Raw genomic sequence first — 72,089 nt, 5'->3', positions numbered from 1 at the left:
AGGGAGAGGAGCTAGAATAGAAAAGAGGAAAGGAAAGGTAGAGGAGCTAGAATAGAAAAGAGGAAAGGAAAGGTAGAGGAGCTAGAATAGAAAAGAGGAAATGAAAGGTAGAGGAGCTAGAATAGAAAAGAGGAAATGAAAGGTAGAGGAGCTAGAATAGAACAGGAGGAAAGGAAAGGTAAAGGAGCTAGAATAGAATAGGAGGAAAGGAAAGGTAGAGGAGCTAGAATAGAACAGGAGGAAAGGAAAGGTAAAGGAGCTAGAATAGAACAGGAGGAAAGGAAAGGTAGAGGAGCTAGAATAGAACAGGAGGAAAGGAAAGGTAAAGGAGCTACAATAGAACAGGAGGAAAGGAAAGGTAAAGGAGCTAGAATAGAACAGGAGGAAAGGAAAGGTAAAGGAGCTACAATAGAAAATAGGAAATGAAAGGTAGAGGAGCTAGAATAGAACAGGAGGAAAGGAAAGGTAAAGGAGCTAGAATAGAAAAGAGGAAAGGAAAGGTAGAGGAGCTAGAATAGAACAGGAGGAAAGGAAAGGTAAAGGAGATAGAATAGAACAGAAGGAAAGGAAAGGTAGAGGAGCTAGAATAGAACAGGAGGAAAGGAAAGGTAAAGGAGATAGAATAGAACAGAAGGAAATGAAAGGTAGAGGAGCTAGAATAGAACAGGAGGAAAGGAAAGGTAGAGGAGCTACAATAGAATAGAGGAAAGGAAAGGTAGAGGAGCTAGAATAGAACAGGAGGAAAGGAAAGGTACAGGAGCTAGAATAGAATAGAGGAAAGGAAAGGGAGAGGAGCTAGAATAGAAAAGAGGGAAGGTAGAGGAGCTAGAATAGAACAGGAGGAAAGGAAAGGTACAGGAGCTAGAATAGAATAGAGGAAAGGAAAGGGAGAGGAGCTAGAATAGAACAGGAGGAAAGGAAAGGTACAGGAGCTAGAATAGAATAGAATAGAGGAAAGGAAAGGGAGAGGAGCTAGAATAGAAAAGAGGGAAGGTAGAGGAGCTATAATAGAAAAGAGGAAAGGAAAGGGAGATGGCAAAGGAAATAAAGACAAGGAACTAGGATATGAGGAAAGGAAATGATGAAAGGGAGAAAAAACAGCACAGAAAACAAGGGAACGTTTAGAATAATTCCTGTTTGCCAGTAGTTGTTGATGTTTATTATGTAATGTAAAATAGTCTTACAGTATATGATATAGGCTACTGCACATTATGCACGGCATGACAGAAAAACATAACAGCCCATCAATGTAGGTAGCTATAGATATTTAAATATTTTTGTGTGAACTGTATCACTGTATTGTATTATACTGTAGCATATGGTCTGGAATTATGCACGTCATTCAAAACATGATAAAGCAGAAGAGAACATGTGATTCTGGTGCAGCACATGACGCCTACAAAGTTACAAGTATAGGCTAGCGAATTAGATTTAATTTAGAAATATAATATGGCCTATTTGTATAATTAGTAGGCTGACGCATATATACCTTTCATAACATTTCCCCTAATGTTATTAGCCTTCCTCCTCTTTCTCTCTCTATTGTTGCCTCATTCCTTCCTCGCTTTCAACGGTTAAATGAAATAAGTTTGTTTTCCTTATCTTCATCATTTTAATGACATCTTTGAATAATATAGGACTAGAATTAGATGCAGAAGGCTTTCACTTCTCTTCATGAAGATTGAATGGTTGGGTCTTAATAAATAACAACTATAGCTTACCACCATCGCGCGTTCGCGCTTCTTTCGAACTACGGGTGAGTTCTACTGGCTGCTGTATTTAACATCCAGCAAAAAACAACTTGCTAGTACGGAAGAGTACTAGGGCCAAGTGAAAATAAAAAAATAAACAGCGACGGGGGTGTTCGTTGCATATTTTTTTTTTGCACGACACTACCACAGATAGAACAATTGATATTTTGAGAATAAAGTGGCAATATTTTGAGAATAAAGTACACATTTTGAGAATAAAGTCGCAGTTATATTTTAACCGCATGTCTCCCTGGCTCCCTGCTGCTGTACCCGCCAACGTTGAAATGTCTGCTGTTAGATTACCTGGTAAAACTATACTTTAGAATTGGCTTTAGTAACAAGGACATCTTTTCCAGGCCTATTAGGACCTGGAAGAGGTTGTGCCACAGATTACTTTCAGAAGGATGGGGGGGGGGGGGGGGGGGGGGGGGGTCACACAAACACAAGTTATCCCCAAGGCAATAACATTCTAACAGCCATGGTGAGTTGTCAGACTGCAAAGGGACATGGAGTTGCGTGCATCAGGCCCTGTCATGGTAACCTTTGAATTCACTACAATGTTATACTCAGGCCCCTGCGTATACCAACACCTTGCATAGTAGATTTTAGAGAGTAACAGCTCGGCCAGCAGCCTGTAGGTCGATAGAACGGTTAACTTTCAAATGTGTGCTTAATGGCACGGTGTTTTATGTAGGCTACACTTCTAATGAAGTAATGTCATAGGCCTGTGTTTATAATCTTGTGAATATAGGTCACGGATTGTTTAGAGAAGGATTGCGCGTTCCTGTCGGGCTCAAGGGCTACTGCCCCCAAACCCCTGTCATGGACCTTACATAGCCACGGGGCAGGGGTTCGGTAAAGCCACGTCTGAGACAGTTATTTTACGTTTCATTATAACAACCAACAGGTCGAGCCTACGGAGAATATCAACACATTAACATCAACACATTAACATCAACACATTAACATCAACACGCCAGAGGATATACTCATTGGACTTGGGGCTCTGCTGGGAGCTTACCTCATATTTAGATTTATTCATTCTGCTTTGCCACTAAAATCATAATAAACACTGACAACAAAGATATTGGGTTATTGTGCTTATTATTAATAATATATTTGACTATTTCTTTACAGCCTATGTAGCCTATCATCATTGATCTAATAGGCCTATATTTAGATAAATTAATATATTAAGAAAGGGAGAATCCATTAATTAATATCTGTGATTCCAAAAAATAGTAATTATACAGGTGATTAACAAAATATGCACACGACAGTATTCATACTTTGGTTTTTGTGAACGAATAAAAAGTGTTTTGATAATGGTTTTCATACACATACCTTGTTCATAATGTAGAGGCCTATGGGATATTCATTGAAGAGGTAAGGGAGAAGGATGGTAAATGTGATCTGCATAACATACCAATACCAATTGACATACCGTTGTAAACCTACTCGTCTGTATACCTGCAGATACAGACACAAAAGTGAGCAGTTCAGTCATCTGCACCCAATACAGCTAGCCTTCAACATATTCTTATAGCCTATATATTCTTACCTCTTTGTTGAGTGATATCCATTGAATTGTGTCCATTTTCTGTTTTAGAAAGATTTGCACAAATATGAAAAGATAGATGGTAACATCATAAAACCCCTAATTTTTTGAGTATACCTTACCATGGCCGTTAGAAGTGAGTGTATGATAGACTGAAATTGCCAGGGGGAAACTCTCTCTCTCTGTGTGTGTGTGTGTGTGTGTGTGTGTGTGTGTGTGTGTGTGTGTGTGTGTGTGTGTGTGTGTGTGTGTGTGTGTGTGTGTGTGTGTGTGTGTGTGTGTGTGTGTGTGTGTGTGTGTGTGTGTGTGTGTGTGTGTGTGATTAGATTGATACGAGTGAGCAGTAGCGGTGCGTTAGTAAAATTACTGGGGAAGCCAGAAAAAAAGACATATTGCAACCTATGTGTTTGCTCTATAAACTGTTCATTCATATTCCTTGCGGCCGTGATATATAGGTTTAAAGACAGAGACAATAGGAAGACACAGTGGCAGAATGAATTGAACCACACCTTTGTTTGGGCTTCGGGCTCCCGAGTGGCGCAGCGTTCTAAGGCACTGCATCTCAGTGCAAGAGGTGTCACTGTCGTCCCTGGTTTGAATCCAGACTGCATCACATCTGACTGTGATTGGGAGTCCCATAGGGCACAATTGGTCCAGGTTTGGCCGGGGTAAATAAGAATTTGTTCTTCACTGACTTGCCTACTTAAATAAAGGTTAAACAAAAATAATAATAATTTGTTTTATCACAAAACCGGATAGCAACCTCTGTCCTGTGAAGTCCACAAAGTATACTGTATTTAACAGACAGTTACTACATGATCTACAGCATGGTCAAGCAAGGTAATGTTTCCGACATTTTCGGACTATTAAACAGCTGTTGATTTAGAATCACAGAGAGTTACCGCAAGTCCCAAAGAAAACAGGAGCTGCCTTTACTATTCCAGCACCATTTCAACTTCAACATTTCAACATCATCAAATCACCGCTAATATAATTGACCGGTTTCTCGCAGTTATTTATCACGGTAAATCTTGGTAACCGTGTTTACGTTTATGCTGTTGAGGGGAGTTTCTTCCTCTTCAGTGCCTTCAAACACAAACCTAAACTTCTTCAGACTGGATTTATGTTCCTCTTTAACTCTCTGTATGAGACTGTCTACTAATAAACCACTATAAGGTCTAGTGTGGTGCTGTGGGGTTTTCATGAGACTGCCTACCCATAAGCCACTAACCCTAACCCCTAAGTTTAAAATAGCCTTTGTCCTCATAGGGACATGGGAAATGTCCCCACGATGGACAATTGTACTTGTTTTACTATCCTTGTGGGGATTTTAGGTCCCCACAAGGATAGAAGAACCAACACACACACACACAGCTAAAAGAAAAGAAAATTGGTCTGACAACTTTCAAATCGTCCAGTATATTTGCAGCCTGGTAATTATTCAGCGTGAAATACTAAAAAAAAACTATGACAAAAAGAGAAGAGGAAGTTCCATCAGTGTCTGTCTACATTTTCTACTTTTCTAGTGACGGTGAGAAAGAGCTCTGGCTGTACACTTGTTTCAACATGGTAAGAGTCTCTGTTACTGGACTCCTGTTTCAACATGGTAAGAGTGCTTCTAAATTATTTTTTTAAATCTTTGTTCAAGTTCAGCTGGTTCATTTGCAGGTACTAAAATAAATGCGTACATTGGAATGATTTGGTTAGAGATCTCACACAGTAGTATAAATACATACACGGTAGTATAAATACATACACGGTAGGAGGATCTGAATCACCATAAAGGGTATTTGATAGTCCCTTGTGGTGGTCTGGATGTGAAGACCCCACTATCGAGAAAAATATAGTTGTAGTATTAGAATAGAATGATTTGTTAAAACCAGGTTTAATTAGCCATTTAGTAGTATGTATGTTGTACTTATGAACAGATGTTCCTCTGATCAGGCCTTGTGTGTCGTCTCATACTTTCATATCATAGTATTTCTTCTCATATTATTTTGCATTGAGTATACTGTACATGAAGTATGTTCTGTCATGATAATGACTGGTTAGTATACTGTACATGAAGTATGTTCTGTCATGATAATGACTGGTTAGTATACTGTACATGAAGTATGTTCTGTCATGATAATGACTGGTTAGTATACTGTACATGAAGTATGTTCTGTCATGATGATGATGACTGGTTAGTATACTGTACATGAAGTATGTTCTGTCATGATAATGATGTTGACTGGTTAGTATACTGTACATGAAGTATGTTCTGTCATGATGATGATGTTGACTGGTTAGTATACTGTACATGAAGTATGTTCTGTAATGATGATGTTGACTGGTTAGTATACTGCACATGAAGTATGTTCTGTAATGATGATGTTAATTGGTTAGTATACTGTACATGAGGTATGCTCTGTAATGATGATGATGATAATTATGCTTTTGTTTCCTCTTCTTCGTCCTCTTGTTTCTCTGCAGGCTCTCAACACTCCAACCTGGTAATCATTCTACTCATGACTACAGGTAAACTGGATGAGATGAAATATTATTTTAGTTGTATTTGTTTGTTTCCCCTCCTGAAAAGGAATGATCTGGATTTATGACGTTGTTGAGCATATAGTAGTATACAGTCATTCAGGGAAAATAGGGTATGTACAGTTTCCAGTTGACAACTAAACATCACAGTACTTCTCTTTTGGTGGTTTTTCTCTAACACTTGGAACTCTCTTAGAACAGATTACAACACCCCAAATGTACTTCTTACAACTTCTTCTTTAGTTTGTCAGTTAAAAACACATTCACCACAAGAGGTTGACCTCTCATAGTAGATAGAGTGTGACCATCTTCAGTATCAATTCGTTAACGATGGAATTACGATTCAGCATCCTGATGTGTGACCTATGTTTCAGGGTGTCTGGGTCAGGACAACGGGAGTGTGACTTACACCCCCAGGAGAGTCTGCTCCTTAGAGGGCTCTTCTGTGACCATGCCCTGCTCTTACACGTTTCCCAAGGGTCACAAAGTCACAACAGCTTTCTGGTTCAAAGGTCAAGAGCCTGGTGCTGAGTCTCTGGATCTGAATTTGAACCCTGAGTACAAAGGCCGGGTGGAGTATCTAGGGGACAGTGACCAACTCTGTACACTGAGAATCACAGACCTGAGAGAGAGCGATTCAGGCACCTACAGCTTCCTGTTTGGGACTGACGTCAATCCTGGGGGATGGATGGGGAATCCAGGAGTAAGGTTAAATGTGACAGGTAAGGTCACGGCATGAATTCATCCACATTAATATGGATAAAATCATTGTCCGTCAAATGTTCAACTCAAGTCAGATATTTTTGGACGAGTTGCATACGCACAAAGTCTGAACAAAGGCCGACAAAAGCATATACGTAGAAAAAGAAGGGAAGCGCTGCTAAGGTACACAATAGTAGATGTTGGTAGACTGAAGGTGCTCTATGGTAAAAGGGGTAAATTGGTCATCAAAAAGAGAGGACCAAAGCCCTCTTCATATAAAACAAAGTTTAAAAACTCCAACGCGTTTCAGCTGCATGGACTTCGTCAGGGAGTACAAAGAAATGATAATACAATGTCCTCTTTTGAACAGCTTATTTTGGGGGGGAAAAAGCTGTTCAAAAGAGGACATTGTATTATGATTTCTTTGTCCGCCCTGACGAAGGCCATGCAGCCGAAATGCGTAAAAGTTTTTCAACTTTGTTTCTGTTGAACATGCCATACAAATAAAGGCATTTTAATTAATTATATGAAGAGTGACTTGGTCCTCTATTCTTTTTGAAAAGCATATGCGTCTTTTAGACTGACAATCATCTCCGCTGTCCATCATCCGTCAGCGGATTACTCCCATTGAAAAAAACATTGGCTTCATCTGTAATTTTAAGAAACAATAAAATAGGAGAATCTTGTAGAAGCTTTGGGAGGAGAATGTATTATGCTTTATGTTACTGTCTGTTATTTTCCTGGGTTTGACTTGATCTAATAAAGCTAGTTTGTTTGAAATCAAATCAAAACTCAAATTAAAATGACCCCCACTCTACCCAGGGCTCCATGTTGATTTGACCCCTGACCTAGCTTTGGATGGCGAGTGGGCAGACCTTACCTGTGGCTCCTGCTTCTTGAGTGAAAATCCCACCTACACCTGGTACAGGGACAAACAGCCTTTGACCTACACCAACAAGGTCAAGGTTATGGCCAACTACCTGGAACTAGACCCGGTAGGCAGGGAGGATGCAGGCAGCTACTCCTGTGCGGTGAGCGGCAGAGAGGATTCCCCTGGTCCGGCAGTGATCCTTGTAGTGGGATGTGAGTAGAGTGCTTAGAGAGGATATTAGAAATGTATGAATTTCTTCCGTTTATGTCCCTAGCAAATCATCTATTGGTTCTGAGAGTCAGCAACCCAAATATGGTTTTGTTTACTGACCTACATCTTAGCATTAGCTTGAAAAACAACAAAGGGGTATACTACAGCTAACTTTGATAAACAACCAGAAATAACCATTAATTTTCTGATTCATTAAGAAAGCTAAACTTCAATATGTGTTTTTGGTTGTTCAGTCAATTAGATCATGTCATTTTAAGCTTTTTTTCTAAGAAATAAAACATTATTTTACAATATTTAGGCAAGTTACCTGGCTAACTCATTGACCCTGCTTCGTAGTAAGCCCCTCTGGAGTAAAAGGACCCCAGTCAGCATGCGCTAAATAACATGCCATAAACAGCTCAATGTCACCACAACATCAGCTGTGGGTGTTAATCTAGAGGTTACAAACTGTTTTCATCGTTTTCTCCTCCAGACTTCCCAGAGAACACCTCAGTGTCAGTCACAGTCAGTCCCTCTGGTGAAATAGTGGAGGGCAGATCAGTGACTCTGACCTGCAGCAGTGATGCCAAGCCACCAGTGGATAAATACACCTGGTACAAGAAGAATAAAGAACGGACGGGGTTCTCAGAAACAGGATCAGGGCAGAGTTACATCATCCTTAACACCATCAATGAGGACAGTGGGCAGTACTTCTGTAAGGCTGAGAATCAATACGGACCACTTGACTCTGCACTTGTGCATCTCAGTATAGCAGGTAAGATATCCATTTAATTAAGGTAGAATAGACCGGCCATACTGTAGGTCAGGCAAATGTCAGATGGGCTGGTTTATATTTCTCCTAGTGGGCTGGTCTACATGATCATTATTAAATGTCAGATGGGCTGGTTTATATTTCTCCTACTGGGCCGGTCTACATGATCATTATTAAATGTCAGATGGGCTGGTTTATATTTCTCCTACTGGGCCGGTCTACATGATCATTATTAAATGTCAGATGGGCTGGTTTATATTTCTCCTACTGGGCCGGTCTACATGATCATTATTAAATGTCAGATGGGCTGGTTTATATTTCTCCTAATGGGCCGTTCTACATGATCATTATTAAATGTCAGATGGGCTGGTTTATATTTCTCCTAATGGGCCGTTCTACATGATCATTATTAAATGTCAGATGGGCTGGTTTATATTTCTCCTAATGGGCCGGTCTACATGATCATTATTAAATGTCAGATGGGCTGGTTTATATTTCTCCTAGTGGTCGTTCTACATGATCATTATTAAATGTCAGATGGGCTGGTTTATATTTCTCCTAGTGGGCTGGTCTACATGATCATTATTAAATGTCAGATGGGCTGGTTTATATTTCTCCTAATGGGCCGGTCTACATGATCATTATTAAATGTCAGATGGGCTGGTTTATATTTCTCCTAATGGGCCGTTCTACATGATCATTATTAAATGTCAGATGGGCTGGTTTATATTTCTCCTAGTGGGCCGGTCTACATGATCATTATTAAATGTCAGATGGGCTGGTTTATATTTCTCCTAATGGGCCGGTCTACATGATCATTATTAAATGTCAGATGGGCTGGTTTATATTTCTCCTAATGGGCCGTTCTACATGATCATTATTAAATGTCAGATGGGCTGGTTTATATTTCTCCTAGTGGGCCGGTCTACATGATCATTATTAAATGTCAGATGGGCTGGTTTATATTTCTCCTAGTGGGCCGTTCTAAATGATCATTATTAAATGTCAGATGGGCTGGTTTATATTTCTCCTAGTGGGTCGTTCTACATGATCATTATTAAATGTCAGATGGGCTGGTTTATATTTCTCCTAATGGGCTGGTCTACATGATCATTATTAAATGTCAGATGGGCTGGTTTATATTTCTCCTAGTGGGCCGTTCTACATGATCATTATTAAATGTCAGATGGGCTGGTTTATATTTCTCCTAGTGGGTCGTTCTACATGATCATTATTAAATGTCAGATGGGCTGGTTTATATTTCTCCTAATGGGCCGGTCTACATGATCATTATTAAATGTCAGATGGGCTGGTTTATATTTCTCCTAGTGGGCCGGTCTACATGATCATTATTAAATGTCAGATGGGCTGGTTTATATTTCTCCTAGTGGGCCGTTCTACATGATCATTATTAAATGTCAGATGGGCTGGTTTATATTTCTCCTAATGGGCTGGTTTCAACTTGTCATCTTCTGTAGGTGGTCACCTTCACCAGGGTTGTAGGTTAAATGTTTTGATGTGAGTAGCTGTTGTCTTTATCTGGTAGTCGTCCTCTCCCAGGTAAACCAGTGTTTCTCTGGGCTCCCGTTGTGGGGGTGGTGGCTGTGTTGGCAGCTGGAGCTCTCCTAGTCATCCTCTATGGCACACTGAAGAAGAGGTGAGTCCATTAACCTCTTATTAAGATACCAGGGTTGGGGTCAATTCCACTTAAATTCCAGTCAATTCAGAAAGTAAACCAAATTCCAATTTCAAATGTTCCTAATTGAAAAGTATTGAAATTTCAGTTTACTTCCTGAAATGACTGGAATGGAATTGATCCCAACCCTGCCATTAGGATACCTATGTTTTAAAGACACAGCATTTGATTCAACAGCTTATGGTGCTTCTAAGAGGCGAAGTATTTAGAATCCAGTTAGGAAATGACAGCGGCATGGGGCGGCAGGGTAGCCTAGTGGTTAGAGCGTTCTGCCCCCTGAACAAGGCAGCTAACCAACTGTTCCTAGGCCGTCATTGAAAATAATAATTTTTTCTTAACCGACTTGCATAGTTAAATAAAGGTACAAAAATATATATAAAAAAATAAAATAAAAATAAGTGCGTCTACTCTACAGTGTTATGGTCTGTGGTCCTGGGACTACTACATCACCTTTACTCTACAGTGTTATGGCCTGTTGCCCTGGGACTGCTGCATGATCTTTACAGTGTTATGGCCTGTTGACCTGGGACTGCTGCATGATCTTTACAGTGTTATGGCCTGTTGACCTGGGACTACTACATGTCATCTGTCACTCTCTCCAGGAAAGCCCCAAGAGGAATGGACTTTGGAGGGGAGGCACAGATGGTACCTTGTGGTAAACCGACACACACGGCGCAGTCTGATGACATGTACATGACTCTGAATAAAAGGACCATGTCTCCTGAGTATGACACGCTGGCTGTAAGTTTCTCCCTTGAAAAAAACTTTGATGACTTACAGGTTAGTCACAATAATATTTCCTTTCTCCCGAAGTGTGCACATGTTCCCCAAGTTTAAAGTGACCTCTAGTTCCCTCTCTCCTCTCAGAATGTCAGAAACACTGTTGGCTGAAGAAGACCATCTGGCTGAAGAAGACCCTATGGCTGTGACCTTTTGAAAACATATAACCTTTTGAAACCATATAACCTTTTGAAAATGATTAAAAAGGGTATAATTTTTAAGTGATCAAATTTTAATACAGAATACATGAAGTGTTGCTACTTGTCTGGGCTACACATGTCCAATATCATCCTATGAAGGTGTTACAGTAAAGAAAGTACCTCCCATGTTTTGGGTACTCATACAGTCACACTTTACATCTAATCCCATGTGAAGTGGAGAAGGCAGTCTAGAGCAGAGCGTGTGAAGTGGAGAAGGCAGTCTAGAGCAGAGCGTGTGAAGTGGAGAAGGCAGTCTAGAGCAGAGCGTGTGAAGTGGAGAAGGCAGTCTAGAGCAGAGCGTGTGAAGTGGAGAAGGCAGTCTAGAGCAGAGCGTGTGAAGTGGAGAAGGCAGTCTAGAGCAGAGCGTGTGAAGTGGAGAAGGCAGTCTAGAGCAGAGCGTGTGAAGTGGAGAAGGCAGTCTAGAGCAGAGCGTGTGAAGTGGAGAAGGCAGTCTAGAGCAGAGCGTGTGAAGTGGAGAAGGCAGTCTAGAGCAGAGCGTGTGAAGTGGAGAAGGCAGTCTAGAGCAGAGCGTGTGAAGTGGAGAAGGCAGTCTAGAGCAGAGCGTGTGAAGTGGAGAAGGCAGTCTAGAGCAGAGCGTGTGAAGTGGAGAAGGCAGTCTAGAGCAGAGCGTGTGAAGTGGAGAAGGCAGTCTAGAGCAGAGCGTGTGAAGTAGAGAAGGCAGTCTAGAGCAGAGCATGTGAGCGGAAATGAGAGTTAGATATCCTGCTCGTCGTTTATGAAGTAGTGCTTGCGCACCGCTCTGGCGCTCCATATCCTTTCCTACCCCTCCGCTAAAAACCTACCTGTGCTCACAGGAAGAAAAACAAAACTGCTTTTTAAGTATTGAAAGCAAACCATATGGATTTGAATGAAAAGCATTTGAATGAACATGAAAAGCTGAATGTAAGAAGCAAACAATTTCAAATAGGCTACATGTCATATGAAACAGCATTAAAACTCTAAATACGTCAGGAGCCAGACATGAAGCTAAGAAAGAACGAAAAATAATTAATTTGTCTATATTATTTCAAGGTTATAGCCTACAAATAAATACATTGTGAAGCATTTGCGAGTGCGATACAATAGGCTGGTAGGCACATAAAGCGCTCAGTCTTTAACATTTCGTTGTATTAAATCATTATAGTCTGTAAATTGCGCATATAGGCTGTAACTTACTTAGAATTAAATACAAATGACTTAGTGCCTTTGAATTCATTTTTAGAAACAGGAGTTTGGCCAGTCTGTGGCTTCTGGCTCATAAGATGGTGCCTGGAGAGCAGGTGCCTGGAGAGCAGGTGCCTGGAGAGCAGGTGCCTGGAGAGCAGGTGCCTGGAGAGCAGGTGCCTGGAGAGCAGGTGCCTGGAGAGCAGGTGCCTGGAGAGCAGGTGCCTGGAGAGCAGGTGCCTGGAGAGCAGGTGCCTGGAGAGCAGGCCAGCAGCTGAGAATATCCTCCACACTTGCAGAGCCACTATGGATGCTAAATACCCTTTTGGCCACCCTTGCCGGACAGGACAGATATGGAGAGTTGTATATTTGTTTTTCTATAGGTACGCCTAAAAGGTTTTTAGGCTAAATAACCCATTCAAAACGGAAAGCTCATTGAACGTGGGGATATGCCAGGGCTATTGTATAAATAGAACAAAAATGAACTAAACGTTTAAGAGATCTGAACTTTAGTTTATAAATATTTTGCTACAATGACACTTAGTTATCTACCCACCTCGTTCCTTTCTTTTAGCATGTGCACGTAGTGAGTACACAATCATACTTTTCAAAGGCACTAAGTCATTTGTTTAATTTGTATTTAATTCTAAGTCACCGCACTCTCTTGGTCCTCATCTTTGTAAGTCACCTTGCTTTAGCACCTGTGCGTTTGATCAGTTTCTTTATGAAAATATTTAGTGAACGCCATGACAGTTGCTAAAGCAAAGGGCTATAGCAGCACACGCGTAGACTACAAATGCATGCCCGGCCCAGCATGTACTGAGCGAAATTGAAGCGGGCGAGAAGGCAGACGCTCCAGGTTTTGGGAATCTCGCTCCTTGCTCCGCTCAGATACTCTGTTCTAGAGAAGCAGAGCCATTGTGCCACTAGAGGGCGGTCTCCCTCCATTTGACCCTGCTTACTGATATTTTATTTAACCAGGTAGAGCTCATTGAGATTTGATTTGCGAACAAAGAGTACCCACCACATTTCTGAACAATAAAAATGCCCAAATAAAATGGTAGTAAACCCAAAACGGCTTCTTAAATAAAAGTATACCAGTGACTGAGCCTACGAGTGACTAGAGAAGGCCAGCCAACCCTGGTATACAAAGTGCAGTGGTGCGTAAGGGTTTTGCAGTTTAAAATAAATCTCAAAGTGCCATGGTAAAGGGTGTCAATTGATGTCAAACACTGAGCGGAAGCATTCATATATAAAATATCCCCATAGTCTAGTAAAGGCATAAATGTAGCTGATACTAGCTGATTGACAGAAATGAGGGCCCATAAGTGTCTCTCTATTCAACTTGTTTCCACCAAAAACAGACACACAAGTCCGAATAGCCAAAAGCCACTTTATTCATGAAACAACCTGAAAGTGACTAGACCAGTGGTATGAAGGAGTGGTACAACTCAGTAAACTGGCGGTATGCTGTCTAGTCTCTCAAAGTGGAATGTATTCTAGCAGTGTTGCTCAACTCCTGTCACAGGTCCCCCTAGGGCAGGGGGTACTCAACTCTTACCCTACGAGGTCCAGAGCCTGCTGGGTTTCTGTTCTACCTGAATTAGTTGCACCCACCTGGTGTCCCAGGTCTAAATCAGTCCCTGATTAGAGGGCAACAATGAAAAGTTGCAGTAGAACTGGTTTTAAGGTCCAGAGTTTAGTTTGAGGCCCTAAGGGTTGCACAATCCTTTACTTTAGTCCAGCACTACAATAGCACACCTGCTGCAACGATCAACAAGCTCTTGAGCAGTTGCGTCAAGTGTGTTAGTGCTGGGCTATAACAAATATGTGCAACAGGGGGGTGAGGGCCTGCGAGACTACACTCCCGGAGAGTTGAGTAACACTATTAGAACATTGGTATTGCTGCACCGGCCTGGGCAAAGTAACACTACCATAAGACACCTATAGGTTACACTCACTAACCACTGAAACTTCAGGGGGATTCATCCTAGAGGTTGAGTTAGCTCATCCTGCTGGCAACACCAGGGTCATTGTGGGTTCACCTCTCAGCCCACATATTACATCAGTCATTTGGGATGACACTAGAAAGTGTCCAATGACCACATTTAGCATAATTCCAACCAATAAAACACCATGTTTTCACGCAGTGTTGGTCTGACACCTTTCAGTGTGTGTAAATAACTGTTTTTGTCCCCCGATTCCCTTGTCTAACACTTCAGATACCTGTGGACTGAAATAATTAAAATGTTGCAGATTGAACTACATCGTATAGAATGAACGCTGTTTCGATCTCCACATAAGAGAATCCCGTTTTCTCTGACACGTTCTATTTCAACCTCTTGGGGAAAAGTCCCTGGTTTCAGTTATTAAGAATGTAAAGCTAGAGATATTAGCAAATGACACATAACTCATTTGCAAAGGCCAATTGAGTTTTGGAATCATTCAGCTCAAATTCTTGACCACTAAACCACCATGCCACTTAGCATGAAACTTTTGGGCATGCACCAAGGAGTATGCTAGCATGGACATTGGGACACATCCAGAATCTGTATCTGAAATAATACCACACGACAGACATCAAAATGGAGTCTGGCGATCAGAATTCACAATAGACATGTTCACGTGCACAACTTTACTGTATAAATGGAACTCAAGCTAGTAGTACACTGAACAGCGAGCCTAAATAATTGGACATGATCCTATAGAAATGGCAACAGTATAAGGCCGTGTTCACACAGGCAGCCTAATTCTGATATTTTCCTCACTAACTGGTCTTTTGACCAATCAGATCAGCTCTTTGCCAATAATTGAAAAAAAACAACAAAAAAAAAAACAGAATTGAGCTGCCCGTGTAAACGCTGCCTAATGACACAATAGTGAGTTGTGGCCTTCAACTCTGTGATTGGATTTAAAAAAATACAGAAAATGAGAGATTGAGGCTAGTGAGGACCAAAATACCTTCTCTATTACAACATTGCTGAGGCGTTTAAAAGACAATAACAGAGAGACACTTCTGTGTGTAAATACTGAAGAGAAAACTACCTTGGAATGCAAGAAAAGCTAGCCTACACTGGCTTCTTGCAATGCAGAACACGTTGGCAAAGAAAAAAAAAATGAAGAAAAAAAAAAAAGCATTTTTTCCCCACATGGTGAAAAAATAAACAAGATGATCACTTACAATGTGTAGCTATGCGACTTGCGTCATTAATTAATCAATGAATTACTCCGCTCAGATGTTTACCACTAGGGGCAGTAAAGTGACGTTCATATTTAAACCCAGTCTATAAATCCCCTCTTCAACGCTACAACTTCTAGTTTCTTGTTACAATTGTCAGAAAACAACGTGGATAAACTGAAGTCACAATGCTAATGGTGCAGCCAATGACAAGCAACAGGAAGTGAAGTTTCCGTTACTACGGTGACGACACTAATGACTGAAAGTGGAACTTGATGCGTTCACCATTCCAGATCCCCTGTCAATACGAGCGGCAGCGTGTGAGGGGGTTATTGGGCTATGTGCAGCGTGTGAGGGGGTTATTGAGCTATGTGCAGCGTGTGAGGGGGTTATTGAGCTATGTGCAGCGTGTGAGGGGGTTATTGGGCTATGTGCAGCGTGTGAGGGGGTTATTGGGCTATGTGCAGCGTGTGAGGGGGTTATTGGGCTATGTGCAGCGTGTGAGGGGGTTATTGGGCTATGTGCAGCGTGTGAGGGGGTTATTGGGCTATGTGCAGCGTGTGAGGGGGTTATTGGGCTATGTGCAGCGTGTGAGGGGGTTATTGGGCTATGTGCAGCGTGTGAGGGGGTTATTGGGCTATGTGCAGCATGTGAGGGGGTTATTGGGCTATGTGCAGCGTGTGAGGGGGTAATTGGGCTATGTGCAGCGTGTGAGGGGGTTATTGGGCTATGTGCAGCGTTTGAGGGGGTTATTGGGCTATGTGCAGCGTGTGAGGGGGTTATTGGGCTATGTGCAGCGTGTGAGGGGGTTATTGGGCTATGTGCAGCGTGTGAGGGGGTTATTGGGCTATGTGCAGCGTGTGAGGGGGTTATTGGGCTATGTGCAGCGCCTGAGGGTGTTATTGGGCTATGTGCAGTGTGTGAGGGGGTTATTGGGCTATGTGCAGCGTGTGTGTGGTGTTATAGAATGGTGCAACGTCTCTGAGTGCTTTTCTTGCTCTTCTTGTTGCTGCGGTTGGTTTCCTTATACCTCCTGATCTCCCTGACTAGAGAGTAGAACGCCTCCTCCACTCCCTGAAACAAAGACGCAAAAAGGAGAAACTTTACACTCAAATGAAGCGTGATGGAATGCAGCTTGGTCGCCTTCAGTAGACTCAAAAACAGAGCAAATGAGTAGAATAGAAGAGTGCTACCTGAATGTATCCAATAACAAAGTTATCCCATTTGTACCCTCAAATACTGTCTTAACGGCTGTGTACAGATGTGTTATGTTACCCAATACCTTTAGTGAGTCAGTTGAGTTTATTCAAATTATACACACAACAGTTAAGGACATAGGAGTCTGTCAGGACAACATCTCCTCTGACCCTCCGTGTTTAGGACCAAAAGGCTCCTTAACAGCATGTATCCCCAAGCCATAAGACTGCTGAACAATTAATCAAATGGCCACAGGACTATTACATTGGACCCCCCCCCCCCCCCCCCATTTGTTTGTACACTGCTGCTACTCGCTGTTTATTATCTATGCATAGTCACTTCACCCCTACCTACATGTACAAATTACCTCTAACCTGTACACTGACTCGGTATCGGTACCCCCTTTATATAGCCTCGTTATGTTATAGTGTTACTTTAAATAATTATTTTACTTTAGTGTATTTGGTAAATATTTTCTTAACTCTTCTTGAACTGCACTGTTGGTTAAGGGCTTGTAAGTAAGAATTTCACGGTAAGGTCTACACTTGCATTCGGCACATGTGACAAGTAAAGTTTGTTTTGTCCAGTTTGAGGCCTAACAGGCCTGCTACAATGGACGTATCATCTCTGCAGAGTGAGAAGTAGGAGACAGAAGCAAGTGCTGCTCAGCGTCTGGTTCTTTTTCAAGATTCCCACCTGTGAACACGTGATAAAGTGGATCACGTGCTGCTCAAAAGTTATGCTTCCAGTGTAGCTGGTCCATTCCTACTACTCCCCCGTGTAGTTCCCCTGGCTGGAAAACCCACCTGTCTGGTTTTGGCAGAGGTCTCCACGAAGGGCACACCATAGCCGCGGGCCAGCTCCTGAGCCTGCCTGCTCTCCACGCTCCGACTCCCCAGGTCACTCTTGTTCCCCACCAGCACCATAGGCACACTGTCACTGTCCTTCACCCTGTTGATCTGTTCTCTGTGGAGGAGAAAAAAGGAGGGAGAAGTGGAAAGGAAGAATAGGACCAAGAGGTAGAGTCACGTGTCAAACAAATGGACATGACAAAAAAACATCTAAAAATCTACTTTTAATTCCAAAGCCTCGCCTCCATTGTCAGTGACACCGCAGTTCCTCCATGTCCGCCCGGCCGGACGGGAACCCACATGGTTCAAATGATCACGTTGACTTCATGGACAGTCAGTCCTTGCATTCATAGAGCCATCTAGAAATTGGAGTGGCTACAGTTATCCAGCCCCATCCCTCAGCTCTAAAGCAAACCAAGTAGAGGGATTGCCGTGTAGCTGTTGTTCCACATTTAGAGTTGGGCCTTAATGGGGGCGTGATACCTAACGGAGTCTGACAACAGTAAATAAATGGATGCTAACGGAACATGATCATGACACTCCAGTGTTGTATTCAGTAGTCGCGGACCGTAGCAAAACGTTTGGCCTGTTTGCGAAACATTTTGCAACGGAAATAGTTTACTCCAAATGGAAACCATTTTGCAATGAAAACTAGAGTTTATATTGGACAAATTCAAGTATGTCCCTCAGTTTCCTTCTGTTTGATTCCAAGTGTAAACGGTTTCCGTTGCAAAATGTTTCGCAAACAGGCCAAACGTTTCACTACGGTCTGCGACTAATGAATACACTCCAGGTGTAGGACAGCAGTCACTGTGACAGACAGTCAGTACCTGTACAGGTGAACGTCCTCAAAGGACTTGATGTTGTTGATGGCGAACACACAGAGGAAGCCTTCCCCTGTCCTCATGTACTGGTCCCTCATGGCGCTGTACTCCTCTTGACCTGCAGTGTCAAGGATGTCCAGCAGACACGTCTCTCCGTCAATCACCACCTGCTTCCTGTACGAGTCCTAGGTTGAACATAACAAAGCTTAAGACCAGGATTCTAATATCCTAGAACTCTTAGCATAAATGAAGAATTCAAAACAATGACACCAGCGATGCTATTAAGCAACACCGCTTAATCTGTTTATTTTCAGAAGCTTCCACATGGAATTATTAGGTATATTCAACCTAGTACAATCCTAAAATAGGGGTGTGTTCATTACATTTACGTCATTTAGCAGACGCTCTTATCCAGAGCGACTTACAAATTGGTGCATTCACCTTAGGATATCCAGTGGAACAACCACCAAATGGAAGGAAACAAGTAAAAACAGGGAGGGACTACCTGGACTTGTCCAATGAGAAAACGTTTATTTTAGTTTTCCATTGCAAAACTCTTTTTTCTCTTTTCTGTTGCTCTAATGCAGTGGTTCCCAACTCCGGTCCTGGAGAACCCCACAGCAGCACACATTTTGTAGTAGCCCCGGACAAACATACCTTATTCAACTCACTGAGGGCCTGATGATTAGTTAGAATCAGGTACCTACCCATAGGTACTGGTGTGAATCTGAATGGATTGGAAAGCATGATCGTAACATTATGTTTGGAAAGTAATAATCCTGCCCCTTTGCCACCCTTATAGTTTACGGAGCCACTCTGTAAATCATTCTAACCATTTAGCTAGCGGCAACACTTATCCTAATGATCAGGAGACTGTGGATAGATACTTCTAGAATAGAATCTACATAGACTCTATATGCAAGATGCATATAGTCGGTTGCTACGTTTAAAGCAGACGATTTGAAATCGAATTAACTCACAATTAAAAGGGCAACTCCACAACTTTTCAACCTCCTATTCATTATTTCCAGCACCAAACCAGTGTCTACATATGTGGAATACTGAGCATTTCAACATTAAAAATGACATCAAAAGTAAAAAAATAAAAAATAAAATAGATTTTCAAACACTGAGATTCGCATTGATGTGGGGAGCAAGAAAATACCATCCCTTTAGCTAGAAACTCATTGCAGGTTTTGAAAATCATGGTTTATTACTTTTAATCCTACCCTGTGATGTCACAGAAGCATTTTTTTAGGAACCCTTCTCATCCTTTTTAACTACAGATCATAGCAACGTGCAATTTTCACATATGTAGACACTGGTTTGAAGCTGGAGATAAGGGGAAAAGTGGCGGTGTTGCCCTTTAAGAGTCACACAGAGACAAACACCTGCAACTCACCTCGATGGTGGGGTCATATTCATCCACAAAGTGATTCTGGATGAGCTGGATAGTTAAGGCACTCTTCCCAACACCTCCAGCACCCACCACAACAAGCTTATACTCAGTCATGCCTAGAGAGAGCGGGAGAAAGAGAAACACGTCAATATGTTTGCATTAAAGCGTCACATAGAAATGTGTGTTATAGATCTGTCATTCTCATTGAAAGCAAGTCTACGTGGTAGATCTGTTCTATGTAAGCTATTACTATGCTTCCCGTTCTTATGTTTTGTTTTTGCTCCTTTCGGTTTCTTACACCAACTTCAAAACAGCTGAAAATACAATATTTTTTGTAATAGAAAATACAATATTTCTGTTTATGGAAAATATATTTCACAGCAGTTTAGGATGGTACAATGTTTCTCTACACAATGACTGCTTGTTTTGTCACATTAACTGAAATTAGGCAAACTATTTTGAATTTTAGCAACCAGAAAATGGCGGAGCGATTCCTGCATATTGCATCTTTAATAGCACACATGGAACAGATCTACCACTTAGACTAAATGAGAATGACAGAGCTATAACTCCCATTTCTATGTACATTGTTGGGTCACCCAAAAAGTTACATATTGTGGCTTTAAATGTTGAATCCATTTACAATTATTAAATTGGTTGATTTAAGTACTAGTTGTTTTCTTACTTGTAAATAAGTTCTGAAATGTCTGTGTGTGTAATTGTGTGTGTGCATGTCAAATTATCACCTGTAAGGCCATCTGAGAGGGGTGTACACCTGAGGAACTTGGTATAGAGAAGCGTGGGTCACACTCTCCTGAAGGAAGGTGATAATGTAGGGACCTTAACCAAACCTCAACAAGAGATTCTGACCTCTTGGCTTAATGGTTAAGGTGTTGACTTGACAGTCTCTAGATCAGGGCTCGTGTCCCAGTCAGGGCTAGCCCCCGAACTCATAACAATATTATACATTAACTCATTTCTGAGCCAAACGAGTCCTACATTTTAGGCAAATTATATACTTTCTGTTCAAGTGTGATGAGGTGTTCGTCTTTCTGTCCAATTAGGTAAATTCTAGACAATATTTCTGTACACTTGGGGGACCCCTTTTGAGTGAAGAGTACACCCAAAGGCAAACGCTCTGTATACTCTTTCAATTGAACACAAAGTATCATAAGACAAAGGCACGAGGAAACCTGTGGTGTCTACAGTACAGCCAACAACAAGTTCACATAATATGCACTTTCAGTGATTTGGAATAACCAACGGCCCGGAGAATTGTCTGATCATTGCAGGATATCAATCTTTATTCGCGGTCATTACAAAAACATGCTGGTATCTACTGGCAAAGAGGCTGGCTCTAATTTGACCCAGATTTGTATGAGAGCTAACGTTAGCTAGCATAGCATAATTAACAGACTGCGGTAGATGGCACACTAGGCAGAATACAATCACTGCATTTCTGCGATTATAATGTAACGCTAGGCCTATTGCATGAGCAAAATGACTAAATCAGAGTGCTTACCTTAATTTGGTTGGTCGTTTTTCACCAAACAAAAATGCAGCGTTTGAATGACAAAATGAGATTAGTGCTACATAGCCTGAAACAATTTCCTGATTGAAGCCAGCTAAGAACAAATATATGCTATTAGAAGCTGCAATCTTTGCAGCAATTGAGCCACAATTATGTCAAATCGCTGTTGGCAATGAACGGGAAATATAGGCTGAATATAACCCGAATTAATTTAAAGGTAAGAATTAGTAGTAGGGGAGTAAATCTCTCTAGACTCCATTGTGGTTGAAAAGGGGCAAGGCTTTCACGGCAAACGCAATCAATGGTATTGATTTAACAGCCAATACCATTGTGGTAAAGTAGACAGACAGTAGAGTAACCTAACCAGAATGGGTCTTGCGGTCTACTTCCGGTTATACCCGCCTTCAAATCAGAAACGGACCAATCAGGAACCGACTGAAAGCCTCATTGGTCGTGTCCGAAAAATAAATCGCGTGCTCACGACGCCTTGATAGTCCCGCCTTTGTACGAAGATTAACCAATCATAGACATTGGTGCAGTAATGTTTGGAAAGAGCGCACTCGAGTCTGATTGGCTCGATTATTTGGGTTGTTGAGTGTGCGGAGATAATTTGACCACTAGATGGAATCACTGTACTAGCGGTCAACCAACCAATAGGCTGTAAAAAGAGCTAACCGACCAAAATATACAGTATTTAGATGTCTGTGAAAAACAGACACACAGTCAAGATCGCTTTGTTCATTGCACGCTATTGACACATTTCAAGCACAAGGTTGATGGCCCAATTTTATGGGGTTTCCTTAAAAACGATATTCAAACTGACAAATTGGATGAGGATAATATTGGGAAATATTGGAATACCTTAGTCCCTATTGGGTTTGCTGTAAGTATCGAACTGCATTAGTGAAAGAGAGGATTGGGGCTGTAAAGATCAGTAGTGGAACCCTGACAGTGATGGATCAAACTGTGTTACAGCTCACTAAGGACTTAGGGAAGCGCACACACCAGTCTCTCCCCCCTCACCTCCCTGCCATAACCTAGGCTATAGCCAATCCCCTGCATCCTTCCCCATTTGTCTCTCTCTCTCCCCTACTGAGTGCATCTGCTCTCCTCACTAATCTTTGCCTAAAATCACAGAGATAATCCAGCATCCATCTGTCATAGAGAGAGAGAGAGAGAGAGAGAGAGAGAGAGAGAGAGAGAGAGAGAGAACCTTGGGAATATGAATGTGAATATTATGTAAAAAGTTAAATTCCTTGTGCTATTACAATACCAATCGCTGTATTTACTAAAATGTACTTACTAAAATGACAATATGCTATTGTCTACTTAGAAAGTGATAAAACCAGAATTATTGATCAATTATAAACAGTAATGACAATAGGGGTGTAATAATGACGACACCATTTTATATACACCTTTTATTTTACACATATACATATTTCATACATGTCATATTTTTTCTGTGTTTTTGTATGTATATATCTGTATGTGTTTTTACATGTTGTTTCCCCAACAGGTAATCGTACGTTTCCACAAGACAGAGGAGAACATGGAAACAGGAAAGTAAGAAACCAAAAGACAAAAGAAACCAACAGAAAACCAACAACAACTATAGTAACAAGTCCAGGATTGGTTGCTGAAATGTTCTGTTCAGGACACGTAGAGCATACAGTCCCCGTTAGCCTCGCAAACGTACACTGTATAATATGACAGAACACCCACACCTGAAGATACAGTTCGTATTGTTAAAGACCAGTATTAGACACACATTGCACGCTGTGGTACAATGGCAACCTCACATTTTTTCCATCACTGCACAAAAGGTTAACACACAATTCACCGACAGTCAGTCATTCACTAACAGGCCGACAAGTTTCATCAATAGAAATAATACAGCAACGTGTGGTCACACATTAACATCCTAAGTCATCATTACTTCTCTTGTCACACGTGGACACATGGCCACGTTGTGTGGTGCACTCACTGCACCCATGGACCCATCATCACAGCATGCTCACCGCACAATGTTCCAGCACCTGCACCCGACGCACGCACGCACGCACGCACGCACGCACGCACGCACGCACGCACGCACGCACGCACACACACACACACTTCAGGAGAGCACTGCCTAATACATAGAAACGTATATAGAAAGGAACAGTAGCCTACATACAGTAAATATTGACTTCTACATATAAGTGCGTTCAGTGATTTTGGCAAAATGCCTAAAATACTGAGAGGGTAATATGACAATAATGACAGAATTCTGGAGCACCATTTAACTGCTCTCTGACAGGATTCAGTGGAGTAACCAATGGCCTTTCCTCATGGATATAATGCCCACTTTGCCGATGCTGGAAAACATTGGACTGCTGTGTGCAACATAGGCCAGTAGCAATAGAAAATAAGCCTTGGGTTGAGTCGCATCCGTACCACCCATGCTTATAAACAACAAGCTTTTCAAAAACGAGACACTTACATTTGATTTCCAGACACACCCACAAATCCGACAGACTGCTCATGGACATGGAGACGTATTCGTTTGAAAGTAAATGACATGTAAATTAAACTCAACTGATGAGTGAGCAACAGTGGCCCAATAAGAGTTTTAGGTTCAACAGGCAAAATGTTCACACACACACACACACACACACACACACACACACACACACACACACACACACACACACACACACACACACACACACACACACGCACACACACACACACACACTGGAATGCTGAGCAACATCTACAAGAAAACATTTACTTCCTTCAAAACATCACTCCTGACTTGTCACAAAGGGTTCAGTAGCAGGAGGGAATTCTGGGAGATTAGTTCAGGTTCTGGACCACAACATACACCATTATCATCAACCCCCCCCCCACACACACACACACACTCTCACACACTTACACAAATGCATAAAAATCATATAATGTCCCACATGTGTAAATGTACGTATATACAAAAACACACCTATGACAATTTGCTAACCCTCTATCTTCCCTCACTACATGTCCTTTTTCCAAAACATCTGTCCTTTCTTATTTCACCTCTCTCTCTCTTTTCCCCATCTCCCTACTCTTCAGACTTGAGAAAGTTACCGTATACTTAACATGAACTTAAGTCAATAAATCATGGACTTAAGTCAGCCTTTTTAGACTTAGGTCCATGTTTAGTCAACTTATCTCAAGTCTGAATAGTGCATTATGTGAGCTCCCTCTCTCCCTCCCCTCCGTAGAGATACTGGTTGTATCCCGGAGGTTGAACATATTCCTCCGTCTTCTCCCAGTCCTGGACCCACCCTGCCCCCCCTCCAGCACCCCCTCCTCCGTTGGGGCCCGCTGTTGGCTGGCTCATGGCTCCGTACTGCCCCCCTCCGCCTGTGCGGTACATCTCTTCTGTCTCATTGGCCAGTTCGTCCTCGTCGATGATGCCACACTTCTCATCGCTAGTGTCCTCCTGGTCCGCCCACGGCTGCTTCTCCCCTGACGCAAAGATTCCTGGGAAAGAGCCAGGAGGATAATTCAGAATCAGGTTTGGGTCACATTAGATTCACACCTCGGTCGTAGGCTATTCATAAGACACCAATCGGAAGAAAACTGATGGAAACAGAAAGGGACTAACTGAGCTTGTCCAATAAGAAACGTTAGCAAAACCTTTCGCTACGATGTGATTAATACTTTATGTGGCAAAGTGGATTCAAATGAGTAAACACATGTGATTGAATTCATGTAATTGGATTCAAACATGATTTTGAATTTAATTCAGTCTGAATTCCCTTTAGGGTTCACACATGATTGATTTGGTGAAGGATTTACATCTGTCATTCATTCGTGATTCTCTTGCGATGTCGGAAGAACTCAAGTTGCATTCATTCATATATTGGTGATTTACATGACATTTACATTTACATTTAAGTCATTTAGCAGACGCTCTTATCCAGAGCGACTTACAAATTGGGCCACAGTCGATTCATTTGTGGTTCATGCTAAATTGTCACTGGATTCCCACTATTTTACACATCATTTATTTGCGATTCACATAGAAAACCCTCACACATGGTTCGTTGATAAAATTAACCATTTGCATACAATTCACAAAGACTCCCTGAACTATAGGTTCATTGAATGACTGGAGCTTCACACAGGAACCAACACATAAACACATACCATAGAAAATCACTCCACCATAGTGAACAACTGAAGCGATGAGGAAGACACCCTGCCAATCTTCACGCGTCTGAGAGAGAGAGAGCAGAGGTTTTAAGATAGGGAATTATGGAAATATAAACATGTTAGAATCATCCTGTTGACAAATTCTGGACAACAAACCAAACAAAACAGTTGAATAGTTAACAAGCTGTTTATGATTAGACCTAATGCCTTGTCCTGGACTAAAAGCCATTCTCACTAAATCATGTCCATTCAAAGTTCATTTCAGTTAGTACCAGTCTTTTTCTGCTGTCTTGCCGACGACTCATGGAATTGTCTTGACAATGACAATGAAGTAGGTAAAGCACAGACAGATCTGGGACCTGCCTACATGTTAGTCCAGGACTAGGCTTAATCTGTGTCTGGGAAACTGCTCCTCCATGTAACTGGTTAAATGTAATGCCAGTTTGATAGAACAGAGCGCTGTGTGTCTTGGTAATTCCTCTACATGTAACTGGTTAAATGTAATGCCAGTTTGATAGAACAGAGCGCTGTGTGTCTTGGTAATTCCCCTCCATGTAACTGGTTAAATGTAATGCCAGTTTGATAGAACAGAGCGCTGTGTGTCTTGGTAATTCCTCTACATGTAACTGGTTAAATGTAATGCCAGTTTGATAGAACAGAGCTCTGTGTGTCTTGGTAATTCCCCTACATGTAACTGGTTAAATGTAATGCCAGTTTGATAGAACAGAGCGCTGTGTGTCTTGGTAATTCCTCTACATGTAACTGGTTAAATGTAATGCCAGTTTGATAGAACAGAGCGCTGTGTGTCTTGGTAATTCCTCTACATGTAACTGGTTAAATGTAATGCCAGTTTGATAGAACAGAGCGCTGTGTGTCTTGGTAATTCCTCTACATGTAACTGGTTAAATGTAATGCCAGTTTGATAGAACAGAGCTCTGTGTGTCTTGGTAATTCCCCTACATGTAACTGGTTAAATGTAATGCCAGTTTGATAGAACAGAGCTCTGTGTGTCTTGGTAATTCCCCTCCATGTAACTGGTTAAATGTAATGCCAGTTTGATAGAACAGAGCTCTGTGTGTCTTGGTAATTCCTCTACATGTAACTGGTTAAATGTAATGCCAGTTTGATAGAACAGAGCGCTGTGTGTCTTGGTAATTCCTCTACATGTAACTGGTTAAATGTAATGCCAGTTTGATAGAACAGAGCTCTGTGTGTCTTGGTAATTCCCCTACATGTAACTGGTTAAATGTAATGCCAGTTTGATAGAACAGAGCTCTGTGTGTCTTGGTAATTCCCCTACATGTAACTGGTTAAATGTAATGCCAGTTTGATAGAACAGAGCGCTGTGTGTCTTGGTAATTCCTCTACATGTAACTGGTTAAATGTAATGCCAGTTTGATAGAACAGAGCTCTGTGTGTCTTGGTAATTCCCCTACATGTAACTGGTTAAATGTAATGCCAGTTTGATAGAACAGAGCGCTGTGTGTCTTGGTACCTTGTGTTTGGTCATGGCGCCCACTATAAGAGGGCACACCATACCCGACAAGGTGCCCACTCCGTTGGAAATGCCCATCAAAATGCTGGCATAGCGGGGGGCAATATCCAAATGATTCACGTTGAAACCTGAAGAGAGAGGGAGGGATGGGGGGACAGGAGAAATGCATAGAAATATGTTGGTTTGGCACCCAGAACCAAATCTCCCGCTATGTAACAGTCTGTCTGGAGAGACTCACCATCTGACCATGCTACAAACAACTGAAGTATGAAGCTTTCCTCATCACCAGTAGGCTGCCTAATCTAACCACAACCTTACCCAAACCCTAACCACAACATTACCCTAAACACAACATTACCATAACCACAACATTACCATAACCACAACCTTACCCAAACCCTAACCACAACATTACCATAACCACAACATTACCATAACCACAACCTTACCCAAACCCTAACCACAACATTACCCTAAACACAACATTACCATAACCACAACATTACCATAACCACAACCTTACCCAAACCCTAACCACAACATTACCATAACCACAACATTACCATAACCACAACATTACCATAACCACAACCTTACCCAAACCCTAACCACAACATTACCATAACCACAACCTTATCCTAAACCTAACCATAACCTTATCCTAACCCTAACCACAACATTACCATAACCACAACCTTATCCTAAACCTAACCATAACCTTATCCTAACCCTAACCACAACATTACCATAACCACAAACTTACCATAACCATTATCACAACCTTATCCTAACCCTAACCACAACCTTATCCTAACCCTAACCACAACATTATCCTAACCCTAAAATAAGACTAAAAACTTCATAAGAATCTGATTATATAGCCCATTTTTTTTCATAGCATGACCATTTCAACAAAAATCACTTTCAATGTCTGAAAGGGAAAGAACAGTCCTTAGGTTTGGTATTATCTTCCTGACTGTTGTTACTCAGTAAACCTAACTGACAGTTTGGTATTATCTTCCTGACTGTTGTTACTCAGTAAACCTAACAGACAGTTTGGTATTATCTTCATGACTGTTGTTACTCAGTAAACCTAACAGACAGTTTGGTATTATCTTCATGACTGTTGTTACTCAGTAAACCTAACAGACAGTTTGGTATTATCTTCCTGACTGTTGTTACTCAGTAAACCTAACTGACAGTTTGGTATTATCTTCATGACTGTTGTTACTCAGTAAACCTAACAGACAGTTTGGTATTATCTTCATGACTGTTGTTACTCAGTAAACCTAACTGACAGTTTGGTATTATCTTCATGACTGTTGTTACTCAGTAAACCTAACTGACAGTTTGGTATTATCTTCCTGACTGTTGTTACTCAGTAAACCTAACTGACAGTTTGGTATTATCTTCATGACTGTTGTTACTCAGTAAACCTAACTGACAGTTTGGTATTATCTTCCTGACTGTTGTTACTCAGTAAACCTAACAGACAGTTTGGTATTATCTTCCTGACTGTTGTTACTCAGTAAACCTAACTGACAGTTTGGTATTATCTTCATGACTGTTGTTACTCAGTAAACCTAACTGACAGTTTGGTATTATCTTCCTGACTGTTGTTACTCTGTAAACCTAACAGACAGTTTGGTATTATCTTCCTGACTGTTGTTACTCAGTAAACCTAACAGACAGTTTGGTATTATCTTCCTGACTGTTGTTACTCAGTAAACCTAACAGACAGTTTGGTATTATCTTCATGACTGTTGTTACTCAGTAAACCTAACAGACAGTTTGGTATTATCTTCCTGACTGTTGTTACTCAGTAAACCTAACTGACAGTTTGGTATTATCTTCATGACTGTTGTTACTCAGTAAACCTAACAGACAGTTTGGTATTATCTTCATGACTGTTGTTACTCAGTAAACCTAACTGACAGTTTGGTATTATCTTCATGACTGTTGTTACTCAGTAAACCTAACTGACAGTTTGGTATTATCTTCCTGACTGTTGTTACTCAGTAAACCTAACTGACAGTTTGGTATTATCTTCATGACTGTTGTTACTCAGTAAACCTAACAGACAGTTTGGTATTATCTTCCTGACTGTTGTTACTCAGTAAACCTAACAGACAGTTTGGTATTATCTTCATGACTGTTGTTACTCAGTAAACCTAACAGACAGTTTGGTATTATCTTCATGACTGTTGTTACTCAGTAAACCTAACAGACAGTTTGGTATTATCTTCCTGACTGTTGTTACTCAGTAAACCTAACAGACAGTTTGGTATTATCTTCATGACTGTTGTTACTCAGTAAACCTAACTGACAGTTTGGTATTATCTTCATGACTGTTGTTACTCAGTAAACCTAACTGACAGTTTGGTACCTGTATTGAATTACGAGTGGGACATTTCACTTCCATTTATCCAGCGAGTGGTGCAACTGAGCATCGTCTCTCAGACCAACAAGTTGACTGAAGAATACCCTAACTGATTGGTTGTTGTCTTTCTCCAAAGTGAATTGACCAATCAGATTAGCACAGAGGCGGGAGATGACACCCAAACCTTTGCATCACAAAGCATTCGTCACTGAGGATTCTACCAATGCTCATGCACAGACAGTGGACACGTTCCAGGCTGACTACACTTCAGACACATGGTCTCACAATGCCTGGATAGGTGTTTAATAGCTAACCACATACATATGTCATCAACAGAACATCCTTGACAGTTCAAAACAAATAGATTATTAATAATTCATTGATTGCATTTATATAGCCCTTTTATACCAACTGAGGTACTCAAAGTGTTTTACATAGTAAGGAGGAAACTCACCTCATCCATCACCAATGTGTAACACCCACTTGGGTGATGCACGGCCACCATTTTTGTGCCAGAACGCTCATCACACAACAACTGAATATGAAATGAAATATGGATTCTCACAGCTCTGTAGAAATGTAGTGACAGTCCTAATTCGTAGTCTGTTTATTTGTGGGAGAGAAAATCTTTCATGTTCTTACCTGAGATGGCAAATCCACTGAAGCCCACAGCGATGACTAAAAAGGAGATGGCCATGACCTTGGTGTGAGAGTATCCCACCACCAGCAAGAAAGTGGCCTCCATTCCAAACCCTGGTGACAAAACAGGAACCACAACTAAACACACTAAAATCACCACTAACAACAAACAGGAAAGATCACAATATGGAAAGGATCCTACCCTTTGACTCTAATGTTAGTCCTGGTATTAGGGGTGGGTGGTGGTGTTGATCACCATTTAGTTTTGCACTCTGTGACAAACATAGGTTGTGGGCAGAGACATATATTCAGAGAGTTGGGCCAGCTTTTAGAATTTTTTGCCCCAAAATGTACATATTGCAACTTCATCATTATTGTCTTGTCCTAGTCGTGTTTGTTGACTGGATGATTTTAATTTGCCCGTTCTGTCATGCCCATGCCCTGTGCCAGTGATGTGATGATGATGATCCTGTGTGGCTCAGTTGGTGAGAGCAGAGCGCTAGCAATGCCAAGGTCACTGGTTCAATTCCCACAGGAATCGTGTATATACAGATACTATAATGTTTGCCCTCACTGAACTGTAAAGTCATTCTGGATTAAAGCATCTACCATTTGGCACATATTATATCCCCTCTGTTTTAAATAACAATTAGAGAACGTTCTGCATTCCTTCTGATTTTATATAACAATTAGAGAACGTTCTGCATTCGTTCTGTTTTTATATAACAATTGGAGAACATTCTGCATTCCTTCTGATTTTATATAACAATTAGAGAACGTTCTGCATTCGTTCTGTTTTTATATAACAATTGGAGAACATTCTGCATTCCTTCTGATTTTATATAACAATTATAGAATGTTCTGCATTCCTTCTGTTTTATATAACAATTATAGAACGTTCTGCATTCCTTCTGTTTTATATAACAATTATAGAATGTTCTGCATTCCTTATGTTTTATATAACAATTATAGAACGTTCTGCATTCCTTCTGTTTTATATAACAATTATAGAACGTTCTGCATTCCTTCTGTTTTATATAACAATTATAGAATGTTCTGCATTCCTTATGTTTTTAAATAACAATTGGAGAACATTCTGCATTCCTTCTGATTTTATATAACAATTATAGAACGTTCTGCATTCCTTTTTATTGGTTCGATAGTTTTGTTCTTCCCCTCTCTGACACAAATAGGTTGTGTTGGGACGTTGAGCTAACGTTGAGCTAACGTAGTTCTGGCACTGAGAGTTACCTGTCTCCTGTTCTGTTCTGTTCTGTGAGACTGCTGTCATTAGCAGAGGGGCCAGTGATGCGTACACAGCAGGCTTGTGTTAGCGCAGTCCCAGCTGTAGAATCAGCAGTTTGATCCAGGCTAGCGCACCACTACCACTAGCTCACAGCAGCAGAACATGTCTATGTGCTGCGACCGTCATACACCATGCTCTCTCAGGCACTTTAATACTGCTTTTACACACATGATGCCCTCATGAACAAGCTGCCGCCACAGTCACACACTTTATTTTACACTCACGTGCTGCTACACACACACAATCACACATTGTCGTCATCAACTGTTTGGGCCTACTATTGCGTGCTCTCTCTCTCTCTCTCTCTCTCTCTCTCTCTCTCTCTCTCTCTCTCTCTCTCTGGGGATAATGATGTATTTTATTCTCTTCCCTCTCTTCTTTCTCTCTCTCTCTCTGTGCCCTCCCTTATAACTACAGGATCTTCATTTGAGACAGTTGGCTACAGCATGAAACTAATCCAGCAGCAACAGGAAATGTGAATTATTATGTGGATTAGAATTCATGGACATTTTTTGAAAAGTTGAATCTGAAATTACACTACAAGTTTGAAATTAAGTGTATTGCATAAAAGTTATCCTGCAACACGACGCCACCCCTCTCTGCCTCAGTCTCTCCCTCCCCTGCTCAGCTAACACCTCTCTATTTGCCCTCCCTCTCACTCCACTCTACCCATCCTCCCTCCTCTCTCTCTCCACCCACTTTCTCCCCTACTTTTCAATTCAATTCAAGGGCTTTATTGGCATGGGAAACATATTGTTAACATTGCCAAAGAAAGTGAAGTAGATAATAAACCAAAGTGAAATAAACTATAAAAAATAACAGTAAACACACTCACATTACACTTGTTCTAAACATTGCACTTGTTCTTCACTGGTTGCCCTTTTCTTGTGGCAACAGGTGACAAATCTTGCTGCTGTGATGGCACAGTGTGGTATTTCACCCAGTAGATATGGGAGTTTATAAAAATTGGGTTTGTTTTCGAATCTAAGTTTCCCTTAAGTACAGACCTAGGATCAACTTCCCCTCCCCCAATCCTAACTTGAACCATTAGTGAGGGAAATGCAAAACTGACCCCAGATCTGTGTCTATATAGGGTAAAGTTCACCGTGGAGTGGCCTCTCACCTCCACAGTTCATGAGCTTCCTGACGTTGGTGGTGGTCATGATGTTGTGTGTTCTAAGGTAGTCTGCCAGCTGTCCTCCGATGGGCACAACGATGGTCATCACCAGATGTGGCAAGGCCGACACCATCCCCACCTGACAGAGAGAGAGAGAGAATTCACAAAATGGGACAAACACCAAATTAAGACTCTGCATACAGAATTCTGCAAAAACATCCTCTGTGTACAACTTAAAACATCAAACAATGCATGCAGAACAGCATTAGGCCGATACCCCCTTATCAAAATCCAGAAAATAGTTGTTAAATTCCACCTAAAACGAAGCGATTCCCCAACCTTCTATAATAAAGCCATCACAAACATAAACACAAACATACCCCACAGATCCCCAGGACAGCAACACAATTAGACCAAACCAAATCATGAGAAAACAAAAAGATAATTACTTGACACATTGGAAAGAATTGACCAAAAAACAGAGCAAACTGGAATGCTATTTGTTCCTAAACAGGGAGTACACAGTGGCAGAATACCTGACCACTGTAACTATGTACAGACTCAGTGAGCATAGCCTTGCTATTGAGAAAGGCCGCCGTAGGCAGACATGGCTCTCAAGAGAAAACAGGCTATGTGCACACTGCCCACAAAATGAGGTGGAAACTGAGCAGCACTTCCTAACCTCCTGCCAAATGTATGACCATATTAGAGACACATATTTCCCTCAGATCACACTGACCCACAAAGAATTCCAAAACAAATCCAATTTTGTTAAACTCCCATATCTACTGGGTGAAATACCACAGTGTGCCATCACAGCAGCAAGATGTATAACCTGTTGCCACAAGAAAGGGGCAACCAATGAAGAACAAGCACCATTGTAAATACAACCCATATTTATGTTTATTTATTTCCCTTTTGTACTTTAACCATTTGCACATCATTACAACACTGCATATAGAAATAATATGACATTTGAAATGTGTCTATTCCTTTGAAACATGTGAGTGTAATGTTCAATGTTAATTTTTGATTGTTTATTTCACTTACTTTGTCAATGTAAACATATGTTTCCCATGCCAATTTTACTAGGCAAGTCAGTTAAGAACAAATTCTTATTTTCAATGGCAGCTTAGGAACAGTGGGTTAACTGCTGTGTTCAGGGGCAGAACAGCAGATTTTGAACCTTGTCAGCTCGGGGATTGAATCTTGCAACCTTTCGGTTGCTAGTCCAACACTCTAACACTCTAACCACTAGGCTACGCTGCCGTCCCAATAAAGATCTATGAATTGCATTGAATTGAGAGAGCGAGAGCGAGCGCGGCCTTTTTAGTTCCCAAAAACAAAAAATGTGAAACTATGGTGGGCCAAATTTAACCCGCAGACCACCAGCTGTTTTTCTCTGGGCTAGGGGCTAGAGGCCAGGGGCTAGGGGCTAGAGGCCAGGGGATAGGGGCTAGGCTAGGGGATAGGGGCTAGAGGCCAGGGGATAGGGGCTAGAGGCCAGGGGATAGGGGCTAGGCTAGGGGATAGGGGATAGAGTCTAGGGGCTAGGGGCTAGAGGCCAGGGGATAGGGGCTAGGCTAGGGGATAGGGGCTAGAGCCCAGGGGATAGGGGCTAGAGGCCAGGGGATAGGGGCTAGGCTAGGGGATAGGGGATAGAGTCTAGGGGATAGGGGCTAGAGGCCAGGGGATAGGGGCTAGAGGCCAGGGGATAGGGGCTAGAGGCCAGGGGATAGGGGCTAGGCTAGGGGATAGGGGATAGAGTCTAGGGGATAGGGGATAGGTAATAGGGGATAGGGGTTAATTCATAATTAAAACTCTGTCTCACCTTGCTGATCTCAAAGCCAAACACTTCCTCGAAGTAGGCCGGCTGGCTGATGAGAAGCAGGTAGAAAGTCCAGCTCCTGCAGAAGTTGGCTACGATAATGGCGTACACCGGCATGGACGTGAAGAATGCTCTCCACGGGGTTTTGAATTTCTGCAACAAGGAGGAATGAGAGATGGTTGTGCTCACAGTCCTCACCAGTCCTCACACAGCACAAAAGTGAAATTATAGAGGGATGTGGTGTGTGTGTTTGTGTGTGTGTGAGAGAGACAGTGCAGTTTATTTGAAATAAAATGGGGTGTGTCTTGCGTCTTTGTGCTTACCTGTAGAGGATTGGCAAAACCTGCTGACTCTCCGATGGCTTCCTCGATGTACTTCCTCTCCTCAGGGGTGATAGTGGGGTGGGCTGCTGGGCTTTCATACGACACCAGGATCCAGAACAGATACCATGCTATCCCAAAACTGCCTGGTAGAGGGAGGGAGAGGGAGAGAGAGGAGGAGAGAGGTAAAGGGGGAGAGAGAGGAGGACAGAGGTAGAGAGATAAATAGGAGCGAGAGGAGAGAGAGGAGGAAAGAGGAAGAGAGGTAAAGAGGAGAGTGAGGAGGGGTAAAGAGGAGAGAGAGATGAGGAAAAAGATAAAGAGGAGAGAGAGGAGGAAAGAGGTAGAGGTAAAGAGGAGAGAGAAAGGAGAGAGAGGAGGATAGAAGTAGAGGTAAAGGGGGAGAGAGAGGAGGAGAGTGGGAGAGAGGTAAAGAGGGGAGAGAGAGAGGAGGAGAGGTAGAGAGGTAAGAGGGAGAGAGAAGAGGAGAGAGGTAGAGGTAAAGAGGAGAGAGAAAAGAGGAGAGAGGTAAAGGGGGAGAGAAATGAGAAGATAGGTAGAGAGTTAAAGAGGGGTGAGAGAGGAGGAGAGAGGTAAAATGGAGAGAGAGAGCAGAGAGAGAAGAGGAGAGCGGTAGAGAGGTAAAGAGGGGAGAGAAGGGTAGGAAATGAGAAGGTTGGAGTAGGGAGAAAGGTAGGGTAGGAAGAATGGTCTCTACAGTACACTACAGTGATGACACGTTTGCAATAACATAAATTGTGTCAGTTTGGATGCCATTGTCACAGAAAAAATACCCAGCAAGCTCTTATTGGACCCATGTCTCTACCTCTCTCCTCCTATGAACTTGTGCTATACCGCTAGCTACCCAAAGGAGGCTAGCACTGGCTAACAGGGTAGTCAGCATACCACTTTCAATAGTCTGGGCTACCAACACTGGGTCATGGGCAGTAGGCAGCTGAGCAGGGGCCACCCACTGTAAGCTTGCTGGGGTTTTATCTTAGGGGACCTGTATGGTGATGAAACCGTTCAACTCTGTACTGCCAGGTTGGTTTTACTCACCATAGACGTAGAAGACTGAAGGCCACCCTACATACTGAACCAACACTCCAGCAAGAGGCATGGCCACCACAGCTCCCGCATAGGAACCTGTGACACAAAGGAAGAGCAAGAAACAGAAATATGGTACATTGATGTTTCTATTGTTGTTGTGTAAAGCCTCCGTCAGGCCAGATCTGAACACCTCAGCACCCACAATCAAAGTCAGTAGCAATAGCTAGCTAGCTAGCTCACACAATATTTGGTTCTGGGTTTCGAGATTAGCTAGCAAGATAACTAACTAACTAACTAAGTAACTAACTAACTAACTAACTAACTAACTAACTAACTAACTAACTAACTAACTAACTAACTAACTAACTAACTAACTAACTAACTAACTAACCTAGCCAACTAACTGTGGGGGGAAATAATTAACTTACAGTAAGAACAGTTAATTAGCTCTTTGCTAGAAAAGATTACGCCGCCTCCAAAACTGAGAAGGTGGCTTCAATAATGTTTACACATTGACCCGTCCTGTTCATTGTCAATGCCTATGAAAAGTCATTCACAGCACAGGAGGTTGGTGGCAACTCAATTGGGGAGGATGGGCTCGTGGTATTGGCTGGAGTGGAATCAGTGGAATGGTATCAAATACATCAAACACATGGTTTCCAGGTGTTTGATGCCATTCTATTTGCTCCGTTCCAGACATTATTATGAGCCGTCCTCCCCTCAACAGCCTCCACTGATTCACAGCATTATACTTATAACCCGTTACATACTGTATGTGGACAGGGACAAACTGAAATGTTTCTAACAGAAACATTTAAAAAGCATAACCATGGTAGCAATTGAAAGGGAAAACTTTTATTAGAACAAAGGTGAGGATACAAAAATTCAGAAGACCCAATCCAAGCAATTACATTACTGTTGATATTTACATTTACTGGACTTTTCACAGCATTTGTCAATAATAGAATCTGGAAATATGCTGGATATATTCAGTGACATAATAAGAATGTTCATGCAACATTTGGGCTAGGTGAAAATTTTTATTTGGAACAAAGCCCTGCATCCCCACCATCACACAATTACTGTTGATGTTTATGCAATCCAACAACGGTCCACTACAATCCAACAACGGTCCACTACAATCCAACAACAGTCCATTACAATCCAACAACGGTATATTACAATCCAACAACGGTCCACTACAATCCAACAACGGTCCACTACAATCCAACAACGGTCCACTACAATCCAACAACAGTCCATTACAATCCAACAACGGTCCACTACAATCCAACAACAGTCCATTACAATCCAACAACGGTCCATTACAATCCAACAACAGTCCATTACAATCCAACAACGGTCCATTACAATCCAACAACGGTCCATTACATTCCAACAACGGTCCACTACAATCCAACAACGGTCCACTACAATCCAACAACGGTCCATTACAATCCAACAACAGTCCATTACAATCCAACAACGGTCCACTACAATCCAACAACGGTCCACTACAATCCAACAACAGTCCACTACAATCCAACAACGGTCCACTACAATCCAACAACGGTCCACTACAATCCAACAGCGGTCCATTACAATCCAACAACGGTCCATTACAATCCAACAACAGTCCATTACAATCCAACAACGGTCCACTACAATCCAACAACGGTCCACTACAATCCAACAACGGTCCATTACAATCCAACAACGGTCCACTACAATCCAACAACAGTCCATTACAATCCAACAACGGTCCATTACAATCCAACAACAGTCCATTACAATCCAACAACGGTCCATTACAATCCAACAACGGTCCATTACATTCCAACAACGGTCCACTACAATCCAACAACGGTCCACTACAATCCAACAACGGTCCATTACAATCCAACAACAGTCCATTACAATCCAACAACGGTCCACTACATTCCAACAACGGTCCACTACAATCCAACAACGGTCCACTACAATCCAACAACGGTCCACTACAATCCAACAACGGTCCACTACAATCCAACAGCGGTCCATTACAATCCAACAACGGTCCATTACAATCCAACAACAGTCCATTACAATCCAACAACGGTCCACTACAATCCAACAACGGTCCACTACAATCCAACAACGGTCCATTACAATCCAACAACGGTCCACTACAATCCAACAATGGTCCACTACAAATCTCCATCTGGTTTAGGTAAAAGCATAATTTGAAAGCGCCTCAAATTTAAGCTCTTATCAGTGACCAAATCTGCCATTTTGATCTCTCATACCTGGACCCTGGAGGGCTACATACAGGGCTACATACACTTCCTGCAGCTGAGAATGCATCAATGGAGGCTGTTGAGGGGTGGACGGCTCATAATAATGGCTGGAATGGAGCGAATGGAATGGCATGTATTTGATACCATTCCACCGATTCCACTCCAGCCATTACCACAAACCCGTCCTCTCCAATTAAGGTGCCACCAACCTCCTGTGGAATGCATGCATACAGTATGTAGGAAGACAATGTGCTACACTAGATTTATTTGGGATGTTACCAATAGGAACTTTACTATAATGTTGAGGTTGTTTAGAAGCACATCTTAGCTACCCTCTTGACAAGAACATCAAGTAACATCACTAATGGTTTGATCCAGTAACGTGTAGAGTAGTCTTTATTATCCCCGGGGGGAAATTCATTCATTGTGTGGTTTAAGAGAGAGAAAAGGGGAGGGAGAGAGTGAGAGGATGTTTAAATCCATTTGTTTTAGTATCTTACCACAGAATGCTGTTGTGGCCAGTCGACTTCTCTCTAGAGGCGGGGCCCATTTGGCCCAGATCCCATGGCATGCTGGGTAAGATACGCCCTATAGGGAAGTAATGAAGTGATGTACACAGTAAATATCCAAACATAATATTCAACGCACGCACGTACGCACGCACGCACGCACACACACACACACACAGAGAGAGAGAGAGAGAGAGAGAGAGAGAGAGAGAGAGAGAGAGAGACAGATGCACTCTAAGTACCTCGACGAGGCCTTGGCATATCCTGACTAGTATGACACAGCTGTAGTGTGTACGAGCAGCAGATGGAATCAGCATGTTGAGAGTGGATGTGGCCACTATGGCGAAGCCAAACACTCTGAAACACACCAAGACAGAAACAGTCAGAGACAAACACAACCAGCCTTCATTTCAACCACTGAGAGCTATAGAGCCCAGCCTTCATTTCAACCACTGAGAGCTATAGAGACCAGCCTTCATTTCAACCACTGAGAGCTATAGAGATCAGCCTTCATTTCAACCACTGAGAGCTATAGAGATCAGCCTTCATTTCAACCACTGAGAGCTATAGAGCCCAGCCTTCATTTCAACCACTGAGAGCGATAGAGACCATGGTTCATTAGGGGTCAGTTTAATTTTCAATTTAGTTTAATTCAGGAAGTAATTATTGGCAAATATTTTCTATGAAGATGAAATATTTAAATTCTATAAAGATTTCAATTCATGAGCTGGTTTTCATTTCATTTCCTAAATTGACTGATGTAAACATGTAATTAACCCCAATCCTGAGAGAAACGTCTTTGGTGTTATTGATGAGACTGTCCCAAGCTTTGTAGCAGTTCAAAATGTCTGATGGAAATCCTTGAATATAAGGGCTCCGTCTATACTTCATTAGTAAAAATGAATACAGAACTTTTTGATTGAGGCAACATCCGCAGCCATAGTTTAGTAGCCAATGTATACTGTTCTTTTAGTTTTTGTACCGCTTATAAATGTGTCAAGCCAACTGAGTGGCCTTGTGGCAGGACTGTCCACCCTGAGATTGAAAGGTAGGGGGTTCAATCCCCGGCCAAGTCATACCAAAGGCTGTATGAATGGGACCCAATGCACGTCTACTTGGCCCTCTGCACTAAGGAGATAGATGGAGAATAATGTCCTGTCCAGGGGATGTACTTGTTCATCAAGCTGCTACAGAAACAGGAGACAGACTCCTGTTATTATGAGGCTACTACTTATGAATAAGTCATATCGGACCCCTTCATGTTTTCATAACACTACTGTTATTAGACGTTGTTTGGGGACAAAGGAGAAAGTAGGAAATATAATGTATATTTTAGTAAAATATAATGTATACTCTAATAAAATATAATGTATACTTTAGTAAAATATAATCTATACTTTAGTCAAATATAATGTATACTCTAGTAAAATATAATGCATAATTTAGTCAAATATAATGTATACTTTAGTAAAATATAATGTATACTTTCGTCAAATATAATGTATACTTTAGTCAAATATAATGTATACTTTAGTTAAATATAATGTATACACTAGTAAAATATAATGTATACTTTAGTCAAATATAATGTATACTATAGTAAAATATAATGTATATTTTAGTCAAATACAATGTATACTTTAGTCAAATATAATGCATACTTAGGTCAAATATAACGTATATTTTAGTCAAATATAATGTATACTTTGGTCAAATGAAGCCTAGTAGTAATAAAGTTGACCTCTGACTACTTTGAGGAAAGGTATTGACATACAAAAAGGAAATCAGTCAATCAATACAGGAATAATAATCCCAAAGCATGCTAAAACATACATACTTGTTAGCTTTATATTTTTTGACACATGAAACCTCCAGGAATCTGTGTGACAATGTATCCTAAAAATGTACTTACTTGTTAGCTTTATATTTTTGACATATAAAACCTCCGGGAATCTGTGTGACAATGTATCCCCAGAAGAAGGACCCGTGGATCATCCCCACGGTCTCTGGATCCCAGCTGAACTGTGCTGCCTGTGGGAGAGAAAGAGGAGGAGAGACCATGGTTGTGTTCATATGGCACCAAACGGGAGAAAACGATCTGGGAGCAAGGGACTACCTGGATTTGTACAATAAGAAACACTAATTTTGATTTTCAGTTGCAGAACATTTTGAAGCGTTTTTTCGTTACGCGTCCTAATGAACACAACCCATGACTATGCATGTGTAGCGGAGTGGGTTCGTTAAACAATGCTTGAGTGATGAGAAACCTTGCCTGAGACCCGAAGACGTGTGTTGGCTTCCAGTGCACCTTGATAAAGGCTACACTTCGAAAGGTGCTGATTGTGATAATAAAGAAGTATTTTCAAGTCAAAGCACATTGTCCATTGACAGTATTCTTCTTCCTCTGCACAAATTAAAGCTTGGACACACTCCAACCTCAGCGAGGTCGGAAACAACCGGAAGGATCCGGTTTTCATTGATACAGTATCTTCAACCTAGCTTGCTTTTCCTCTGAAAAATGGATGTGTGGACCCCACTCAGGTATTTATTTTACACCTGCTATGTTAGGTTACACACACTGTGAGCCTCCAAGCCCAAAGTTATAACCTTTGTTGTGGCCTGTAGCCAGCCCTCCCCCTAACCTAACCTGACCTGACCTGACCCAAACCCTCCTCTTCCCACAACACTAGCTAGCAAGGTTATTTGCAACCATTCAGACAGCAAAGAAAGTAGGGAAGAACCCTCTTCAAGAAAATGTTTCTTTGAGTAGAAAGTGTGCCACATAGAACCATCGGTCACTTCAAAGAGCCTCCCTTTTTCAGACATTTACATTTGAGTCGTTAGCGCAGACAGTCATAGTAAGTAAATGTTTTCCTCATTAAAGCAGACAGTCATAGTAAGTAAATGTTTTCCTCATTAAATCAGACAGTCATAGTAAGTAAATGTTTTCCTCATTAAAGCAGACAGTCATAGTAAGTATATGTTTTCCTCATTAAAGCAGACAGTCATAGTAAGTAAATGTTTTCCTCATTAAAGCAGACAGTCATAGTAAGTAAATGTTTTCCTCATTAAAGCAGACAGTCATAGTAAGTAAATGTTTTCCTCATTAAAGCAGACAGTAATAGTAAGTAAATGTTTTCCTCATTAAAGCAGACAGTCATAGTAAGTAAATGTTTTCCTCATTAAAGCAGACAGTCATAGTAAGTAAATGTTTTCCTCATTAAAGCAGACAGTAATAGTAAGTAAATGTTTTCCTCATTAAAGCAGACAGTCATAGTAAGTAAATGTTTTCCTCATTAAAGCAGACAGTCATAGTAAGTAAATGTTTTCCTCATTAAAGCAGACAGTCATAGTAAGTAAATGTTTTCCTCATTAAAGCAGACAGTCATAGTAAGTAAATGTTTTCCTCAATAAAGCAGACAGTAATAGTAAGTATATGTTTTCCTCAATAAAGCAGACAGTCATAGTAAGTATATGTTTTCCTCAATAAAGCAGACAGTCATAGTAAGTAAATGTTTTCCTCAATAAAGCAGACAGTAATAGTAAGTAAATGTTTTCCTCATTAAAGCAGACAGTCATAGTAAGTACATTTTTTCCTCAATAAAGCAGACAGTCATAGTAAGTAAATGTTTTCCTCAATAAAGCAGACAGTCATAGTAAGTAAATGTTTTCCTCATTAAAGCAGACAGTCATAGTAAGTAAATGTTTTCCTCAATAAAGCAGACAGTCATAGTAAGTACATTTTTTCCTCAATAAAGCAGACAGTCATAGTAAGTAAATGTTTTCCTCAATAAAGCAGACAGTCATAGTAAGTACATTTTTTCCTCAATAAAGCAGACAGTCATAGTAAGTAAATGTTTTCCTCAATAAAGCAGACAGTCATAGTAAGTAAAGTCAGAGCTACAGTCTTAGAAAAAAAAGGTTCCACAAGGCTTCTTCGGCTGTCCTATATAGGTGTCATGACTTCCGCCGAAGTCGGTCCCTCTCCTTGTTCGGGCGGCGTTCGGCGGTTGACGTCACCGGCCTTCTAGCCATTGCCGATCCACTTTTCATTTTCCTTTTGTTTTGTCTTTGTTTTACACACCTGGTTTCAATTCCCCAATTACATGTTCATTATTTAACCTCTGTTTTCCCCATGGTTGTTGTGCGTGTTTATTCGTTGTGAAGTGGTCAGTACTTCTGTGAGCTGGTGTGTTTCCCAGTGGGGAATTTATTGTTGGTTTATTTCGAGTAAAGTTACATTTTTACTCAGTTCTGTGTCCTGCGCCTGACTTCTTCCGACCCGCTACAAACTGACTCTTTACAATAAGAGAACCCTTTTTGGTTCCATGTAAGACCGTTTGGTTCCAGGTAGAACCTTTTTCCAAAAGACGTCTACCTGGAACCAAAAATAATCATTTTCCAAATGGGTTTTACCTGGAACCAAAAGTGTTCTACCTGGAACCGAAAAGGATTCTTTAAAGGGTTCTCCTATGGGGACAGCCGAAGAACCCTTTTAGGTTCTAGATAGCACCTTTTTTTTCTAAGACTGTAGGAAGAAAATAGAAGTGTGAGTGTAAGTGCCAGAACAGCGTGCCTCACCACCAGGACCTCCTTATTACCCTTCCAGACGGTGTGGTCGTTGACCATGCTGACGATGGCCACGCCCAGGTTGCAGCGGATGCCGAAGGAGATGCAGAAGCCCAGGCCTGAGAGGATGGCGATGATGTAGCGACGGGGAAGGCCGAAGCAGGTGCAGTCCACCACGGGCATCTCCTTCTCCTCCACAAGCTCTGGGCGGCCCTCGGCCGAAAGCTCGATGGTCTCGCCATTGGGCTGACGCTTTTCTAGGATTCTGGTGAAGAGCAGAGGGAGAGAGAGGGACAGTTAGTGGTAATAATAATAATTACACATGGTATTTATGTAGAGCTTTTCAAGGACCCAAAGTCGCTTTACAATTTTATAAAAGAAAAACAAGAAACTGAAATCTAGTAAGAATTGAATTGTGTTAGAATTGAACCCTGTGGTGCTCTGCTGTGGCTCAGTTGGATGAAGGAGCATTGTGGTAACAACAGCAAGGTCGTGGGTTCAATTCCCATATAATTTTTTTTTAATATGTTTTTTTATTTAACCTTTATTTAACTAGGCAAGTCACTTAAGAATAAATTATTATTTACAATGGCGGCCTAGGAACAGTAGGTTAACTGCCTTGTTCAGGGACAGAACGACAGATTTTTACCTTGTCAGCTCAGGGATTCGATCTAAAAACCTTATGTTTACTGACCCAACGCTCTAACCACTAGGCTACCTGCCGCCCCAAATCACATAGTATACTTCAAATGTATGCACTCGCTGTACTGTAAGTCTCCTTGGGTGAAAGCGTGTGTTAATGTGATGTAGTGTTAATAAGCAGGGAGAATGTGGACCAATGCAACAGCCAAGTCAAATTTCCATTGATGTGTTGAAAGGATACCTTTTTGTAAACCAACGTGTTTGTAATGTCGACGAGGTCAGGGTCATCTTCATGTTTAACAGGGTTGGGCTCAATTCCCTTTTCAGTTCAGGCATATCATGAATTTCAGTTTGAAGCTAGAGATGACTACATGACCATTTATTGAAGGGCCTGGGAGGTCGTAAGCCCCGCCACGCCCGCACACCAGTTTTTCTTATAACAACCCCAGCCGCGGCAAAAAAATGAGCATCACTGATACTGTGGATAGCATGACTGCTTCACAACCAGAAGATTGCAGGTCCGAGTCCCGGTTGGGCTACCCCCACTCAGTACTGTGTATTGGCAATCCATACAGACTGCATTAACATGACCCTAGCTATGTGTACACATGGTTAAGAGATCAAGCAAACATTTCACATAGATTTTCTTTCCAGTCTTATAGGGGTTTAATGATCAAAAAGCCTGTTTCTCCCAAGCTTACACACACACACACACACACACACACACACACACACACACACACACACACACACACACACACACACACACACACACACACACACACACACACACGCATATGTTAAGGTCATCTCTGAATCAGCAACTCCCCCTGTGTGGGAGCATCTGTTGTTTGCCTGGTCCCTAGGTGGGTGGGTACCAGCTATGGCACATTCCCCCAGTGTTCAGTCCTTCACAGTAGCCTATACCTGCTGCTGCCCTGGCACTGACCACTCTGTCACACACACACACTTTGGACACTAAAGCGCAGTTCTGTTCAGAGTCCAAAGCAGCTGAGTCGTGATAGTCCGGCGTCCCGTTGTTACATCAAATCAAATCAAACCACATTTAATTTGTCACATGCACAGTGAAATGCTTACTTACAAGCCCTTAACCAACAATGTATAATTTTCGATCTTGCTCTGCGATCACCATCTGCAGGGAACACACAGCTCGACCATGCACCTCCCCCAAATTCTCAACCAAAGCATCTTGCGTACGTAGCTCATATTCATTTCAATGTGGTGACGGTTGCAGAAATGGCTTCAGCCACGCTGAGAATTGAAAAAGTATGAAAGCCAACGGCCTAGTATTCTAGAACACTGCTGTGCGGACCCTGACTGATAAGCTCTTAGCCCTTCTGACTCTGTCCACTCTGTCATACACACACTGGAACCAGCACCCACCCACACAGAGCTGTGCTATCTAATTAAATGTGGAGCCGTGTATCCACAGTAAAGACATACAATACAATACAGAACCTTGGACCTTGATAACAAAACCACCATGATCATTATTATTGGAGCGTGAACACGAGCTCGCACACACACACACACACACACACACACACACACACACACACACACACACACACACACACACACACACACACACACACACACACACACACACACACACACACACACACACACCACACACACACACACACACACACACACACACCCAATCACAGTATATATGCAATGGTTAATTTCACCTATAGCTAGTATGGCAAAGAAAGAGAGAGTGAGAAAGGGACAGAGACATAATTACAGAGAGAATGAGAGAGGGGTAGAGAGAGAGACAGAGAGGGACAGAGACAGAATTAGAGAGAGAGACAGAGAGGGACAGAGACAGAATTAGAGAGAGAGACAGAGAGGGACAGAGACAGAATTAGAGAGAGAGACAGAGAGGGACAGAGACAGAATTAGAGAGAGAGACAGAGAGGGACAGAGACAGAATTAGAGAGAGAGACAGAGAGGGACAGAGACAGAATTAGAGAGAGAGACAGAGAGGGACAGAGACAGAATTAGAGATAGTTTGTGTGTGTGTGTGTGTGTGTGTGTGTGTGTGTGTGTGTGTGTGTGTGTGTGTGTGTGTGTGTGTGTGTGTGTGTGTGTGTGTGTGTGTGTGTGTGTAGGTGGGTGTGTGTGTATCGATGTGTGTGTGTTTTAGTGTGTGTGTGTTTTAGTGTGTGTGTGTTTTAGTGTGTGCCTGCATGTGCATGTGTGTGTTTATACAGGGTCACACAGGAGCTCACAGGTTGTCCAGTTTCCATGGAGGATCCAGTTACTCAGTGAGGTCGAGAAAAGCAGCCGGAATCACTGCTAGGAGTCATTGGGTTCCAAAGAGTTGATCCATTGTGAATCAGTCTGGACTAAATCAAATAGAATGTCTAAATAGAAAGACTCATCCTTTATTCAAATCAAGTGATTTAGAGATTCCTGGAGATGATTCTTGCCTCACTATTCTCCTCTTCCATTCTTTTTCTCCCACAAGTATGAACACACACACACACACAGACACACACTGAACACACACAGACACACACTGAACACACACAGACACACACTGAACACACACACAGACACACAATAAGCATTCACTGTAAGGTCTACTACACCTGTTGTATTCGGCGCATGTGACAAATACAATTTGATTTGAATGAACACAAATACACACCACACACAAGCAAGTCCAACTCATAGATTGATTAAATATTAATAGATTTTTTGGGGAGATGAATTATTGAGTTATCCCCCTTCTAATATTCTCTGTCTTTCCCTCGTCATTCTCTCTCTCTCTCTCTCTCTCTCTCTCTCTCTCTCTCTCTCTCTCTCTCTCTCTCTCTCTCTCTCTCTCTCTCTCTCTCTCTCTGCACTGAAAAATATATATAAACGCAACATGTAAAGTGTTGGTCCCCATGTTTCATGAGCTGAAATAAAAGAACCCAGAAATATTTTCCAGATGCACTAACAGCTTATTTCTTTCAAATGTTGTGCATACATTTGTTTACATCGCTGTTAGTGAGCATTTCTCCTTTGCCAAGATAATCCATCCACCTGACAGGAGTGGCATATCAAGAAGCTGATTAAACAGCATGAGCATTACACAGATGCATGCTGATTGCATGAATGTCCACCAGAGCTGTTGCCAGAGAATTTAATGTTCATTCCTCCACCATAAGAAACCTCCAACGTCGTTTTAGAGAATTTGGCAGTACGTCCAACCGGTCTCACAACCGCAGACCACGTGTAACCTCGCCAGCCCAGGACCACCACATCCGGCTTCTTCACCTTTGAGATCGTCTGAGACCAACCACTCAGACAGCTAATGAAATCAAATCAAATGAAATCAAAGTTTATTTGTCACGTGTGCCGAATACAACAGTGAAATGCTTACTTACAGGCTCTAACCAATAGTGCAAAAAAGGTATTAGAGACTGAGGCGTATTTCTGTCTGTAATAAAGCCCTTTTCTGGGGAAAAAAATGATTTTGATTGGCTGAGCCTGGCTCCCTAGTGGCTGTGCCTCTGCCCAATCATGTGAAATCCATAGATTAGGGCCTAATACATTTATTTCAATTGACTGATTTCCTATCATGAACTCTGACTCAACAAAATTGTTAAAATTGATGCATGTTGCATTTATATTTTTGATCAGTATATCTCTCTGTATGTTGGTCATGTTCTTATGCTGTGCTGCAGCTTGTACCTCCCCCTTTCAACAAAGCAGATTTGTTGTAATCCCTTCAAACGCTGAAAACACGCAATCAGTCAGACGCAAACCAAGAACAGCAAAGAAGATAGAGAGAAAACCTGGTTCTACATTGAAATGTACATAATATTTATTTAGAAAAGTAGTATATATATATATATATATATATATATATATATATATATATATATATATATATATATATATATATATATATATATATAGTATATAGTATATTGTTATATTGACTAATACAATGTATAGATAGAGGGATAAAAAAACAGTGTATTTGGATGTAAAAGGGATTAAATGTTATGTCCTCCCTCCATCCCTCCCTCCATCCCTCCCTCCATCCCTCCTATCTCTCTCTCTATCTCTCGCTCTTTCTCTACCTTTCTCTCTCTCTCTATCCTACACCCTGCTACTGTACCTCTTCCGGTGTATTCTCCCTCCCTCCTCACTCGCTCTCTCCCTTTTTCCATCTCTCATTCGCTGTTCGAGTGATCCCAATCTCCCCTCCCACTCCCTCTTAATCTGTCACAACATTCAGATTAGGATTACCCTAAAATATTTACTTCCGGAAATGAACATGGAGGAATAAACGATGGCATCAACCGCAACACATACTACCGTTCCCTGCTACGCTAGTGGGCCATCCTCTAGTCTTTATTCTACCACTCTATCCTCTAGTCTTTATTCTACCACTCCATCCTCTAGTCTTTATTCTACCACTCCATCCTCTAGTCTTTATTCTACCACTCCATCCTCTAGTCTTTATTCTACCACTCCATCCTCTAGTCTTTATTCTACCACTCTATCCTCTAGTCTTTATTCTACCACTCCATCCTCTAGTCTTTATTCTACCACTCCATCCTCTAGTCTTTATTCTACCACTCCCTCCTCTAGTCTTTACTCTACCACTCCATCCTCTAGTCTTTATTCTACCACTCCCTCCTCTAGTCTTTATTCTACCACTCCCTCCTCTAGTCTTTATTCTACCACTCCATCCTCTAGTCTTTATTCTACCACTCCCTCCTCTAGTCTTTATTCTACCACTCCATCCTCTAGTCTTTATTCTACCACTCCATCCTCTAGTCTTTATTCTACCACTCCCTCCTCTAGTCTTTATTCTACCACTCCATCCTCTAGTCTTTATTCTACCACTCCATCCTCTAGTCTTTATTCTACCACTCTATCCTCTAGTCTTTATTCTACCACTCCATCCTCTAGTCTTTATTCTACCACTCCATCCTCTAGTCTTTATTCTACCACTCCATCCTCTAGTCTTTATTCTACCACTCCCTCCTCTAGTCTTTACTCTACCACTCCATCCTCTAGTCTTTATTCTACCACTCCATCCTCTAGTCTTTATTCTACCACTCCATCCTCTAGTCTTTATTCTACCACTCCCTCCTCTAGTCTTTATTCTACCACTCCATCCTCTAGTCTTTATTCTACCACTCCATCCTCTAGTCTTTATTCTACCACTCCCTCCTCTAGTCTTTATTCTACCACTCCATCCTCTAGTCTTTATTCTACCACTCCATCCTCTAGTCTTTATTCTACCACTCTATCCTCTAGTCTTTATTCTACCACTCCATCCTCTAGTCTTTATTCTACCACTCCATCCTCTAGTCTTTATTCTACCACTCCATCCTCTAGTCTTTATTCTACCACTCCCTCCTCTAGTCTTTACTCTACCACTCCATCCTCTAGTCTTTATTCTACCACTCCATCCTCTAGTCTTTATTCTACCACTCCATCCTCTAGTCTTTATTCTACCACTCCACCCTCTAGTCTTTATTCTACCACTCCATCCTCTAGTCTTTATTCTACCACTCCCTCCTCTAGTCTTTATTCTACCACTCCCTCCTCTAGTCTTTATTCTACCACTCCATCCTCTAGTCTTTATTCTACCACTCCCTCCTCTAGTCTTTATTCTACCACTCCATCCTCTAGTCTTTATTCTACCACTCCATCCTCTAGTCTTTATTCTACCACTCCCTCCTCTAGTCTTTATTCTACCACTCCATCCTCTAGTCTTTATTCTACCACTCCATCCTCTAGTCTTTATTCTACCACTCCATCCTCTAGTCTTTATTCTACCACTCCATCCTCTAGTCTTTATTCTACCACTCCATCCTCTAGTCTTTATTCTACCACTCTATCCTCTAGTCTTTATTCTACCACTCCATCCTCTAGTCTTTATTCTACCACTCCATCCTCTAGTCTTTATTCTACCACTCCATCCTCTAGTCTTTATTCTACCACTCCCTCCTCTAGTCTTTACTCTACCACTCCATCCTCTAGTCTTTATTCTACCACTCCATCCTCTAGTCTTTATTCTACCACTCCATCCTCTAGTCTTTATTCTACCACTCCACCCTCTAGTCTTTATTCTACCACTCCATCCTCTAGTCTTTATTCTACCACTCCCTCCTCTAGTCTTTATTCTACCACTCCCTCCTCTAGTCTTTATTCTACCACTCCATCCTCTAGTCTTTATTCTACCACTCCCTCCTCTAGTCTTTATTCTACCACTCCATCCTCTAGTCTTTATTCTACCACTCCATCCTCTAGTCTTTATTCTACCACTCCCTCCTCTAGTCTTTATTCTACCACTCCATCCTCTAGTCTTTATTCTACCACTCCATCCTCTAGTCTTTATTCTACCACTCCATCCTCTAGTCTTTATTCTACCACTCCATCCTCTAGTCTTTATTCTACCACTCCATCCTCTAGTCTTTATTCTACCACTCCATCCTCTAGTCTTTATTCTACCACTCCATCCTCTAGTCTTTATTCTACCACTCCATCCTCTAGTCTTTACTTTTCTCTGGCTGTCTTTACTCTATAGTGGAACACCATCTCTCTCTCTCTCTCTCTCTCTCTCTCTCTCTCTCTCACTCACTCTCTCTATCTAACTCTCTCTCTAACTTTCTGCCTCTCTCTCTCACTCTCTCACTCTCTCTCACTCTCACTCTCTCTCTAACTCTCTCTCTCACTCTCTCACTCTCTCTCACTCTCACTCTCTCTCTAACTCTCTGTCTCTCTCTAACTCTCTCTCACTCTCTCTTCCACTCTCTCTCTCTAACTCTAACACACGCAACCCATCTGCTCCAATATGTCTTTCCCTAACTCCACCCTTTCTTTTATATCTTTATTTTTTGGATGGACACACAGTATTCTTTACTAACCATCTCGGTTTTAGCAAAAAGTCACACTTGGGGAATTCCACTGATTATTCAATTGAGTTCATGAGAAGGATGACTGGTACACTAAGCACTGATGTATGCTAGGATTGTTTAGCATACTTACTTACTTATGTGCAATACACAGTATTTAAAATATCAAAATAGGATAAACTAGTCAGACTTCTTTCCTTCAATATGCAGATTTGATTGAGATGACACAGTTTCTTTGTCTAAAGTAAGCAATTTGGATGAAGTGGCCAGCCCACCACAACAATAGCATATTTGATAATATATTTTTTATTTATAATATTAAGTCCCTTTGGATTTCCCTTAGCACATTTGGGATTTTAGCACCTCTAACAATCTGCTGAATAATGGTATCCATGGTATCCATCCACCCAATACAAACGGAGGAGATGAAATGGTGACTAAACACCAGAATGCTACCAGCCCCATCACAGCTGAGCTGAGTGGTGGGGATGTTACAGGAGGGCCTTCATTAACCATCAGCCTTTGTATTGAGACCCAACGAGACAGATTGCAGTCTGGCACCGGCACATATGCTACCTGCTAACGAGACTAGCCCACGGCGCTAATTAACGTTAATTACACTTCTATTCACTCAAAGGGCTGCTCTTTCCCTCACGTGTGTGGTCTCTGGTCCAGGGCTTCTGCTGTACTCTAGTGGGACGTCCTCTACAGTATTGTGCAGTTTGGGACTACTGCTTACAAAGCTGTACATCTCTTTAACCCAAAAGCACTTTCAGAGTGGCTAAATTCACTGGAAATGTTAATTTAATATATTCTGGAATTAACTTTTCAATTTATTAAATTCAACACGTAGTTCAATAAGTATATGAACACATTCAATGAATGGACTGAATAACTATCCATCTTCCTGAATGGACTAAATCAAAATGGAACAGAGCCCCCATCCTGATCACTGTATCAATGCGACTCAGAGTAACTGAATCCTTAAAAGGAAGTTTGTGAAAATGAGAGTTTTCTTAAGCCCAGAAATTCTCTCCCTGTTTCAGTCCGTTTTCTTCTGTTTGGTGCCTAGTGAACACGGCCAATGTCAATTACGCTGTAACTAAAAGGTCTGTCCCTCTTCTGCTGCCATAACCTCTGTGAGGATATATCAATGTCTCTTTAACACTGCAAAACTCTCTGTTTCCGGTTGGTAGCTAGTCATGGACCAGGTATGAGACCACAAGATATGTAACCCTCTGGCATGTTACAAGCATCCAGCACCATCATCACATCATCATCATCACCATCATAACCACCATCTTCATCATCACCATCATCATCACCATCCTCACCATCAACATCATCATCACCACCCCCACCACCACCATCATCATCATCATCACCATCATAACCACCATCATCATCATCACCATCATCATCATCATCAACATCATCACCACCATCATCACATCATCATCATCACCACCACCATCATCATCATCATCATCATCATCATCATCATCATCATTACCATCATCATCTTTCTGTGTCCTCGTGTGAAGCTCAACCACCTCATTTCCCAGTCAGCTGATATAGTTCATACAGTGTGTTCTGATTGGTCTCAGCTGGCAACAGTTAAGAGGTAGGAAACACAAACACACATAATGAAGAGGTCGGAAACGAGACATGAGGCATGAGTCAGATGACCCTAGGCACTGTATTAATGATGTCAGGAAGGAGGAATCCAGTGTAACACATGGGGATGTGTGAAATTCACTCCTTAGCCTGAAAGATCCCCACCTGCTATTGAATAGCTGGGTAAGACTCTTCAGGAGGGCGGTCAGGTGTGTTTGTGAGGCAGAGATTCTGGGTTAGCGCCTTAGTATGAGCCGAATCAGGAGGAAGCGGTACTCCCTAAGCAAACAGAGTGACGTCTGTTACACTAGGAAACAATTGATGTTTACTGATACCTCTGCATTCCCAAAATGTTAGTAGGGACATTCTGAGGTTTAAAATGTCAACTTCTCTAAAAGTTCCCTGAATTATTAACTGGGGTTCCCAGGGATGTTCCCCCATGAGATGGCTATAATGTTTTCTCTATGAGCATTCAGTTAACTGGACAAAAACCCATTCTAGAAATGTCAAAAACAAACAGTAATGAGATGTGGTCATGCTAACGTTAGTTGTAAACCAAATTGGGCCTCCATTGGAAAGTTACCTAATGTTGCAGGAATGTTGGCTGTTTGCTGGGAAGAGGTTCCTGGGCCATTCAGAGACAGGTCAGACAGTACTATGCCGACCGTCTGGAGCAGACCAGGTACAAATACTGTACTTTAAATGTTGGAAATACTTGTGGTTGATTTAACTATCCTGGTGTGCAAAGTTTGCACTTTTGGAACAATTCCATTGGTCCATCGTTCCATTGTGCCTGATAGGAACACTTTTCTTAGTTTTTTGTCTGTCCGTTTTTTTAACGGTGCCCTTTTTAAACCAAATACAACCCGATGACAGTCAAGGAATACGATTATCATTAAATTGAGGGGACAACAGATAATTCAGGTCCTCTTTCCATTGCTGTTCCAGTCAAATGTCAAATTGCAACCTTGGTTTATTCAAAGGGTACGTTTCAGCCTTGACTGTGTGTGCGGCGTGAAGCACTGCACTACCCATAATGCAATGAGAGTATAGCATGGTCATTTGTTTCACATTTATCAGCAGAAGGCTAAAGTGAATCAGATGTGGCCTTAAGCTGACAGATTCTGCTGTTGACTTGCAGATAAGATAAAACATGCATGCACATATCTCCTGTACACATACAGCCAGTCCCAGCTAGTCCCTCTGGTGGCACTATGGAATCCATATCTACATGTACAGCCAGTCCCAGCTAGTCCCTCTGGTGGCACTATGGAATCCATATCTACATGTACAGCCAGTCCCAGCTAGTCCCTCTGGTGGCACTATGGAATCCATATCTACATGTACAGCCAGTCCCAGCTAGTCCCTCTGGTGGCACTATGGAATCCATATCTACATGTACAGCCAGTCCCAGCTAGTCCCTCTGGTGGCACTATGGAATCCATATCTACATGTACAGCCAGTCCCAGCTAGTCCCTCTGGTGGCACTATGGAATCCATATCTACATGTACAGGTAGTCCCAGCTAGTCCCTCTGGTGGCACTATGGAATCCATATCTACATGTACAGCCAGTCCCAGCTAGTCCCTCTGGTGGCACTATGGAATCCATATCTACATGTACAGCCAGTCCCAGCTAGTCCCTCTGGTGGCACTATGGAATCCATATCTACATGTACAGCCAGTCCCAGCTAGTCCCTCTGGTGGCACTATGGAATCCATATCTACATGTACAGCCAGTCCCAGGTAGTCCCTCTGGTGGCACTATGGAATCCATATCTACATGTACAGCCAGTCCCAGCTAGTCCCTCTGGTGGCACTATGGAATCCATATCTACATGTACAGGTAGTCCCAGCTAGTCCCTCTGGTGGCACTATGGAATCCATATCTACACGTACAGCCAGTCCCAGCTAGTCCCTCTGGTGGCACTATGGAATCCATATCTACATGTACAGGTAGTCCCAGCTAGTCCCTCTGGTGGCACTATGGAATCCATATCTACATGTACAGCCAGTCCCAGCTAGTCCCTCTGGTGGCACTATGGAATCCATATCTACATGTACAGCCAGTCCCAGCTAGTCCCTGTGGTGGCACTATGGAATCCATATCTACATGTACAGCCAGTCCCAGCTAGTCCCTCTGGTGGCACTATGGAATCCATATCTACATGTACAGGTAGTCCCAGCTAGTCCCTCTGGTGGCACTATGGAATCCATATCTACATGTACAGCCAGTCCCAGCTAGTCCCTCTGGTGGCACTATGGAATCCATATCTACATGTACAGCCAGTCCCAGCTAGTCCCTCTGGTGGCACTATGGAATCCATATCTACACGTACAGCCAGTCCCAGCTAGTCCCTCTGGTGGCACTATGGAATCCATATCTACATGTACAGGTAGTCCCAGCTAGTCCCTCTGGTGGCACTATGGAATCCATATCTACATGTACAGGTAGTCCCAGCTAGTCCCTCTGGTGGCACTATGGAATCCATATCTACATGTACAGGTAGTCCCAGCTAGTCCCTCTGGTGACACTATGGAATCCATATCTACATGTACAGGTAGTCCCAGCTAGTCCCTCTGGTGGCACTATGGAATCCATATCTACATGTACAGCCAGTCCCAGCTAGTCCCTGTGGTGGCACTATGGAATCCATATCTACATGTACAGCCAGTCCCAGCTAGTCCCTCTGGTGGCACTATGGAATCCATATCTACATGTACAGCTAGTCCCAGCTAGTCCCTCTGGTGGCACTATGGAATCCATATCTACATGTACAGGTAGTCCCAGCTAGTCCCTCTGGTGGCACTATGGAATCCATATCTACACGTACAGCCAGTCCCAGCTAGTCCCTCTGGTGGCACTATGGAATCCATATCTACATGTACAGGTAGTCCCAGCTAGTCCCTCTGGTGGCACTATGGAATCCATATCTACATGTACAGCCAGTCCCAGCTAGTCCCTCTGGTGGCACTATGGAATCCATATCTACATGTACAGCCAGTCCCAGCTAGTCCCTCTGGTGGCACTATGGAATCCATATCTACATGTACAGCCAGTCCCAGCTAGTCCCTCTGGTGGCACTATGGAATCCATATCTACATGTACAGGTAGTCCCAGCTAGTCCCTCTGGTGGCACTATGGAATCCATATCTACATGTACAGCCAGTCCCAGCTAGTCCCTATGCTGGCACTATGGAATCCATATCTACATGTACAGGTAGTCCCAGCTAATCCCTCTGGTGGCACTATGGAATCCATATCTACATGTACAGCCAGTCCCAGCTAGTCCCTCTGGTGGCACTATGGAATCCATATCTAGATGTACAGCCAGTCCCAGCTAGTCCCTCTGGTGGCACTATGGAATCCATATCTACATGTACAGCCAGTCCCAGCTAGTCCCTCTGGTGGCACTATGGAATCCATATCTACATGTACAGTCAGTCCCAGCTAGTCCCTCTGGTGGCACTATGGAATCCATATCTACATGTACAGGTAGTCCCAGCTAGTCCCTCTGGTGGCACTATGGAATCCATATCTACATGTACAGCCAGTCCCAGCTAGTCCCTCTGGTGGCACTATGGAATCCATATCTACATGTACAGCCAGTCCCAGCTAGTCCCTCTGGTGGCACTATGGAATCCATATCTAGATGTACAGCCAGTCCCAGCTAGTCCCTCTGGTGGCACTATGGAATCCATATCTACATGTACAGCCAGTCCCAGCTAGTCCCTCTGGTGGCACTATGGAATCCATATCTACATGTACAGCCAGTCCCAGCTAGTCCCTCTGGTGGCACTATGGAATCCATATCTACATGTACAGGTAGTCCCAGCTAGTCCCTCTGGTGGCACTATGGAATCCATATCTACATGTACAGCCAGTCCCAGCTAGTCCCTCTGGTGGCACTATGGAATCCATATCTACATGTACAGCCAGTCCCAGCTAGTCCCTCTGGTGGCACTATGGAATCCATATCTACATGTACAGCCAGTCCCAGCTAGTCCCTCTGGTGGCACTATGGAATCCATATCTACATGTACAGGTAGTCCCAGCTAGTCCCTCTGGTGGCACTATGGAATCCATATCTACATGTACAGCCAGTCCCAGCTAGTCCCTCTGGTGGCACTATGGAATCCATATCTACATGTACAGCCAGTCCCAGCTAGTCCCTCTGGTGGCACTATGGAATCCATATCTACATGTACAGCCAGTCCCAGCTAGTCCCTCTGGTGGCACTATGGAATCCATATCTACATGTACAGCCAGTCCCAGCTAGTCCCTCTGGTGGCACTATGGAATCCATATCTACATGTACAGGTAGTCCCAGCTAGTCCCTCTGGTGGCACTATGGAATCCATATCTACATGTACAGCCAGTCCCAGCTAGTCCCTCTGGTGGCACTATGGAATCCATATCTACATGTACAGCCAGTCCCAGCTAGTCCCTCTGGTGGCACTATGGAATCCATATCTACATGTACAGCCAGTCCCAGCTAGTCCCTCTGGTGGCACTATGGAATCCATATCTACATGTACAGCCAGTCCCAGCTAGTCCCTCTGGTGGCACTATGGAATCCATATCTACATGTACAGGTAGTCCCAGCTAGTCCCTCTGGTGGCACTATGGAATCCATATCTACATGTACAGCCAGTCCCAGCTAGTCCCTCTGGTGGCACTATGGAATCCATATCTACATGTACAGCCAGTCCCAGCTAGTCCCTCTGGTGGCACTATGGAATCCATATCTACATGTACAGCCAGTCCCAGCTAGTCCCTCTGGTGGCACTATGGAATCCATATCTACATGTACAGCCAGTCCCAGCTAGTCCCCCAGCTAGTCCCTCACACTGCGTCCTAATCTTACTACATGCAATTTAGAACGTACTATTTAGTAACAATGTATGCAGTAAGCAACAAATATTATACTGAGAATGCGTCATGTAATCACTTTACCTCTACCTACATGTACATATTACCTCAATTACCTCGACTAACCTGTGACCCCGCACATTGACTCTGTATTGGTACCCCCTGTATATCGCCTCGTTACTGTTCTTTTGTTGTTGCTCTTCAATTATTTGTTATTTTTCTATTTTCTTCAGTTTTTTGTATTTATCTTTTTCACTTCAGTTTATTTAGTAAATACTTTCTTAACACTTATTTTTCTTAAAACTACATTGTTGGTTAAGGTCTTGTAAGTAAGCATTTCACTGTTGAATTCGGCGAATGTGACAAATACCATTTGATTTGTAATATGCAATTGAGTTGTTTCCCGCCGTTCGTTCATTTTGATACAGCCCGTCTTCTTATCTGATTATCAGCTGTTGTCAAACACACCGTGGGTCTGAAAAGACTATGCTTTTCCTCAATAGCATGCTTCCAATTCCTACTAGATGGAAAGCCGAAAAGACTATGACATCCTGGCATTTAAAGTATACTCAGTTCTCAAAATGTCACATGTTATAAAATGTATATTTTCGCATACCCAATCAGCCTACTATTTAGAATTCAACTACGGGTATTGGGACACGGCCAGTGTCTCAATGATGCTCTCTGTAGAGCTGTGGATATGGACTGGATGTTCATTTAAAATAATGTAGTAGGTTGTAATCTAACATTGATCCATCCATCTATGCATATATCCATCTTTCCATCTATCATCAATCCATCCATCCAACCATCTAACATTGATTGTGAGCACAATCGCCTCCACAACATTGACTTAGGAGTTTCTGTAGCAGTTCTATAAGCTATAACAGGTTATAAAGGTGCTGTGAAGGTTTTAACATACACACTACCTCACTGCCAGATAGAACAGCCTGGCTGGGCCTCCATGTATGTTATAACATATAGACTGGCTGGGCCTCCATGTGTGTTATAACTTATAGACTGGCTGGGCCTCCATGTGTGTTATAACATATAGACTGGCTAGGTCTCCATGTGTGTTATAACATATAGACTGGCTGGTCCTCCATGTGTGTTATAACATATAGACTGGCTGGGCCTCCATGTGTGTTATAACATATAGACTGGCTGGGTCTCCATGTATGTTATAACATATAGACTGGCTGGGCCTCCATGTGTGTTATAACATATAGACTGGCTGGGCCTCCATGTGTGTTATAACATATAGACTGGCTGGGCCTCCATGTGTGTTATAACATATAGACTGGCTGGGCCTCCATGTGTGTTAGAACATATAGACTGGCTGGGCCTCCATGTGTGTTATAACATATAGACTGGCTGGGCCTCCATGTGTGTTATAACATATAGACTGGCTGGGCCTCCATGTGTGTTATAACATATAGACTGGCTGGGCCTCCATGTGTGTTATAACATATAGACTGGCTGGGTCTCCATGTGTGTTATAACATATAGACTGGCTGGGTCTCCATGTATGTTATAACATATAGACTGGCTGGGTCTCCATGTATGTTATAACATATAGACTGACTGGTCCTCCATGTCTGTTATAACATATAGACTGGCTGGGCCTCCATGTGTGTTATAACATATAGACTGGCTGGGCCTCCATGTGTGTTATAACATATAGACTGGCTGGTCCTCCATGTGTGTTATAACATATAGACTGGCTGGGCCTCCATGTGTGTTATAACATATAGACTGGCTGGGTCTCCATGTGTGTTAGAACATATAGACTGGCTGGGCCTCCATGTGTGTTATAACATATAGACTGGCTGGGCCTCCATGTGTGTTATAACATATAGACTGGCTGGGCCTCCATATGTGTTATAACATATAGACTGGCTGGGCCTCCATGTGTGTTATAACATATAGACTGGCTGGGCCTCCATGTGTGTTATAACATATAGACTGGCTATGCCTCCATGTGTGTTATAACATATAGACTGGCTGGGCCTCCATGTGTGTTATAACAGATAGAACAGACTGGCTGGGCCTCCATGTGTTATAACAGATAGAACAGACTGGCTGGGCCTCCATGTGTTATAACAGATAGAACAGACTGGCTGGGCCTCCATGTGTTATAACAGATAGAACAGACTGGCTGGGCCTCCATGTGTTATAACAGATAGAACAGACTGGCTGGGCCTCCATGTGTTATAACAGATAGAACAGACTGGCTGGGCCTCCATGTGTGTTATAACAGATAGAACAGACTGGCTGGGCCTCTGTGTGTGTTATAACAGATAGAACAGACTGGCTGGGCCTCCATGTGTTATAACAGATAGAACAGACTGGCTGGGCCTCTGTGTGTGTTATAACAGATAGAACAGACTGGCTGGGCCTCCATGTGTTATAACAGATAGAACAGACTGGCTGGGCCTCTGTGTGTGTTATAACAGATAGAACAGACTGGCTGGGCCTCCATGTGTTATAACAGATAGAACAGACTGGCTTGGCAAATGAGCTGACGACAACTTTTTTGTTACCTTTTATATTAAATTCTCCAATTCACAGAGCGTTCCTGATAATCCCCTCATAAGAGGATGAGAGACAGACAGAGAGAAATAGAGGGAGAGAGAGAGGAGAGAGTAAAATGTTACGTAATCTCAGACGCCCTAGTGATCACTTGTCCATATATAATGATATTTCCGAGGTCCCTCCCTCCTCTTGCTGTCCCTCCCTCCTCTTGCTGTCCCTCCCTCCTCTTGCTGTCCCTCCCTCCTCTTGCTGTCCCTCCCTCCTCTTGCTGTCCCTCCCTCCTCTTGCTGTCCCTCCATCTTCTTGCTGTCCCTCCATCCTCTTGCTGTCCTTTCCTCCTCTTGCTGTCTCTCCTTGTCTTGCTGTCCCTCCCTCCTCTTGCAGTCCCTCCATCCTCTTGCTGTCCCTCCATCCTCTTGCTGTCTCTCCTCCTCTTGCTGTCCCTCCCTCCTCTTGCTGTCCCTCCCTCCTCTTGCTGTCCCTCCCTCCTCTTGCTGTCCCTCCCAAACTCTTGCTGTCCCTCCCTCCTCTTGCTGTCCCTCCCTCTCATCCTGTCTTTGTGTCATTCTTTCTCCTCCCTCCACTTGTCTCTATTGTCATTATATCCACTGTTGTCATAGTGTCTGCTGTACAGTCTAATGTTGTGACATACAGCATACATAAATCACTGGAGTCTGGACTGAGGATACTATGTCATTGTGCTAGGTGGGTGTGAGATTGTGAAAGAGCTGCTGCAACAACACCCATCCAAAACCATTCACTAAACGAAATGGGGAAAAATGTGCTGATTCATTTTAATATTGATAAATAATCAAACTGTTGAGGTGTTCAGCTTTGGTATTTGTTAATGAAAAACAAAGTTAAAGCTGGAATCCTTCATTGAAACAACAGCCAGCGGGCAACCCGCCTGTGTTTTGGTAAAACAAACTGAGGGATGGGCCTGGAGACATGTAACCACTCTAAAATTCAAAACAAGAGGTGTGTACAGTAAATTCAAGGACAGACCATCCATGATATGAAAAGTATAGTTTGAACCATGTTATGAAGCTATACAGAGTTTGTTTACATTTTCTTTGTTTACAAACATTGGAGTAAAACAAGCTTATATTTGGGGTTCTGATGGGGCACAACAGTTAAACTAAGCTCATGAGGCATTTAAAAGTTAGATTCTTCAAGAATCAATGTGTATAAATCATTCATTAATAAGCCCAAAAATTGATGTAGCACCTAAGGATTCCAGCTTTAAAGTTCAATGAAATGAATAAACTGGTTGAATGGAAGAGATGACTTGTTGGATGTCGTTGTTGAAGTGACGGTTGGGGGCTTCAGAACAGTGCCCTTGTCTACTATCCATACCTCCCAAATGACACACTATTCCCTACATAGTGCACTACTTTTGACCAGAGCCCTGTAGGGAATAGGATGCCATTCGGAACTCAGCCAGAGCAGTTGCAGGTCAGTGGGTGGAAACCTTCTTTCGGTTAAGTCCAGTGGTTTATTTGAAACCTAGTGAAAGCTGAAGGTGGACATATTGAACATTGGGCGCCGTCTGATGAGATTGATTAAAATCCTCTTCAAATCTCCCTCTTGATGCTCTAAATGATTGCTGCTATTGCCATTTGAATTAAGATAAAAGTGATGGCTTCCCTCATCCCCCCTCCCCCTCTCTTTCTCGTTCTCACCCTCCCCTCCTCTCCAGTGAACAGATTGTGTCTCTATGGGACTATGTTACCTAGGGAGTCATACTCCCCCCTCCTGTCACACGATCTCCGTCATAAACAGACACACAAACACAAACACGCACCCACGCGCACGCGCACACACACACACACACACACACACACACACACACACACACACACACACACACACACACACACACACACACACGCAAACCTACAGCCTGCAGTTGTACAGGACTGCTCTTGAAGAGATATGAGTTATTACTACTCACACTGCAGACTGCATTTCAATTCACAGAACACAGAAAGACAGCATCCATGTGACATACTGTAAAACCAGGAAGTCACTACCAATACATATTAAAAAGCCCCCAACTATTTTTTTATTATATGTTATTACACAAATATATATATTTTGTTTTTTTATTTGCTGTTTACTATGTTTATTTATTTTACTAGGCAAGTCAGTTAAGAACAAATTCTTATTTTCAATGACGGCCTAGGAACAGTTAACTGCCTTGTTCAGGGGCAGAACGACAGATTTTTACCTTGTCAGCTTGGGGATTCGATCTTGTTACCTTTTGGTTACAAGTCCAACGCTCTAACCACTAGGCTACCTGCCGCCCATGTATGTACTGTATGTACTGTTTTTTAATATTTGTAGTGTTTTTATATTTATGAAAGGTGCTTTACAGATCAAATGTAGAACTATAGAAGTACTGTCTTGACATTGCAATAAAGCATCGCTAGTGTAGAAAGTTGCCATTTCCCTCCCCATACCTGTGGTAGCATTTCCTTCTAAACCTGTTCCTGTTTGACATCCATAACAGGAGAGGTGGGGAGGGCTCACTGTGTATTTTAACCATGAATTCCATCAATATGAGGGTTTAAAATGACTTGAATTCCATCAATAAGAGGGTTTAAAATGACATGAATTCCATCAATAAGAGGGTTTAAAATGACATGAATTCCATCAATATGAGGGTTTAAAATGACATGAATTCCATCAATATGAGGGTTTAAAATGACATGAATTCCATCAATATGAGGGTTTAAAATGACATGAATTCCATCAATATGAGGGTTTAAAATGACATGAATTCCATCAACATGAGGGTTTAAAATGACAGTGCCGCTGGCACTACGTATCTTAACCATGAAATCCATCAATTTCACAATGATACCACTTTATGTCTCTGCCAAAATGTCACCCTGCATGTCGGGGTCTGTTACAGGCTGTACTAATTGGGTGTACGACCCCGCCCCCCCCCCCCCCCCCCAGCAGCCTAACTTGAGAGACCTCCGCTGTGATAGCCAATAGGTTGAGAACGCTCCGCTGTGATAGTCAATAGGTTGAGAACACTCCGCTGTGATAGTCAATAGGTTGAGAACGCTCCGCTGTGATAGCCAATAGGTTGAGAACGCTCCGCTGTGATAGCCAATAGGTTGAGAACGCTCCGCTGTGATAGCCAATAGGTTGAGAACGCTCCGCTGTGATAGCCAATAGGTTGAGAACGCTCCGCTGTGATAGCCAATAGGTTGAGAGAGCTCCGCTGTGATAGCCAATAGGTTGAGAACGCTCCGCTGTGATAGCCAATAGGTTGAGAACGCTCCGCTGTGATAGCCAATAGGTTGAGAGAGCTCCGCTGTGATAGTCAATAGGTTGATAACGCTCCGCTGTGATAGCCAATAGGTTGAGAACGCTCCGCTGTGATAGCCAATAGATTGAGAATGCTCCGCTGTGATAGTCAATAGGTTGAGAACGCTCCGCTGTGATAGCCAATAGGTTGAGAGAGCTCCGCTGTGATAGCCAATAGGTTGAGAACGCTCCGCTGTGATAGCCAATAGGTTGAGATAGCTCTGCTGTGATGACCAGTAGCCAATAAGCTAGATTCCAAATAAATGCACATTGATTGTATACTGTACGTGAAAGCTATAGGACACATCTACTGTTTGCTCATTTAGTAGAGCATGGTCCTCTGTAGATCAGTTAGTAGAGCATGGTCCTCTGTAGATCAATTAGTAGAGCATGGTCCTTTGTAGATCAGTTGGTAGAGCATGGTCCTCTGTAGATCAGTTAGTAGAGCATGGTCCTCTGTAGACCAGTTGGTAGAGCATGGTCCTCTGTAGATCAGTTAGTAGAGCATGGTCCTCTGTAGATCAGTTAGTAGAGCATGGTCCTCTGTAGATCAGTTGGTAGAGCATGGTCCTCTGTAGACCAGTTGGTAGAGCATGGTCCTCTGTAGATCAGTTAGTAGAGCATGGTCCTCTGTAGATCAGTTAGTAGAGCATGGTCCTCTGTAGATCAGTTGGTAGAGCATGGTCCTCTGTAGACCAGTTGGTAGAGCATGGTCCTCTGTAGATCAGTTAGTAGAGCATGGTCCTCTGTAGACCAGTTGGTAGAGCATGGTCCTCTGTAGATCAGTTGGTAGAGCATGGTCCTCTGTAGATCAGTTGGTAGAGCATGGTCCTCTGTAGACCAGTTGGTAGAGCATGGTCCTCTGTAGATCAGTTGGTAGAGCATGGTCCTCTGTAGATCAGTTGGTAGAGCATGGTCCTCTGTAGACCAGTTGGTAGAGTATGGTCCTCTGTAGATCAGTTAGTAGAGCATGGTCCTTTGTAGATCAGTTAGTAGAGCATGGTCCTCTGTAGCTCAGTTAGTAGAGCATGGTCCTCTGTAGATCAGTTAGTAGAGCATGGTCCTCTGTAGATCAGTTAGTAGAGCATGGTCCTCTGTAGATCAGTTAGTAGAGCATGGTCCTCTGTAGATCAGTTAGTAGAGCATGGTCCTCTGTAGATCAGTTAGTAGAGCATGGACCTCTGTAGATCAGTTAGTAGAGCATGGTCCTCTATAGATCAGTTAGTAGAGCATGGTCCTCTGTAGATCAGTTAGTAGAGCATGGTCCTTTGTAGATCAGTTAGTAGAGCATGGTCCTCTGTAGATCAATTAGTAGAGCATGGTCCTTTGTAGATCAGTTAGTAGAGCATGGTCCTTTGTAGATCAGTTAGTAGAGCATGGTCCTCTGTAGCTCAGTTAGTAGAGCATGGTCCTCTGTAGATCAGTTAGCATGGTGGTTGCAACACCAGGATTATGGGTTTGATTCCCAGGACCACCCATACATAAAATATATACACACATGACTGTAAGTTGCTTTGGATAAAAGCCTCTGCTAAATATTATTATTTATTGATGGATGACAAGGGAATGACTGCAGGGAAGGGGTGAAGGTAGAGAAGAGAAGAGAGGACAGGAGAGGAGAAGGTGTTGGGGCTGCTCTGTACCTTAGAGAGGAGAGGAGAAGGTGTTGGGGCTGCTCTGTACCTTACACTACTATAGTATTTGCCTACCTAGTTTAATATAGAAACAAGAGACGCATTCTGATGGAGAAATACTCTAAATAATAGATGAACTACTGGCAGCATTCACAGGGAGGGGTCACGGTTCTGTCTGTGAGGTAGACCACTCACACAGTGTACACGCTCACATACGCACACGCACATACACATACTTCCCATTGTTTGAATATACAGTACCAGTCAAAAGTTTGGACAAACTTACTCAGGGTTTTTCTTAACTATTTTCTACATTGTAGAATAATAGTGAATACATCAAAACAAAAACACATATGGAATCATGTAATAACCAGAAAAGTGTTAAACATATCAAAATACATTTTATATTTGAGATTCTTCAAAGTAACCACCCTTTGAATTGATGACAGCTTTGCACACTCTTGGCATTCTCTCAACCAGCTTCACCTGGAATGCTTTTACAAAAGTCTTGAAGGAGTTCCCACATACGCTGAGCACTTGTTTGCTGCTTTTCCTTCACTGGGGCGGCAGGTAGCCTAGTGGTTAAAGCGTTGGGCCAGTAACCGAAAGGTTGCTAGATTGAATCCCTGAGCTGACAAGGTAAAAATCTGTCATTCTGCCCCTGAACAAGGCAGTTAACCCACTGATCCTAGGCCGTCATTGTAAATAAGAATTTGTTCTTATCTGACTTGCCAAGATAAAATAAAAATAAAAATCTCTGCAGTCCAACTCATCCCAAACCATCTCAATTGGGTTGAGGTCAAGTGATTGTGGAGGTCAGGTCATCTGATGTAGCACTCCATCACTCTCCTTCTTGGTCAAATCGGCCTTACACAGCCTGGAGGTGTGTTGGGTCATTGTTCTGTTGAAAAACAAATGATAGTTCCACTAAGTGCAAACCTGTCACGAATCCCACCGAAGGTGGCTCCCCTGCCTGCTCGGGCGGCGCTCGGCGGTCGTCGTCACCGACCTACTAGCCGCAGCTGATCCCTTTTTCCTTTTTCATTTGGTATGTCTTATTGTTTGCACCTGTTCCTCATTTGGGTCTTTTGATTTTGGTTATTTAAGCCTGGTTAGCCCGCCCAGGTTTGTGTGGGATTATTTAGCGTCAGGTTGTGTTTTTTGTAGTTGGATGTGCTGGTGATTTACTGCTGTTATATTGTATGCAGGCTGTGCACCTGTTCTGGGCACTTTGCATTTTTTCCATGCCGGTTGTGTTGGCGTCGATCGTGTTGTGTTTTATTTAAATAAACACAAAGTTCCTTACCTCTGCTCTCTGCGCCTGACTCCTACCACCACTCCTAGCAACCACTGACAAAACCAGATGGGATGGCGTATCGCTGTGGTATCCATGCTGGTTAAGTGTGCCTTGAATTCTAAATAAATCACCAACAGTGTCACCAGCAAAACACCCCCACACCATCACACCTCCTCCTCCATGCTTCATGGTGGGAACCACACATGTGGAGATCATCCGTTCACCTACTCTGCGTCTCACAAAGACATGGCGGTTGGAACCAAAAATCTCAAATTTGGACTCATCAGACCAAAGGACAGATTTCCACTGGACTAATATCCATTACTCGTGTTTCTTGAACCAAGCAAGTCGCTTCTTATTATTGGTGTCCTTTAGTCGTGGTTTCCTTGCACCAATTCGACCATGAAGGCCTGATTCACGCAGTCTCCTCTGAACAGTTGATGTTGAGATGTGTCTGCTACTTGAACTCTGTGAAGAATTTATTTGGGCTGCAATCTGATGTGCAGTTAAGTCTAATTAATTTATCCTCTGCAGCAGAGGTAACTATGGGTCTTCCATTCCTGTGGCAGTCCTCATGAGAAACAGTTTCATCATAGCGCTTGATGGTTTTTGCGACTGCACTTCTTGAAATGTTCCGTATTGACTGACCTTCATGTCTTAAGGTAATGATGGACTGTCGTTTCTCTTTGCTTATTCAAGCTGTTCTTGCCATAATATGGACTTGGTCTTTTATCAAATAGGGATTGTATAACTGTATAACACCCCTACCTTTTCAAAACACAACTGATTGGCTCAAACACATTAAGAAGGAAAGAAATGCCACAAATGAACTTTTAACAAGGCACACCTGTTAATTAAAATGCATTCCAGGTGACTACCTCATGAAGCTGGTTGAGAGAATGCCAAGAGTGTGCAAAGATGTCATACAGGCAAAGGGTGGTACTTTGAAGAATCACAAATATAAAATATATTTTAATTTGTTTAACACTTTTTTGGTTACTACATGATTCCATATGTGTTATTTCATCGTTTTTATGTCTTCACTATTATTCTACAAGAAAAACCCAAGAATAAGTAGCTGTGTCCAAAACTTTTGACTGATACTGTAGGCCTACCATATATGTGAATACACCAATAATTTACAAAGTATGGATTAGTTCAACCCTTTGATTCGGATACACTACAGTCATATAGCTAGTTCCTCTGAGGGTGCGCCCTCAGTCTGATACACTACAGTCATATAGCTAGTTCCTCTGGGCCCTCAGTCTGATACACTACAGTCATATAGCTAGTTCCTCTGGGCCCTCAGTCTGATACACTACAGTCATATAGCTAGTTCCTCTGAGCCCTCAGTCTGATACACTACAGTCATATAGCTAGTTCCTCTGGGCCCTCAGTCTGATACACTACAGTCATATAGCTAGTTCCTCTGGGCCCTCAGTCTGATACACTACAGTCATATAGCTAGTTCCTCTGGGCCCTCAGTCTGATACACTACAGTCATATAGCTAGTTCCTCTGGGCCCTCAGTCTGATACACTACAGTCATATAGCTAGTTCCTCTGAGCCCTCAATCTGATACACTACAGTCATATAGCTAGTTCCTCTGGGCCCTCAGTCTGATACACTACAGTCATATAGCTAGTTCCTCTGGGCCCTCAGTCTGATACACTACAGTCATATAGCTAGTTCCTCTGAGCCCTCAGTCTGATACACTACAGTCATATAGCTAGTTCCTCTGGGCCCTCAGTCTGATACACTACAGTCATATAGCTAGTTCCTCTGGGCCCTCAGTCTGATACACTACAGTCATATAGCTAGTTCCTCTGGGCCCTCAGTCTGATACACTACAGTCATATAGCTAGTTCCTCTGAGCCCTCAGTCTGATACACTACAGTCATATAGCTAGTTCCTCTGGGCCCTCAGTCTGATACACTACAGTCATATAGCTAGTTCCTCTGGGCCCTCAGTCTGATACACTACAGTCATATAGCTAGTTCCTCTGGGCCCTCAGTCTGATACACTACAGTCATATAGCTAGTTCCTCTGGGCCCTCAGTCTGATACACTACAGTCATATAGCTAGTTCCTCTGAGCCCTCAATCTGATACACTACAGTCATATAGCTAGTTCCTCTGGGCCCTCAGTCTGATACACTACAGTCATATAGCTAGTTCCTCTGGGCCCTCAGTCTGATACACTACAGTCATATAGCTAGTTCCTCTGGGCCCTCAGTCTGATACACTACAGTCATATAGCTAGTTCCTCTGAGCCCTCAGTCTGATACACTACAGTCATATAGCTAGTTCCTCTGAGCCCTCAGTCTGATACACTACAGTCATATAGCTAGTTCCTCTGGGCCCTCAGTCTGATACACTACAGTCATATAGCTAGTTCCTCTGGGCCCTCAGTCTGATACACTACAGTCATATAGCTAGTTCCTCTGGGCCCTCAGTCTGATACACTACAGTCATATAGCTAGTTCCTCTGGGCCCTCAGTCTGATACACTACAGTCATATTAGTAGTTCCTCTGAGGGTGAGCCCTCACAGTCCTGCAAGAAGTGTAGTGTGAAGGTGATTGTCCCCTGTTAGCCTACTATGTAACGCGCTTTCAGTACCTCCTTTAGCCTACTACCTCAGTTGGTAGAAAGCATTGGGTAGAAAGGCCCTATATAAATAAATCAAATCCAATCAAATCACATACAGTATTTCAAAGCAACTAGCATTGGACACCAGCACGCACGTGCCTCACTAGAGCCAGGGGAAAAAAGCGATTTGACTCGCGTGCCCTTACACTCTTAATCCGGGGCCCCGGATGAGATGATGGAGTAGGCTGGTCTGTGAATGACGATGGGGGTGAGGGAAGGGGGGCGAGAGGAAGTGACAGTGGGCTGGGCTTGGAGTGGGACTGTGGGAGGGGTAGAGTTAGGGGATTTGCGTGGACCGACAGCTGGGCCGAGAAACGGGCTATTTCAGGATGGGGATTTATATGTTTGGTTGCTACCTCAAATCCCGGGAGAGCTCGCGTTTGCTGCCCTATCAGTGACTATAATCTCTCATTTTTTGTCACCTACACAGACGATCAATTGATCACTTTTTAATATTCTATTTTAAACTGTTTATGGTAATTTATTATGTAGATTTTCTACTGGTTTAAATGAACATGAAATTGGGTTTTCTCACAGGGTTTTCCTTCCGTAACGCTGCATGTGTTTAGGCCATGCTGCTGTAAATATATATAAAACATGTAAACGATATTAATAATGGGCTAATAATAATAAATTAAATTAAATGTGAGATTTCTGAAATCTTCAAAACGTTTGGAGTTATGCTTCGATTCAAGGTTTCGACAGGAGGCGGCAGGATCTTTAAAATGTGATTTTTGTTCGACACCTATTTTATAGCCTTTAGTTCAGCAGTGACTCCTGCCTCAGTGTCCAGTCGACCTACGGAGAATCCGTCTGACGAAATAACCTGTAGGCCTAGTCGACCCACCGTAGTTCGTCTGGCTGGAGCTGGAGCACCGCGCTACATTTAATTATCGAATAAATGCAATCAATCAATTAATACACCTGGCAAAAGTAATTTGAAAGACCTCTATTGATTTGACAATATTTCCATTTCCAATATTTTAATCACAGCCTAAATATCCACATGAGTTAATTCCAAGATAAAATGATGGACATTTAGTCTAATGTGATGAAATGTTCATTTTGAAAGATGATTTTGTGCAAACATATCTATAATTCTGGTCATCATAACAATGACTGGGGCTTTTTATTTTATTGTAGGCCTATTTGTACGCCATATAGGCCCTAAGGCTTTTTTATGAATACATTTCAAAGTTACTAAATAAAAATTTATTGGAAACATTATTAATTAAACCAGTGGATGCGTGTGACCACTGCATTTGCATAGCGAAAGATAGGCCTATAATCCGCACCTGTAGTTGCAGGGGAAGTTTAAAATCCCGTCCCAACTATGTACATGTTCAGAGCCATTGCATCGAACCGTCAGGTTGAATGTAAACTACTTGATTGAACACGCGACAATTAGGATGGCGATGGGTATTGTATGTCTGTCTTTCTGAGTGTCCTGTCTGTCTGTCTGTCTGTCTGTCTGTCTGTCTGTCTGTCGATGTTTCGGTCTGTCATCGGCACCGGGGACCATCCATGTTACATGAGGCTAATCTGATTCTCTCTATTCCTTTCCATCTGGACAACCTTCTCAATCGGACAGTGCGCGTCAATTACGCACGAAAACATTATGTAATCACACCTCTCCGAGAAACACAGGTCCCAGATACCGCACGCACTCTCTGCTGAAACCAAGAGTTGCACATCTCACCTGAACGCCAAGACCGAAACAATCTAGGTAGTTTACAATCCAAGGGTTGGGGGCAATTCGAATTTAAAGCAGATAATTTAGGAAGTGAATTTTAAAAAATTGTACTTCTGAAATAAATAGCTATTTTCTAGTTTATCATTGAAAATGTATGCCCTTTTCAAATAATTGAATTGGAATTTCAGTTTAATTCCTGAATTGACTGCATTCAGTTCGAATTGACCCCAACCCTGCTACAATCAATTTACATCAATACATTTCGATTGGAGTATTGCACAATGTTATACAGCCTATCCGAATCGAATTTCATAACATACACGCTCTCGATTTGTTTTAGTTTTTGTAGTTTTATTGTGATAATGTCCACCCCATCTATGGGTGCACACCAGATGTTGCTATTTTGCTGTGCCCCTGAGCGCATACTGTCCAAACGAGTACAGGTGCGCCTAGCATACAGTGCGCGTCACTGAGATCCAGGTATCGACCGTGCGCTATATTGTCTGAAAGTGGCACTTCTTTTTAGTCACTTTCACGAACAGTTGCCCTTTTGGGCTTTGAATATCACCAATAAAGGTTATAGGGTGGTAAGAATTGGGAATGGGTAGCAGATGGTGATCAATTACCGCAGCCTATAGAAAAAGCTATTTTCAAGAAACGGTTTACATAAAAATAAGGCAAGCCATTAGCAATTGTTATGAAGTTAAGGAGGTACCTGTGTATCTTTCCCAGATTCTTGGCTGCAACTGCCTTAAACCTGTCTGGTCGGATCTCCATCCTCGCGACTCCCCGATCCAGCCGGTGTGCTATCCCGCGCGCACTCCAGCTCTAAGCGCAGTCCCTCTCTTTCTTTCTTTCTTTCTCTCTCTCTCTCTCTCTCTCTCTCTCTCTCTCTCTCTTACACACTCTATCAGTCCATCCCTACCACTTCTTGCGCTCCGATACACAACAGAAACTGCTTGTTATAAAATGTATCTTTCTAAATACAATAGCCTACATTTAGATGTAGCCTAGTCTAGCCTATAGGCAGGCCTATCTTTATTATTGCGCCCATTCGGAAGTGACTTTTCTTTCACAGGATAGCATAGCCTACACTACCCTCTCCAAACAACATTGTTAGAGCTCTCATCCACCAAATGTAGGCCTATGTATAATTTGGAGTAGCCTAGGCCTAGTCTCTGTAAATATTAAAACCAAGGCTGCCATTTTAAATGATTTTAATCAATGGACATGATAAAAGTAATAAACATAGTTTTGTCGTCATGTGATGAAAAAAACACGATACTAAAATGTTTCTGTCATCCACTTATTTTTGACACGGACTGCCTCGTGACCAGTCTCTCCACTCAGTGTGTGCATGCTGCCATCTAGCGGCCACTTACTTTCACATTAGATGGCGACAGTGTTTAAAAGTATCCGCCCCCTTTTAAAAAAAAAATTCGCCTAAAATGACATACCCAAATCTAACTGCCTGAAGCTCAGGACCTGAAGCAAGAATATGCATATTCTTGATACCATTTTAAAAGAAACACTTTGAAGTTTGTGGAAATGTAGAATGAATGTAGGAGAATATAACATATTAGATCTGGTAAAAGATAATACAATGAAAATACAACCTTTTTTTGTACCATCATCTTTGAAATGGAAGAGAAAGGCCATAATGTATTATTCCAGCTCAGGCGCAATTTAGATTTTGGCCATTAGATGGTATCAGTGTATGTGCAAAGTTTAGACTGATCCAAAGAACCATTGCATTTCTGTTCAAAATGTTGTATCAAGACTGCCCAAATGTGCCTAATTGGTTTATTAATAACTTTTCAAGTTCATAACTGTCCACTCTCAAACAATAGCATGGTATTCTTTCACTGTAATAGCTACTGTAAATGGGACAGTACAGCTAAGCTTTCTGCCAATATCAAATATGTCTATGTCCTGGGAAATGTTCTTGTTACTTACAACATCATGCTAATCACATTACCGCACATTAGCTCAACCGCCCTGAGGGTGGGACACCAATCTGTAGAGATTTAAGACGCAATT

General features: G+C 42.4%; 3 protein-coding genes across 5 annotated transcripts; 1 reads left to right on the top strand and 2 right to left on the bottom strand.

Annotated features, from left to right (window-relative positions):
- Positions 1–4,766: 4,766 nt before the first annotated feature.
- LOC106606380 (limbic system-associated membrane protein) lies at positions 4,767–11,128 on the top strand. Of its 2 annotated transcripts, none has more exons than XM_045719792.2 (8): positions 4,767–4,915; positions 5,785–5,829; positions 6,354–6,563; positions 7,366–7,626; positions 8,118–8,399; positions 9,957–10,053; positions 10,695–10,833; positions 10,960–11,128. In XM_045719792.2, the coding sequence occupies exons 1-8, from the start codon at positions 4,777–4,779 to the stop codon at positions 10,981–10,983; spliced, it is 1,197 nt and encodes a 398-aa protein (XP_045575748.1). In that variant the 5' UTR covers positions 4,767–4,776; the 3' UTR covers positions 10,984–11,128. The 2 variants fall into 2 exon arrangements, with proteins under 2 accessions (XP_045575748.1, XP_045575747.1); XM_045719791.2 differs by having other exon boundaries at positions 4,768–4,915; positions 6,216–6,563.
- A 2,487-nt stretch (positions 11,129–13,615) lies between these two features.
- Positions 13,616–21,507, bottom strand: LOC106606379 (GTPase KRas). Of its 2 annotated transcripts, XM_082976087.1 has the most exons (6): positions 21,208–21,504; positions 20,432–20,499; positions 19,689–19,801; positions 18,293–18,471; positions 17,418–17,577; positions 13,616–16,488 (listed from the first exon to the last, which is right to left on the bottom strand). In XM_082976087.1, exons 3-6 carry the CDS (start codon positions 19,797–19,799, stop codon positions 16,375–16,377), a joined length of 564 nt encoding a protein of 187 aa, XP_082832213.1. In that variant the 5' UTR covers positions 19,800–19,801; positions 20,432–20,499; positions 21,208–21,504; the 3' UTR covers positions 13,616–16,374. The 2 variants fall into 2 exon arrangements, with proteins under 2 accessions (XP_082832213.1, XP_045575755.1); XM_045719799.2 differs by lacking the exon at positions 20,432–20,499 and having other exon boundaries at positions 21,208–21,507.
- Positions 21,508–23,874: 2,367 nt separating this feature from the next.
- LOC106606332 (vesicular glutamate transporter 1) lies at positions 23,875–71,294 on the bottom strand. Its single transcript, XM_045719788.2, has 13 exons — positions 70,765–71,294; positions 42,906–43,158; positions 40,237–40,355; positions 38,567–38,681; positions 38,316–38,403; positions 35,549–35,635; positions 34,493–34,635; positions 34,173–34,322; positions 32,348–32,480; positions 29,922–30,032; positions 26,900–27,027; positions 25,399–25,468; positions 23,875–24,729 (listed from the first exon to the last, which is right to left on the bottom strand). Exons 1-13 carry the CDS (start codon positions 70,824–70,826, stop codon positions 24,434–24,436), a joined length of 1,755 nt encoding a protein of 584 aa, XP_045575744.1. The 5' UTR covers positions 70,827–71,294; the 3' UTR covers positions 23,875–24,433.
- Between the last annotated feature and the right edge of the window lie 795 nt (positions 71,295–72,089).

Source organism: Salmo salar, chromosome 06 (genome assembly GCF_965601325.2).
Source record: "Salmo salar chromosome 06, fSalSal1, whole genome shotgun sequence".
Lineage (NCBI taxonomy): Eukaryota > Metazoa > Chordata > Actinopteri > Salmoniformes > Salmonidae > Salmo > Salmo salar.
Note: the sequence above shows the minus strand (reverse complement) of the source record. Positions and strands in the feature narration are given on the sequence as shown.

Coding starts and splice junctions, on each gene's coding strand:
- LOC106606380 (XM_045719791.2), top strand. CDS start 4,777: ATGACAAAAAGAGAAGAGGAAGTTCCATCAGTGTCTGTCTACATTTTC. Junction 5,830..6,215: donor CATTCTACTCATGACTACAG/GTAAACTGGATG, acceptor CCTATGTTTCAG/GGTGTCTGGGTCAGGACAAC. Junction 10,834..10,959: donor CTGAGTATGACACGCTGGCT/GTAAGTTTCTCC, acceptor CTCTCCTCTCAG/AATGTCAGAAACACTGTTGG.
- LOC106606379 (XM_045719799.2), bottom strand. CDS start 19,799: ATGACTGAGTATAAGCTTGTTGTGGTGGGTGCTGGAGGTGTTGGGAAG. Junction 18,472..19,688: donor AATATGACCCCACCATCGAG/GTGAGTTGCAGG, acceptor TGTTCAACCTAG/GACTCGTACAGGAAGCAGGT. Junction 17,578..18,292: donor GAGGACGTTCACCTGTACAG/GTACTGACTGTC, acceptor TCTCCTCCACAG/AGAACAGATCAACAGGGTGA.
- LOC106606332 (XM_045719788.2), bottom strand. CDS start 70,826: ATGGAGATCCGACCAGACAGGTTTAAGGCAGTTGCAGCCAAGAATCTG. Junction 38,404..38,566: donor TATGCCAAGGCCTCGTCGAG/GTACTTAGAGTG, acceptor ACTTCCCTATAG/GGCGTATCTTACCCAGCATG. Junction 25,469..26,899: donor GCGCCATGACCAAACACAAG/GTACCAAGACAC, acceptor TCTCTCTCTCAG/ACGCGTGAAGATTGGCAGGG.